This window comes from Solanum verrucosum, unplaced genomic scaffold, assembly GCF_900185275.1.
Source record: "Solanum verrucosum unplaced genomic scaffold, falcon-dt-bn FXZP01000033.1, whole genome shotgun sequence".
Taxonomy (NCBI): domain Eukaryota; kingdom Viridiplantae; phylum Streptophyta; class Magnoliopsida; order Solanales; family Solanaceae; genus Solanum; species Solanum verrucosum.
The window spans coordinates 1,407,688-1,479,776 of NW_026020752.1; the positions used below are offsets into that span (position 1 = coordinate 1,407,688).

Below are 72,089 nucleotides of genomic sequence, written 5' to 3' on the forward strand. Positions count from 1 at the left end.
GGATTAAACTTCAAGTTATCGAATTTGAGATCAAACTATCCAAACCCCAAGAACACTAGAACAAGTGTTCTAAAAAGTAAAATGTTCTCAATAAAAACTTTCTCCTCGAGTGAGTTATTCTACTCTCTCCTCGAACTCCCTTAAAACTCTATTAGTTCAGCTATTTATATTTTCCCAAGATTTGGCCCAAAAATACACTTCGCAACCAACTCAACGACATTAATCAGGCTCGCCTAAATCACTCGATGTATCTCTGATAGTGCAACCCACTGGAACTAAAGGCGATCTGAAGATCAATTGGCACATCGCCAAAGCATTCGGTGATTGGTTCACTCTCTCGCCAACTAGGTGCTTAGTGAAGATTTCTCATCACCTTGCTATGTTGTTTTACACACTACAATGTTATCATTTCTTGTTAGTTTCTTTTTAATTCTTCTTTTTGTCTTATTTATGGTAATGCATTGTCTCTAACCACATTGAGGACAATGTTGAATGCTTTTGGTGGGGGGTGGCAATTGGTCAGTGAACTCCCATGTGTGTGTGCCACTTATCTTGTGTGTGTTTGAATGTGGCAGTTCTCTTGAAAATTTGAGTATGGACAAAAGTTGAATGAATAATATATGCATGAAAAAAATATGCTAGGAGGAAAGACTTACAAAAATATTGCAGAATTAAAGAAGTGCAACCAAGCACAAGAGGAAAAAACTTTTCTCTAGATTAAAAGTTGGAGAAAGTCAAAAAAAAAAAACAATGAAAAGAAAATGAGTTGATGGGAAGGATATCAACGAGAGTTGGAGAGAGAATCCTCCAACACCAAAAATATTTTTTTTTAAAAAAACAGACACAAAAAGAAAAGGAGTTGATGTGAAGGGCATCAACGAGAGTTGGACAAAGAGTGCTCCCTCACCAAAAACAGAAATAAAAGGCATTTGTGGGAAGGGAATCAACCTTGGAAGTTGGAGAGAAGTCCTCCAACACAACCAAGAGAAAAAATATCAGAAAAAAAACAAAAAGAAAAGGCGTTGGAGGGAAGGGCATCTTCCTTGGAAATTGGAGAGAAGTGCTCCAACACATCCAAGAGGAAAAATATAGGGAGTTGGACAGAAAGTGGTCCAACTCTTTGAAGTTGGAGAGAAGTGCTCTAACACAACCAAGAAAAAAATATCGTGAGTTGGAGAGAAAGTTCTCCAACACTTGGAAATTGGAGAGAAGGTGCTCCAACACAACCAAGAAAACAAATAGATGAGAATTGAAGAGAAGTACTCCAACAATTGAAAGATTGGACAGAAGTTTCCAACAATTGAAGATTGAAGAGAAGTACTCCAATACAACAACAATAACAAGAATAAAAAGGCAAGAGTACACAACTTTGAATTACAGGAAAATGTTGGAAATAATAATTCAAAGTTAGAGTAGAAATCTTAAGTTGTTTAGGATTTGTTATTTATGGTATTTTCTTATTTATCTTTTGATTAGAATTTGTTAGTTAGAGTAGTTCCTAGTCCTAGTTTAATTTGATTTTTACCTTTATAAATAGGAATGTTACTAAAGATAGAAATATACAGAAATACAAGAAGCGGAGAAGGGCCTAAAAAGCCCGTCAAATATTTGAATTGGTACAAAATTTTCCTCCATCAACCTATCGGCTCTAAAATACCCCTGACGTCCACCTTTCGGCTCAAAAATACCCTTATCTCTAACGGATCATACTCATTAGGTGGATGGAGGGTAATATTGTACCAAATCTCATAGTTTAAGGGCATTTTAGGCCCTTCTCCGTTCAAATAATTTGAAATTTGAAATTACTTAATATATAAGCTCACATGATTGACTTGATTTTGAATTTCATAGTAAATTTAAAATTATAAAAAGGTTAGGCATCTACTCTCTACTCCTTCCTCCCCGGCCCTTCACTTCCTATCTCTTCCATTTTTTTTTCTATTTGGATCTTGTCATTTTATTTTATTTTTAATTTATGACAAACAAGAGAGAAAAAAAGGAGGAAAGTAATGATGCATTCATATAGAAATAATTAGTTCAATAAAAGATGACTGAATTAAGCAAATATGTACAAATATTATATTTTTCTTTTGTGTGTACCCAAAATTAAAAATTAAAATAATAAAAATAAGCATTTCTCTTATCCCCACCCTCATCCCATCATGATAATAATACTAATAAAAATAATATAAATATGTGAGTTCATTTCAGGTTTGAGTCATAGATATCCTAATTAAGAATAAGAGATTACAAAAAGGAATAAAAGAGAAAATGAACAAGACATTTTGATAATTGAGAGAAAATTTTATATCAATGAAAATAATATTTTTTTTAAATGGACAATCAGTTGGGGTAAGTATGGATTTTAGTTAGATTCCCATTTATGAGTTGGGTTACGTTATAATAAATTGGGGTCAATTTAAAATAGGCCAATAGGAAGATATCATGAAATTAATTATTTTTTCATTATTTTTTTCATGTGTATCGGGTCAAAATATGAATCATAAGTGGTTTTATAGAAAATTATAATTTTTAAAAATATCATTTTTTATTATTTATTTGAAAAGGATTTAAATGTGGATCGATCACATTACCCAATATAATAAATAAATATTTAATAATTTTACTTTAAGGGAGCTAATAAAAATAAGGGCAAATATGAGTCAAAGGATTAACATCAAGGGTATTTTTGAGCCGAAAGGTGGACGTCAGGGATATTTTGGGGCTGATAGGTGGATGGAGGGTAATTTTGTACCGATTCAAATACTTGAGGGGCATTTTAGACCCTTCTACATACAATAAAATAGATAGAACTTGAAGTAAGATTCAAGAACCTTTGAGTTTATAAATAAAATATTTCCCTTCATATATATATATATATATATATATATATAGATACTAGTTTTGTCACATGTGCGTTGCACGTGCATATCAAAGCATGTACCACATTATTTTTAAAAATAATGTAAATATTATTAAACAAAACAATTAAGTAAACAATTATAAAACGAATGATAAAGTATTCGTTCCTATGAATAGTGCATCTAAACTTTCTTACGATTACTACTAAAAGTTATTCACTATTAAAATCTCTTCATTACACCTCTTTAATATACTTTCTCCTCCATTCCCCATAGTGCATTACTTAGTTATTATTGTGTTGTTGGAGTTCTTACTTTTATAATATAATATAAATAAGTATTGATATATGTAACACCCCAAAAAATATTTGACTTCAGACTCGAACAATTCTTCGTTGTAAGTAGGATTTTACCGAGGAATTTAAAATTTTCCTAAGTTTTAAGGCCACTAGATGTATCACCTTGAGTTCAAAGAAGAACTAAAAAGAATTCATTCAAGTCATTCCTAAGTTCCTTTACGTTTTGGGTCAACTTCAAACGACCATAACTTTCAGTACAAGATGTGTTAGGTGGCCCATAAGATATCAAATGAAAGTTATTTAAATTATCTTTCCAACGCCACCGAGCTTGCTAGGTTTTGAGGTCGGTTGAGTGATATATGCCCTTTTGAACTCAAGTTGTCCCGTTAAGAAAAGCTACCCAAAAATAGTAAGGGGTATTTTTGTCTTTTCCTTACCCAATAAGATTTAATTTGTTTCTAGTAAGGTTTTAGGGATCTAATCTAATTGATTCAGTTTTATAATCCTAATATACGCCTAGGGTTTTAGTTGATAGTTCAAGAAGAGAAAATAAGAGAAAAGAGGAAATAAGAGGAGAAAAGGCCAAGATTTCGTCGAGTTCTTGAGGATTTGATTTTGGATTTCACCAAGGGTTTAATCCCTAAGAGGTATGTAAGCTTCTATAGTGTTAGGTTTGTTCAACCACACACTAATCATGTTTATTTCAGCGAAATTCGTTCTAGAAAGTTGAAAGTATGTTGTTCCTGAATTATGTTCTTGAAATTGGGTTTCGTTATTGAATTTAAATGAGATTGATGAGTTCTTGAGAAAATTGTGTCTATTTTAGAGTTGTGTATGATTAGATTCTTGTGTACATGTACTAGGTATCTGAATCTAAAGATGAATTGAGAAAAGAATTGAGTTTAGGTGAATCGGGGGTTAGAAAATGAAGAAAGAAAAAGTTGGGTGAATCTGGCACTCCACTCCACGTCACGGACCTGCCCTCCCTGTGCATAAAATCTTTCTCCATGTCACGAACCACTCTGCCTCAAAATTTATTTTGCGACCAAATATGAAAATACATCTCCGCGTCGCGGACTTGCTTTCACACAGTGATTTTTTGATCGTTTCTCAAGTTTTACTATCTAAAAACACTCCTAATCATTACAATATCCTTCTTATTACACATCATAACCTTGAATTCATAATTCAAATTCAAGGAAGAGTTAAGAGCCAAGTCTTGAGAGTCCTTTGAGTCTTTTGAGGAGTTTTCAACAAATTCTAACAACTTGTTTTAAGACTCAAGTAAGTGAGCATGAGAATGAGGAGAATGTATTCACGAGTCTACACTATCTACGAGATCCTTCATATCATGAACCATAACTCTTGAATTCGTAATTTAAATTCAAGAGAGAGTTAAGAGTAGAGTTCAAGAAAGTCTTTGAGTCCAATTGTGAATCCTTTGATATCAACTATTGATTTGAACTAAGTTTTGAGGAAGTACGTATGAGAAGAAGAAGAAGAAGAAGAAGAATAAGAGTTGTATACACGAGTTCCATATCATTATGTAAACCCTCGAGTCGAGTCGTTCATGCCCATAAATTTTGCATGAACTTCATAAGTTGAGCATCTTTAAGAGGGATGGGGGAGGGTTTTGATCTGGAATTTATGGTGGAAATATCCCTAATCTGGGTATGGGGTTCAAGGATTTGATCTAGGGTTGATATTATTGATTAGAATCTGGGTAATTGGGTCTTGTTTATTGATCCTTGTATTATTATGATTGTTTGTAGAACAAGAACAAGCGGAAAGAATCTGAAAAGGAAAGAATCAAGTTTCTTAAGGGATTCAAGCATTTTTCGAGGTAGGTGATGGTTGTGATTTCATGATAGTGTGATATATGTTTGTTCTTGCTTCATTATAATACATGTATGTATGTGAATATTGCATTATTGATCACATTATTCGTAAATAAGGATGATTGAATAATTGTTGCCATGAAATCATGACTTGACTGTATGATTATGAGAATATACTTGTGATTGTGATTGTGATTGTGATTGTGATTGTGGTTTGTTGAAGGGAACGAGTGTTGCGTTCCAACACACTAACTTAGATTGGTTGCCACATTCCGGTAGAAATATGGGATCGATTTTCACGTACTGGCATAAATATTGGATTGGGTACCACGAATCGATACACTAACAGTTTGGGTTTGGGTTCCATGAGAGGACCATGGATTTGATATTACTGTATATTTGAGAATTGTGAAATGCTCCGTTGTTCTTAATGTTGTTGATAATGTATATCTTCGGTGTATGCATGTTATTATTATGTTGTAATGGCTTATGTATGTTACACTTAGTGGGATAGCTGTGTGATCCTACCAGTACACTGTGGTTGTGTACTGATGTTGCACTTTCTCTTTCTTTGTTGAGTACAGGGCATCATCAGGCGGCTATTGACAGACCTCGCTTAGAAGATTAGTGATCATTCGAATTTAAGGGTTAGCCAGTTCTTCCGGGCTTCCATGAGTTCTCTTTTTGTTTATGTCCCCATTTCGGACTTAGACTACCCAGTTAGTTATTCATGTGTTAGTTTGGGGTTGTACCCCTTCTTGTTCAGACTTGTTGAACTTTACATGTTTTTGTACATTGACTTTTCTAGCTATTATTCCGTATTTTTTTTATTAGACTTTTATTTGGAGTTTATGGGAACTCTCTATTTCTTCTCCTTAGCATTTAAACCTGCTTCTGTATCAATAAATGCCCCAGTTTTGGTTGAGTTTGTTAAGTTTGGGTTATAGTAATGGTTCTCCCACCGGAGGGTTAGTGTGGGTGCCAATCACGATAGTCTGGGTCATGACAAAGTTGCTATTAGAGCCTATGTTCGTTGATCTAGAAGTACAAAAATGAGACTGGTAGAGTTTTACGAAATGGTACGGATACGTCTGTACTTTTCTTCGAGAGGCTATAGGACTTTAGGAAATCTCTATATTTTCTCTTGTCTCCTTTCATGCTATAACTTGATTCCAATTGGTATCTGGTGATTCAAATTGGTATCTAACCTCCTTTACTCTTTTGTCCACAGATGGATAATACTAGGTTCAACAGCGTCAGGCTCGTAGCTCCCGTCAATGCTCCAGCTAAGGAATCTGCAGCGAGAGTTCGCGATCGAGGCAGGGGTAGAGGAAGAGATAAGGGTAGAGGCCGAGGAAGGGTGGCGTCTACTAGGGATGGAGTACCGGTTGAGAATGATCCTAGAAATGAGGCCCCTCCTACGCATCATGAAGAAGTAGAAGAGAATGTGAAAGTTGAGAATGAGGATAATGTTGGGCAAGAGGAAGAGGTGTTGGTTGAGACTATAGGTATTCCTCCTTTAGACCCAGTGTTAGCTCAACATAATATGTCATTTTGGAAAGGATTGGTTGGTCCTGGAGTGCTTCCCTCTGTTCAAGTAACACAAGCTCCCGCCAATCCCCCTGTTGCTATCACTATGCCCAAGGTGGGTGGACTTGTAGGTAATGATGCTTTCTTTTGTCCTTTGTTAGGTCCTGTTATGACTGGTAATGAGCATGAGATGCTGACTAAGTTCCTGAAGTTGAAACCGCCTGTGTTCCATGATGCTAAGAGTGAGGATGCCTATGAGTTCATCCTAGATTGCTATGAGAGGCTGCATAAGTTGGGAATTGTCCATCAGGATGGAGTTGAGTTTGTGACCTTTCAGCTTTAACGCGAGGCAAAGCAGTGGTGGAGAGCTTATGTGGAATGTAGATTTTCAGTTTTACCTCCACTCACTTAGACCCAGTTTCATGCTCTGTTTTTGGAGAAGTATGTGCCTTGGACATTGACAGATCATAAGAAGGATGAGTTCATGGACTTGGAGCAAGGTGGGATGTATGTGGCTGCTTATAAGGCTAAGTTCCATACTTTGTCTAGATATGCTACGCAATTGGTGACCACTGAGGAAGAGAGGATCCACTTATTTGTTAAGGGACTAAATTATGCGTTGCAGGTATTGTCTGTTCATATGACCTCTGCAGGAAAAAGCTTTAATTAGGTAACAGATTTTGTGAAGAAAGTGGAAAGGGGTGAGGCGAGACGGCCAGGCTAAGGCATTGGCTAGGAAATCCAAAAATTCAGACAACTTTCAAGGTTCTTACTCCAGAGGTTCAAGGAGACCGACACTTGCAGCCTGGCAAATTCAATCCTCTATACCCGCTTCTATAGGTAATTACTCGGGAACTCCACCTCAAAATTTGATTCAGGATAGCCAGGGAGCAGCACCTTCGACGGGAGACAGAACATCTTTAGATCGTACTTGCTATAAATATGGAGAACCTAGTCATTGAGGAAAGATTGTCCCCACCCGTATATGTTAGATTCCACACAGCAGCAGTCTAGAGTAGTGGTACACACGGGAAATGGTAATAATGGTCGAGGGCATCCACAAGGTGGGCGAGGAGGAAATCAGCGAGGCCGCGAATGTAGGGGAAATGGTAACGCAGGCAGAGGTGCAGCGCAACCAAGCAAGGAAGTTGCCCGTCAAGATGACTGGGCTCAGTGTTATGCCTTTCTGGGCAAGACCGAGGCATAGTCTTCTCATGCAGTGATCACATGTACTATTCTTGTCTGTGACCGGATGGCTAATGTGTTATTTGATCCGAGTTCTACTTATTCTTATGTATCCGTGCAATTTGCCACAGAGTTTGATATGATTTGTGATATATTTGATTCCCCCATCCATATTTCTACCACTGTTGAAGAGTCAGTTATAGTCACCTATATTTATCGTGCTTGTCCTATCTTGTTTATGGGTTTTCAGACTTGGGCTGATTTGGTGATTTTGGATATGACGGACTTTAACATAATCTTAGGTATAACTTGGTTGTCCCCTTATTATGATGTGCTTAATTGTAATACTAAGTATGTGACTCTAGAAATTTCTGGAAGGGAAAAGTTAGAGTGGAACAGGGTGTACAAGCCTAAGCAAGCTAAGGTCATATCCTCCATTCGGGCTAGTAAACTGGTAGGGCAGGGTTGTTTGGCTTATTTGTCTCATGTTCGAGTTGTTGAGGTTGAGCCTCTATCTATTGTGTCTATCCATGTGGCGTCAGAATTTATAGAAGTGTTTCCTACTGATTTTCCTGGTATGCCTCCGGATAGAGATATAGATTTCTACATTGATTTGGAACATGGTACCCACCCCATTTCTATCCCTCCGTATCGCATGGCTCTGGCAGAATTAAGAGAGCTTAAGTCTCAAATCCAAGAGCTTTTTGATAAAGGATTCATTAGTCCTAGTGCTCACCATGGGGTGCTCCTGTTCTGTTTGTTAAGAAAAATGCTGGTAGTATGAGGATGTGTATAGATTACCGGCAATTGAGTAAGGTCACCATCCGGAACAAGTATCCATTGCCTCGAATAGATGATCTTTTTGACCAATTGCAAGGTGCATCAGTTTTCTCAAAGATTGTTCTAAGGTTTGGTTACAATCAGTTAAAGATTAGGCCTGAGGATGTGCCCAAAACGGTGTTTAGAACCCGTTATGGGCACTCTGAGTTTCTAGTTATGTCGTTTGGTTTGACTAATGCGCTTGCAGCTTTCATGAATTTGATAAATGGGGTGTTCAAACACTTTCTTGATTCGTTTGTTATAGTATTAATTGACGACATTTTGGTTTAATCGAAAACTGAGGAACTGCATGTTGACCATCTTCGTATTGCTCTGGGTGTTCTTGGGAAACAAAGATTGTATGCAAAATTTTCTAAGTGTGAATTTTGGTTGACTTCGGTTGCATTTTTGGGCTATGTAGTCTCAAAAGAAGGGGTAATGGTAGATCCCCAAAACATTGAAGCGGTTAAGAATTGGGTTCGGCCTAGCTTTGTGACTAAATTTAGGAGTTTTGTTGGGCTCGTTCGCTACTATCGTCAATTTGTGAAAAATTTTACTTCTATTGCCACATATTTGACGAATTTGACCAAAACGGACCTTTTGAATGAACTAAAAAATGTGAGGAGAGCTTTCAAAAACTCAAGACTCTTTTGACCACCACACATATTTTAGCATTACCGGTGGAAGGTAATGATTTTATTGTTTATTGTGATACTTCGCATTCTGGCTTGGGTGTTGTGTTGATGCAGGATAAAAATGTCATAGCTTATGCATCGCGTCAGTTAAAGGTGCATGAGAGGAATTATCCAAAGTATGATTTGGAGTTAGCAACAGTAGTGTTTACTCCTAAGATCTGGCAACATTACCTCTATGGCATTAAGTGTGAGGTGTTTCCTGATCATCGTAGTTTGCAGCATGTTTTCACTCAAAAGGATCTAAATGAGACAGAGAAGGTGGATGGAGTTACTTAAGGATTATGATCTCACCATTCAATACCATCTGGGTAAGGCTAATGTGGTGGCAGACGCTTTGAGTCAAAAAGCGGTGAGTATGGGTAGTTTAGCTCGCTTGAGTGTAACTAAGCGACCTTTGGCTAAGGGAATCCAGACCTTGGAGTCTAAATTTATGCAGTTGGACATCTCAGAAAGAGGTGGGGTTTTAGCTAGCATTGAGGTTAGGGCCACATTCATTGAGGAGATCAAGGCCAAACAATTTGAGGATGAAAATTTGAATGAGCTTAGAAACCAGACTGTGATTCGTAAGGCACAAGAGACCACTCTTGATGCGGAAGGTTTGCTCAGTTTTAAAGGAAGGATTTGTGTTCCTAGAATAGATGATTTGATTCAGAAATTGTTGACAGAATCTCACGGTTCGCGATATTCCATTCATCTGGGTGTGACCAAGATGTACCAAGATTTGAAGCGAATTTATTGGTGGCCTAGCATGAAGAAGGATACAGCGGAGTTTGTGGCTAAGTGTCAAAATTGCCAACAAGTAAAATATGAGCATCAAAGGCCGAAAGGTTTGCTTCAAAGAATGCCAATTTCGAAATGGAAGTGGGAAAGGATAGCTATGGACTTCGCGGTTGGTCGTCCCAAGACCTTGGAAAAGTTTGATTCTATTTGGGTAGTGGTTGACAGATTGACTAAGTCAACCCATTTTATTCCGGTAAGAATAGATTATAATGTTGAACAATTGTCTAAGGTGTATGTGAAATAGATAGTGAGGTTGCATGGGGTGCCTCTATCTATAACCTCACATCGTGGTACCCAATTCACATCCAAGTTTTGGAGGAAATTGCATGATGAATTGGGCACACAACTCACTTCTAGTACCGCTTTCCATCCACAGACGAACGGCTAGTCAGAGAGGACTATTCAAGTGTTAGAAGACATTTTGAGGGCATGTTTGATTGATTTTGGAGGGCATTGAGATAAGTTCTTACCGTTGTGTGAGTTTTCCTATAACAATAGTTACCACTCCAGCATAGATATGGCACCATTTGAGGAACTTTATGGGAGGGGATGTAGATCAGCCATAGGATGGTTTGAGGTTGGAGATGTGAAATCTTTAGGGGTTTGATTTAGTAAAGGATGCTCAAGATAAGGTGAGGAGTAATCAAGCTAAGCTTTTAGCAGCCTAGAGTAGACAAAAAAAGTATGCAGACCATAAAGTAAGAGATATGGCATTTCAGACTGGTGAGAATGTTCTTCTTAAGTTATCACCCATGAAAGGGGTGATGAGATTTGTCAAGAAGGGCAAGCTAAGTCCGCGATACATTGGTCCCTTTGAGGTTCTTGAATGTGTAGGGCCAGTGGCTTATAGATTGGCTTTACCTCCTAATCTATTTGGAGTTCATCTAGTATTTCATGTGTCCATGTTGAAGAGATATCATGGTGATAGGGATTACATCATAAAATGGGACTCAATTGTGTTCGACAAAGACCTCCAATATGAGCAGGAATCGGTTGCATTTTTTTATCGTGATGTGCGTAAGTGGAGGACCAAGGAGATTAAGTTCGTGAAAGTTCAATGGAAGCATCTTCTAGTTGAGGAAGATACTTGGGAAATCGAGAAGGACATGCAATACAAGTATCCCCAGTTGTTCGTCGATTCAGGTACTACTCCATTCTTTCGTTAGCCTATTTTTCCTAAGTTTGTCACTCGGGAACAATTGATGGGTAAATTGGTATCTATTCTAACGACCTTTTCCTGTAGTTATAGAAAAGCCAACGGGAAAAAAATTTGGGCCAAAAAACTTTTTCGTAGTAACTTGAGATTTCTCAACCTAGTTCAGACTTGGATGAATTCAGAGTCACTAAGGTCTAGGGAAATCTGGTAATAATTGGGTGATTTAATTATGATTTTGATCACATAAGTAGATAGATAAGGTGTTAAGGAACCCGTACGACTTTACAGAATTGAATTCGGTCGAGTAGAACTCCCGAAATTGATCTTAACATGAACGGGTATTTTCTGAGTGTCATGAGATGAAGGTGTGTTGTGAAATGGGAGTTTGGAATTCTTAAATGGACTCACTAGTTCCGTGCAAGCCGTTGTGGCGGGCTGAGAACCGCTATGGCGGGACAGTCACGATTTAAGTCGAAAATAAACCCTAAAATCATTTTATTATGCAAGTTTCGACTTTGAGAGCTAGGAGACGACCCCAGGTGCTTTCTCGACAGTTTTCCACCATTCTTAAAGCTAAAGGTAAGGTTTTAACTCCCCGATTCCATTTTTCAATCCGTAGAATGTATTCTAGTGGGTTAATATCGATGGGGGAGGGTTTTGATCTGGAAATTATGGTGGAAAAAGCCCTAATCTGGGTATGGGGATCAAGGGTTTGATCTAGGGTTGTTATTATTGATTAGAATCCAGTTAATCGGGTCTTGTTTATTGATCTTTGAATTATTATGACTGTTTGTACACGAAGAACAAGCAGAAAGAGTCCGAAAATGTAAGAATCAAGTTTCTTAAGGGATTTAAGCTTTGTACGAGGTAGGTGATGGCTATGATTTCATGATTGTGTGATATATGCTTGTTCTTGCTTTATTATAATACATGTAGGTATGCGAATGTTGCATTATTGATCACATTATTCTTAAATGAGGATGATTGAATAATTGTTGCCATGAAATCATGAGTTGACTATATGATTATGAGAATATACTTGTGATTGTGATTGTGGCTTGTTGAATGGATCGGGTGTTGCGTTCCGACATACTAACTTGGATCAGTTGCCACGTTCCGACATAAATATGAGATCAGTTGCAGCGTTCTAGCATAAACATTAGATTGGGTACCATGAATCAGTACACTAACAGTTTGGGTTTGGGTTCCATGAGAGGACCATGGATTTAACAAAACTGTATATTTGAGAATTGCGAAATTGTTTATTGTTCTTAATGTTGTTGATATTGTATATGTGAGGTGTATGCATGTTATTATTATGTTGTAATGGCTTATGTATGTTGCACTTATTGGGATAGTCGTGTGCTCCTACCAGTACATTGTGGTTGTGTACTGATGTTGCACTTGCTCTTTCTTTGTTGAGTACTGTACAGGGCATATTAGGCGGCTATTGACAGACCTCGCTTAGAAGATCAGTGATCGTTCGAATTCAAGGGTGAACTAGTTCTTTCGGGCTGCCATGAGTTCTCTTTTCGTTTATGTCTCCATTTCGGACTTAGACTTCTTAGTTAGTTATTCGTGTGTTAGTTTGGGGTTGTACCCCTTCTTGTTTAGACTTGTTGAACTTTAGATGTTTTGGTAAATTGACTTTCAGGTTCTAGGTATTATTCCGCATTGTTTTTATTAGACTTTTGTTTGGAGTTTATGGGAACTCCGTATTTCTTTTTCTTAGCATTTAAACTTGCTTCTATATCTTTAAATGCTCTGGTTTTGGTTGAGTTTGTTAAGTTTGGGTTGTAGTAATGGTTCTCCCATCGGAGGGTTAGTGTGGGTGCCAATCACAACGGTCTAGGTCGTGACACTTTACCAGTAAGAACAATTAGAAAATTAATTAAACAACATGATGTAGATTATTAACTTATAGAAAGCTAAAAATGGAACGAGGGAACTAGATAGTGAACAAATGAAAGCAAATAGCAAAGCAACAACAAATACTTTAGTTGTAGAAGTGTACACATCGGGATGACATGTGTATACCCACGTTATCAGGAAAGTAAACATAAGAATAATAGAGGCCTGAGCTCAAATATTTACAACTAATTTTCTTTCTATTAACAATTTAGTCATTTCATTCACATGTCGCATCAAGTTGTACCTCAATTAAAGAAAAAACAGAAGCGAGCAGTCTGGCATGTATAAACAATCACTTTAATGTGTTAAACCAATTATATGAAGCATTATACTGATCATCTCAATCAATATTTTTGGCTGATAAAATAATAAGCTTTAAAGGCAAGTTATTTCTTGGGGTTTATAGTTGAATATTTCCTTTTTTTCTTTTAAGAAAGCATGAGCTCATCATTTATATATAATGATATATAGATTAATATTTAGGAACCTTTGACACCAACCACGTGTTGCTTGTAGGTTGTTATGTGCCTTGAGATGACTGTTTCTTATACCTCTAAATTGAAAACTCCATCAAATTATGGCTTGAAATAAATGCAGTTAGTGTATGATTACAAACAATTAGTCTAAAACGACCATAATGAATATTCGGATTAATTTTTTTTATTTCACAGGTTTTTTTATTTTTTAAGCACAGTCAACAAAAGAAAGCTCTTTCAAACACATCCATAGTGAAAATGAAAAAATAATCATAACACTTACTTTATTCTTGGAGACTAAATACTCAATCGTGAATAACTACTCAATCGTGAATAACATGGATAGATAGAAACTAATCATACAATAGATATAGAAAGAGAGAATAATAAGTATAGAAAATTTAACAAACAATAACTATGGAAGTATTCTTCGTTCCCAAAAAATTTAGAATAATAATATCACTGGAAAGTGTGAAATAAATTGAGATCATTGTGGATGTTATAAAAATAAACAAAGAAGAACAAAAGAAACAGAAACAAAAAAGTTAACATAAGTAAAGAATAATATCAAGGAAAAACATGAAAACAAAACATAAAAGCAAATGAAAGAAAAATTAGCATAAAACTAACTTGAAATGCGGAAAAATTTGTTCCCTGCAAATTAAACTAAGTTAATATTTCTTTTCTTAAGATTAAGAGTTGCGGAGGAAAGGAAAAAATTCCATACATAAATTGGAGAGAACGACAAATTTATAAAAGAATTAAAACAACAAAACACACAAATTGATAAGTAGGAGATAAAGAGAACATAACGAAACTAAAAGAGAACAACAAAATACGGTTAGATTCAATAGAGAGGAAAGAGCCACAAAGAATGAATGCAAAATCAAAGTGAGAATATGTTGTACAATGAAGAATAATTCAGAAGATAGATACGTGGCAAACCTAAACTGCAATATGTAAACGTGGCAGATTAGAATAAACACAGATAATAATCTAATATAGTCAAAGTCTAAATTACCCTCAGTTAACATTTTATTGGCAACTAAGCAGCCATGTTGAAATTTTGAAACTGTCTCTTCTATATAAGAGAAGAAAAAATTGCTTTCAATTTATTTTATTTAGAAATTTAGAATAGAATTAATTTTATATTAAATAAAAATTTGAAAAATATAATTTTATACTACATGAAAATTATATAAAGTGGTTATTTGAATAAAAAAGGAAATTATATTATGAAATAAAAATATAAGAATGAAATAGAACTAATAATATAATATTGAGGAGAGAGGAAAATATCTTTTTGTATAGAGTAAAATAAGATTGAGTTGGAGTTGGTTGTCTGAAAAAATAGAAAATTATATATTTAGAGAGTAAAATAGAGGGTAAGGTTGGAGATGCCCTAATAAATTATTAGATTACCTTTCAATTGTCAGGCAAGCATGTTGACCTCCTGCCTCTTATAATATAAGAGGTTTTCAAATTTCTTAAAGGACTTTGGGGTGTAAGTGAACATGCCTAATTCTTGTTGTACAGAAGGAAAGTGTTTGTTAAAAAATAATTCAAATTTAGATTTTAAAACCTATCACACAAAGAACTTAAACTAATTTATAGGTGATAATCATAACAAGTTCAAGAGTTCAAATAACTTTTAATTAATAAATTATTTTAAACTATTGACAAAAGAAGACAAATAAATAAAAAAATACTATAGCAAACGGCTAATAAAAAAATTGATAAAGGGAAGTATTCAAATGAGCAAGAGTCTAGATGAAAAGTTTTGTTTTTTTCCTCACAATGTAATACTTGTGTAAGACTTTTTATTAATTGACATTGTAACAACTCATTCTGTCTTTATTGAAATAGTGTGTTAAAAAAATAGGGATTTTTGAAAATATTAATGTTTTTCTTTAAAATGTTGATTGTCAAGTCAACAAGTTGGTCAACGCTCATCGATGTTGCAAAGAGGTCTCTCTATTATCAAGCCCAGTAAAGCAAAAGACCTTCGATATAGAGAAGGCCCAACAAAAAATAAAAACTCAACTTCGTCCCATATTCAAGACATAAGAGGTCGGATGCAAATAAATATATTCTAAATACAATGTGTCACGACCCAGACCGTCGTGAGTGGCACCCACACTAACTCTCCGATGGGAGAACCATTACTACAGCCCAACTAAACAATTTAAACTACTATTGCGGAATAATAAGACCTAGAACCTGAAAATCAATGTACCAAAACTCTACCAACGACAAGTCTATGAACAAGGGGTACAACCCCGAAACTAAACCACAACTTAACCAATAGTCCGAGTCCAAAAGACTAGACTCAACCAAGAGAGATCCATGGAAGCCTGAAAGAACTGGATAACTCTTGAATCCGGTCACGCTCAATAGTCACATACTTGAGGTACATCAATAGCCACCGGAAGATGCCCTGTACTCAACAAAAATAAGAGCAAGTGCAGTATCAGTACACAACCACCGTGTATTGGTAGGATCACACGGCTATCCCATTAAGTAAAACGCATGTAAGTCATTACAACATCATAAACATGCATACACCGAACATATACAATATCAATTATCATTTACGAGCAACATACAATTTCACATGCTTCAATAAGAGAACCACACCATAACCACTTTTAAAGTTCACTTGTGAAATGCATGAATGAAGTCCCATACCCCCACTCACACTAAGTAGAACTCTTTGAAAAGTCATAAGTCATAGTTCATGATCATGTTCACAACAATAATTCAATATATAACAACTCATTGGTCCTCTCATGAAACCCAAACCCAAATAGTTAGCATGCCGGAACGTGGCAACCGATCCCATATTTATGCCAGAATGTGACAACCGAGCCCATAGTTATGTCGGAACGTGGCAATCGATCCAAGTTAGTTATGACGGAACGTGGCAACCGATCCCATTCACACACCACAATCACAATAACAAGTATATAATCAAGATCATACATTTAAGTCATGATTTCATGGTATTCATCAATTATCTATGTCATTTACAACAAGTATGATCAACATTGCAACATTCATACATATACACGTATCAGAATGAAGCAAGAACAACCATACATCACACAATCATAGAATCACAACCATCACCTACCTTGAATCCAAGCTTGAATCCTCTAAGACACTTGAATCTTCCCTTTTCGGATTCTTTCCCCTTGTTCTAGGTCTACAAACAATAATTTATATGCAAGGATCAACAATCAAAGGTCTAATATCTGGATTATAACAAACCCAATAACCTTACACCAAACCAAAGATCCTAATACCCAATTTAGGGCTTTTTTCAACCATAAATTCTAGATCAAAACCCACTCACATCGATAATGACCCACTAGATTACGTTCTACGGATCGAAAAATGGATTCGGGGAGTTAAAACATTACCTTTAGCCTCAAGAATAATGAAAAACGGTCAAGAAGTCGCCTCGGGTCGTCTCCTTAGCTCTAAAAATCAAAAGGTGCCAAATAAGGTCGTTTAGGGGTATATTAACGACTTTAAGTCACGTCTGGTCCGCCACGGCTGACCCATCCCGCTACTCAACCCCACTCTGGCGGCTCCAATCCCGCTCTAGCGGCCTACACAAAGACAAAATGTTACATGTTCATGCTAAGATCATTTTTGGGAGTTCTACTCACACAAATTTGATTTCGTAAAGTCATACGAGTTCCTTAACGTCTTAGCTATCTACTTATATGGTCCAAATCATAATTAGATCTCTCATTAATTTACCAGATTTTCCTACACCTTAATGACTCCGATTTTTTTCAAATCTGGACTAGGTTGGGAAATTCAAGTTAGTACAAAAAAGTTTTCTAACCCCAATTCTTTCTTCATTGGCTTTTTCCTAACGACGAAAATTAGGTCGTTACATACTGTGTGTTTATATATATATATATATATATATATATATATAACTTGAATGTTAAACTACTATAATATCCCTAACATAGGTTGTGACTTTTTCGATGAGTTGTGACTTTTTCGATAAGTTGTGACTTTTTTCAAAGGGTTGTGATTTTTCGATGAGTTGTGACATTTTTAGTAACTTGTGACTTTTCCAAAGGGTTGTGGCTTCTCGAAAAGGTCATGACTTTTTAGACCAGACACAAAAAACACTTGTTCATACTACCCTTTGTTGACTATAAGTATAACCACAATTTTTTTAATCTTCTACTCTTTTTATTTTTTTTGTGGTTTATTGTCTTGGAGTGAGTTAGAAGTTTAGCGGAATATGATATACCACTATGCTGATGAAGTAAATCGTTCTATCCTAAGAAGGTATATTCCATAGCCTCAAGTACTTGAGGAAAATAATTTTAATGATATAATAATTATTTTTTTGCTTAATATATACATGAGTATGTAATGTTCTAATATATAAAGTTAACATGATGTAGTCTAAATTCATTTGGTTTTGTTAACAATTTCTCTGGTGATGTAGATATATGCTTCTAAATATCTTTTCCCATAATTTAGAGAATCGTCAGGATTTTATTTTTCTATGCTCAAGCCAAAAGAATGATTTTATTTATCAACTAGTAAAATTATCCGCGCCTCGCGCGGTAATTTAATATCACGGAATTTAGAAAACAATACTTAAAACCTATCAGTGATTAAAACTAAAACACTATATTATCTTACATACAAGAATATGTAGTAACAAACATTAATAATGTAAAGGAAAATGAAAATTATAAAATCTTATCATTTATTCTTAATAACATAAGCATAAATTAGTGACTATAAAAAAACATACCAGGATCTATAACAATAGAATGAAAAATAAAGGAAAAAATCGAGCACACTGATTGCACAATGTCCCCCTTATGAAAATTATTCCCCTCTAGTACCTTGTGTTTAAAGGAATATATTCTCACAGGATAGAACGACTCTATTCACCAGCGTATTGATACAAAAACAATGGTGTCAGTGAGCCACTCAACAGGAGAAAAGTACACGAATATTTAATTGTGTAGAAGATGAAAAAGTAGTTCAGAATTTTCATTGTTTTAGAGTGTGAGGAAATCTCTCTATTTATAGAAAACAAAGGTGTAACACCCTAGAAAAATTTTGAACTAAGACTCGAACCATTCTTCGTTGTCAGTAGGATTTTACCAAAAAATTTAAAAATTCTTCATTATTATGGTCAAGTCACTAGATGTAGCACCTTGAGTCCAAAAAGAATTTAAGAGAATTCATTCAAGTCGTTCCTTAGCTGTTTTAAGTTTTGGGTCAACTTCAAACGACCATAACTTTCGGTAGAAGATGAGTTAGGAAACCCATAAGATATCAAATGAAAGATCTTTGAGTCCTCTTTCCAATACCACCGAGTTTTCTAATTTTCTAGCTCATATGAGGGAGATATTCCCTTTTTATGTCAAGTTGTCCATTTAAGGAAAGTTGCCCGAAAATAGGAAGGGTATTTTAGTCTTTTCCTTAACCCACTTATTATAAACGCAAATTACACCCAATTAAGGGTCTAAACTGATTAGAATCAGTTTCATTCATCATCAAAAGCATTTAGGGTCTAAGAGAGAAGATTCAAGAGGAGAAAAAGTTCCAAGTTTCAAGCGTTCGTTCAAAAAATTTAAGATTTCGCCCAAGAACCTAGTTCTTTGAGGTATGTGAGTTTCTCATAGTGTTGGGTTCATTCACCCACACGCCAATCATGTTTTTTTCAATGAAGTTTCATTCTTAAAGTTGAAGAATTTGAGTTCTTGATTTGTTTCTTGAAAGTATTGTTTCCGTTCTTGAATTAGGATGGGTTTGATGAGTTCTTGAGATAAAAGTTAGTGAATTGAAAGTGGTTTGGAGTAGATTATCATGTACATAAGTTCAGTATTCGAATATAAGTGATTGGGAAAGAAACCATTCGATTCTACGAGAATTAGGGTTGAAAAATTAGTAAGAAAAGATCGGGCAGAAAATAAGGTATCAGGTCCGCGTCACGGACCTGTTCCTCAGAAGTGAAATCTCCTTCTCCGCATCGCGGAGAGAACACGGACTCCATTATTTCAAAAATTATTTCACAACCAACATTATAATTCATCTCTATGTCGCGGACTTGCTCCCCAAATAGTATTTTTAACCATTTCTCATTATTAACTATATAAAACTCGTTTAATCATAATGATATCCTTCCTATCATAAATCATAACCTTGACATCATAATTCAAATTCAAGGTAGACTTAAGAGTCAAGTCTTGAGAGTTATTTCGAGTCTTTTGAGGAGTCTTCTACAATTTCTAATAACTTGTTTCAAGACTCAAGTAAGTGGATATGAGAATGAGGAAAATGTAGTCATGAGTCTACACTATCATCGAGATCCTTCATATCATGAATCATAACTCTTGAATTCATAATTCAAATTCAAGAAAGAGTTAACAGTAGAGTTCAAGAAAACCTTTGAGTTCAACTGTGAATCCTTTGAGATAAACCACCGATTTGAGTTAAGCTATGAGGAAGTAAGTATGAGAATGAGAAGAGTACTATACATGAGTTCCATATTGTTATGTAGACCCTTGAGTTGAGTCGTTCATGCCCATAATTCTTCATGAACTCCATAAATTGAGTATTTTGAGAGGAGTAGTATCTTCAAGTTCTAAGTCTTGAGTATTAAGTTCCTAATCATTTTGGGATTATATTCCTAATCATGGGGATACTACATGTTACCCATAAAGGTCCTTGAGTTGAGTAGATCATGCCCATAATTTCGCATGAACCCTATGAGTCGAGCAGTCTTGAGATGAGAAGTATCATTGTGTCCTTGAGTTCAGTAGTTCATGCCCATAATTCCACATGAACCCTCCGAGTCGAGCATACTTGAGATGGGTAGTATCACTGACTCCTTGAGTTCTGGTGTTGCTGAGTTCCAAGTATTGAGTTCTATGCATGGTTATTGAAAACCTTGAATTGAGTCATAAACGTCTATAATTCGGCATGAACCCTATTTTAAGAAGTCTTTTTACAATTTTTTAAAAACTTGTTTTAAAGACTTCAGTACTGAGTTGAGGAAGAGTAGAGTTGAGTTCATTTTCCTTATTCCCAAGAGTAAATGTTTTTACATTTAAGATGAGAGGAAACTGAGATTTCCAAAAGAGTTTTGAGCAGTTTGAGTACCATCACTTTTAAGAGAAAGATTTTGAGTAATAATCTCATAACACAAATAGAATTATGTTTTCAAACATATGAGCTAGTATATTGGGGGAGTAGTATTGAGCACTAATATGGGGGAGAGTTCATACAACTCACAACCCCCATAAACCATGTAGTCAACGTGGGTAGAAATGGTCATACTTTTTAGATGATTCCTTAATGCTTTTTAGCATAGACTAGTGGATCCACTTAGTAGTAGGTTCTATACCCCGTCAAAGTATAGGAAAGTTCTGGCAGCGCGTGCTAGACGTTATATCATCACATAACTCATAGTGATGGTTGTCGGTTAGAGAATCTCCCACAGAGTTATATTGTATTTTTATATATAAAAGCTGAGTTATTATTGTATTCTTCAATACATTGAGTTGTTTCCTGTTGTTTTAAAAGTTTTTCAAATATTGCATCTTTAAATGTTGCTTTATCTTGAGTTGAGCCCTATTTTCTCTAAGTTGAGTTGAACTATGTTTCATTAAGTTGGGTCGAGTTGAGTTGAGTTGAGTGAGTTGAGAAGAGGTAAGTATGTTTCTTTTCAATCAGTTCAAGCTTATGTTTGTGCTTTAGAATTCCCCTTACATGCTCGTACATTCTAAGTCTCAGAACAATAAAAATTAGCACATGCACATAATTTGTAGTAAAAAACAAGGGCGACAATGGCGACCCACAAAACCAAAAATATTCCTCAAGTGAAGAATACCCAATGCTTCCCCAAACACTCAAATGTATAGTCTCATCCTTCCTAATCACAGCAGACGTTGAATCACACAATTTTGAGCTATATTGAGAGAATAATCGCAATTTGAGAATTCCTAGGGAAGCCGATTGCGTAACAATATTTTAAGATGAATACAGGAGCCACAAAATCGACTACTAACATCCCTAAAGTGACACACCAATAAATGGTCGTCCTCGCTTTAGAAATCCCCGACCTCTAAAGCAAAAGTTGCTAAAGTAAAGCTAGGGATGCTTAATCGATAGAGCCCAAGGTGTCGAGATCTCTAAAGTGAAGCCCTAGCTGCAAAAGAGAATGCCTCTAAAGAGAAGCCAGGGCCGCTAAAGCAGATTCTGTCTCGCTGGCTAGCTTTACAAAGCGGAGTCCTTGCCTCTCAAGAGGAGGTTTCTTAAGCTAGCCCAGGATCACAAAACCGAGAGGCACCATTGTAAGATCCGTACTTTTTCTCTATTCTTGCATAATATATGTGGCGTAGTATGGCATGGTTATATGAGGTGTACATGAATTTGTATTGTACATTGGAGATTAGTATTGCAAATAGGTGGAAATATCAAGGAACTAAACTAAATTTTTAGGTCAAAGGGATCCCTCAAACAAAGTTCATGATTAAAGAAATGGCTCGGGTAGAACTTCACCCGTTTGAAAGGTTTAAATTGTCCCATACCTTGTGAATAAGCCTATGATTTTAAACCATGATAAGAATAGTGTTTTATGAGGTAATATACTATCACAAGGGTCGTATGTTAAGTTTTGAAGTCAAGAAAATTAGCGAAACTAAGGTCGGCAAAAGTTATCGAAGTTTTTCTAATAATATTTTCTTAACTTTGGGTCAAATGTCTTGGATGTTTTCTCCGAATATATAAGAACTTAGAAGGCCTATCACCCATTAAATCGAAGGCCTACGAGTCGAGTTTGCAACGCACAAAACCCCGTATCCAACCAACATTGGAGTAAACGCTATGACAGTTTTACTACGGACTGCAGGGGCAGAATCCGGGACGGATCCGGGTCGGGTCAAAAATGTATATATGTTAAGGCTAAGTTACATCCCTCATTTTAGGACCACTCCTTGAAAATTCCTAAAACGCCGAATGTGATATTTTTCTATTCTCTTGCTAGAAAGACCTTCAGTGAAAGGCATTGGGATCTCAGCTGGATTATTTTCATGATTCTGTTATTCGATATTCCACTCATTCGGATAAATAGAGTATTCAACATCTACATGTTATTTTATCGGTTTCCTTGATTATATTTCTGCATGTATGAATTCTTATTCTTTTTTTGAGTGATGTGACTTAAAATATCATAGGAGACGCTTATCACTTGTAACCAGCCCTCTTTCCCTACTAAAGTTATTATGAAAAAACTTTAAAGTAACTCATGATCTTCAAAACTCTCCAATATAACTTAAATGTTCAAACTATTAAAACACTTGGTAGTTGAAATACTTCTTTTATAAAATATGTAGGAACCAAGTTAGGAACTAAGTAAATCACCTTAAACTTGTTATCAATATTCTGTGCTTTCTTTTTTGTATGTTTCAACATCTAACCAATAGTCTTGGCATGTATATATATATGTGTGTGTGTGTGTGTGTGTAAGTAGGTATGTCTTCAATTTTGGCCTCGTCAGCTAGATAGTACATCTTTATTTTTTCGGCTTATCTACCATTGTTTGTATGGTTTATTCTCATTCAGGTCATGACCTTCAGGGTCCATGCTTCACTTTTTAGAGGTTGTGCTGCCCAATCATTTTGTCTCACAGTTTCGTTTAGCTAGTATATTTTAGTGGGTAATTCGATCTTATAGGGTATCGAGTGCCAGTTACTCCCCCTATTTCGGTCTTATCCCAGGGAGGGTCCACAAGTCGTGTCTAGTAGAGTCTTGTTTATGGGTGTGTTGTGCACCACACTTATAATCAAGAGGCTACATAGCATTTTGTAATGGTTACATTTCATTAAACTGATATATCTCGCTATAGTGCAAAAGTATAAGAACATTCGAAATCTAAATCGTACTTTATGTTTCTTATCTAACAGGCTACCCTTGCTCCGGATATGGAAAATCGAGAGATGGGTATGGATCCAAGGGAAGGTACTAGTCATTCCCCACCGGATCAAAGGGATAGATATCCCTTGGAGGCACATGGTGAATCTCCACTACCCATAGTACCAGCCTCCCCGACACTTGTTGAAGCCTGAGGAGATGTAGTACCCCCAGCCTCACCAGTTCCATTGGTACCTGAGGAAGCTAGGGACACAAGACCTCCAGTACCTATTGTGCCTCCACCAGAGACTGGGGAGTAGGGGATGAGAGAGGCAGTTCAGTTGTTGACTAGGATGGTTTCTATTCATGAGCGAGAACTGGAATCAGGAATAGATACTCAAAGAGACCGGTCAGAAAGTTTGAAAGTACGAGAGTTTCTTCATTTGGCCCATCCGTTATTTATAAGATCTAATCATGCTAAGGATCCCCAGGACTTTATAGACCATATATATAGAGTATTGAGGGTGATGCATGCCTCATTCACAGAAGTTGTGGAGTTGGCTTCTTTTGGCTACGTGATGTAGCCATCCTTTGGTATGAGGCATGGGAGAGATCTAGAGGACCTGATACTCCACCAGCAGAGTGGGAGGACTTCTTTGAGGCCTTCCTTGCCCACTATTTTCCACGGGAAGTTCGAGAGGCCTGTCTTGACCAGTTTATCAATTTGAAGCAAGGAACCATGAGTGTGAGGGATTATAGCCACAGGTTTAATTCTTTGACAAAATATGTACCAGATATTATACGTACCATGAGAGCCAGAGTTCATCGTTATGTTGATGGTTTGGAAGATCATTTCATAAGAGATTGTAGGGTAGCATCTCTATCAAGTGATGTAGATATTTCCCGCATACATGCTTTCGCTCAGACTACCGAGGAGCTTTCTCAACGGATTCATGATACCCGCAAGGATAGGAAGCAGAGGAAGAGGGCCCATACTATGGGGTCTTATAAGGAGCCACATAGTAATTTTAGGACCCCATTCTATCGATATCTACCTTGGCCAGCGGGAAGTGTCTCACCACAGGTGCAAGGACCGCGGTTTGATCATTTTAGTTAGTCAAGACCAGGTCAGAGCTCAGGCCAGCCTGAAGGTCGTCGACGGGATCGTTCTGTACAGATAAGACATCCCACTCCTCATTGTACACAGTGTGGTAAGCCGCACACTGGACAGTGTAGACAGGGTTCAGGTGCATGTTATCATTGTGGGCAGATAAGACATTTTATTAGTCGGTGCCCGAGGTTTAGCAGAGATGATCTTGCTCAGCCTTAGGGATGCACAGCAGCATCTTCACCCTCAATTTGTGCCCCATGTCAAAGACCACATTCTACTCAGGGTTGTGGTAGAGGGAGAGGTGAAAGAGATGCAGGTTCGAGCGATGGCCAGAACCACTTTTATACACTCATAGGATGACAGGATTCAGAAGCATCCCCTGATGTTGTTACAGGTATATTGACAATATCTTCTCAAGATGTTTACGCATTGATAGACCCTGGCTCTACATTTTCATATATTACTAGTAAGATTGACATGAAATTTGAGTTGTTGCCACAACCAGTTGAGGTGTCTACACCGGTTGGCGACTCTATTTTAGCTAGTCGTGTCTATCGAGGTTGCACGGTTTTAATTAATGATCGTCCAACCCCCGCTGATTTAGTTGAGTTGATTATGCTAGATTTTGATGTTATCATGGGTATAGATTGGTTGGCAGCTTGCTATGCTAATATTGATTGTTGTGCAAAGATAGTAAGATTTTACTTTCCAGGTGAGCCAGTCCTTGTGTGGAAGGGTAATGCAACCACACCTAAGGGTAAGTTTATTTCATACCTTAGGGCTCGAAAGTTGATTGCTAAAGGTTGTATATACCATATGGTTCATGTAAAGGATACTGATAAGGAGTCTATGACTCTTCAGTCAATTCCTATCGTGAATGAATTTCCAGTGGTATTCCCTAATGATCTTCCAAGAATTCCCCTAGAAAGGGTAATTGATTTTGCTATAGACTTGCTTCTTGATATGCAACCTATATCGATTTCTCCCTATAGAATGGCACCTGCAGAGCTAAGAGAATTGAAGGAACAACTGAAGGACTTGCTCGATAAAGGCTTTATCAGGCCAAGTACTTCCCCATGGGGTGCCCCAGTGCTCTTTGTTTGAAAAAAAGATGGATCCTTACGGATGTGTATTGACTATAGACAACTAAAGAAAGTCACTATAAAAAATAAATATCCTTTTCCACGGATTGATGACTTATTCGATCAGTTACAAGGTGTCAAATGCTTTTCCAAAATTGACTTGTGGTATGGTTACCATCAGTTGCGAGTCATGGAAGTTAATATCCCAAAAACAACATTTAGGACGAGGTTTGGCCATTTTGAATTCCTTGTCATGTCTTTCGGGCTTACAAATACCCCAACAGCCTTTATGGAACTTATGAATCGAGTCTTCAAACCATTCTTGGATGAATTTGTGATTGTGTTTATTGATGACATTCTTATATATTCACAATCGGAAGCTGAGCATGCAGACCACTTGCGAATTGTATTGCAGACTCTCCAAGATTGCAAGTTTTATGCTAAATTCTCTAAATGTGATGTTTGGCTTACTTCTGTCGCTTTTCTTGGTCATGTTATTACAAGTAAGAATATTAAGATTGATAGACAAAAGATTGAAGTAGTGATGACTTGGTCGAGGCCCTTGAATCCAATGGAGGTTCGCAACTTTTTAGGCTTGGTAGGGTATTACCGAAGGTTTGTGGAGGGATTCTCTTCTATCTCTGCACCACTGAAAAAATTTACACATAAGGCAACTAAGTTTCAATGAGCCGAGGCATGCGAACAGAGATTTTAGGAACTAAACAAAAGGCTTACCACTGCACCTATCCTAACTCTTCTAGATGGTAATGAGGTATGTCGGCTTACTCAACGTTTTAAGACATAAAAACATTTCTTTTCACTTCCAAACCAGAAAGAAAGTTTAAGAGAGGGTTCCTATGTAGTTCTTGCATGATGAAGGTTAGTTTTTGACGATTTCAACTATTAAAGGTTGCCCCGTGCCTAGAAACGTGATCTCTACACATGGCAATCGTTATCTTCTTCTATTAGTTGCATTTGGAGCAAGATTTTGAAGATATAAATTTGTAATTATTGGTGTTTCTTCAAGGTTTACACTTCATTAACTAAGGTAATCATCTTGGATCTCTTTATGATTGTTTTTATGAAGTTCTATGGATGTTTCGTAAGTTGAGGACATTTGGCAAATCTGTCGATTTAAGATCAATTATGAATTGTTTATTGGTGCGTACCAGCTGTGTATATATAGTGTTTGTGAAGCTAAGGACTTAAGGAACAACTTTCATGAAGAATCTATGGCAATTCGAGCGTTCATTGGAAAGGTATGTTAAGGCTAATCTACGTCCCTCATTTTAGCACCACTCCTCGGAAATTCCTAAAACGCCTAATGTGATATTTTGCTATTTTGTTGCTAGAATGACCTTCAGTGAAAGGCATTGGGATCTCAGCTGGATTATTTTCATGATTCTTTTATTTTGATATTCCACTCTTTCGGATAAATAGAGTATTCGACATCTACATGTCAATTTATCGATTTCCTTGATTATATGTCCGCATGTATGAATTCTTATTCTTTTTTTGAGTAATGTGACTTAAAATATCACGGGAGACCCTTATCACTTGTAACCAGCCCTCTTTCCCCACTAAAGTTATTATGAAAAAACTTTAAAGTAACTCACGATCTTCAAAACTCTCTAATATAACTTAAATGTTTAAAATATTAAAACACTTGGTTTTTGAAATACTGCTTTTATAAATTATCTAGGAACCAAGTTAGGAACTAAGTAAATCACCTTAAACTTGTTATGAATATCTGCAAGGTTAGGTTATCTTTTTAAAATTCGAGTTAACTTTTCAAGCTTATTTGGAAGAACATATGGGGTTCCACGGAATTGTTATATAATATACGAAAGTTATTATGGGGTTATGAGAACAAGACTACAAACAAGTCAAGATTGGAAACATGACAACATTAACATATAGGTGTTATAAATCCATGACATGACATTCTATGGATTCCACTTTTGAGCTATAATCGAGAGGTATGGGGCCTATTGCCTATATTTATACGTATCAGACACAGATGGCCACAAGTTGGCGAATATGATGCCGGTTCACTATCGAAAGGCAGTACCATTGCTAGCATTTGGTTGGGTATGTCATGCATTTGCATTAATATATATATGTATTCACGACATATAATTATACGGCCATACCATGCCTATTTCAATAGTAGGGGGCCAAATGTCAGACATGGAGATTATTTGACTTTGAGTTTGAGTTTCAGGTGGTATTCCTATTACCCTTTTATAGAAAATATTTATGATTCTACTTTTTGCTTTACATACCAGTACATTTTTATTCATACTGACGTCCATTTGCCTGGGAACGCTGCTTTTTGTTTCATGTGAGCAGGTACAGGCAGGGACTCTAATTGACCAACCCACATGGATTCAGGTTCAGTTGTGAGTTGGTAAGCTCCATCTTGTCCAAGGGCTTTCAGAGGATGTTTACTTTTGTTGTACATTTTGGGTATAGTCGGGGCCTTGTCCTGACAGTGCGTATGTTACTCATAGAGGCTATTGTGGACATAATATTCTGGGGTTTCTTTTTGTATGTTTCAACCTCCAGCCAATAGTCTTGGCATGTATATATATATGTGTGTGTAAGTAGGTATGTCTTCGGTTGTGGCCTCGTCGGCTAGATAGTACATCTTTATTTTTTTCGGCTTGTGTACCGTTGTTTGTACGACTTATTCTCATTCAGGCCATGACCTTCAGGGTCCAGGCTTCACTTTTTAGAGGTTGTGCTGCCCAAACTTTTTGTCTCACAGTTTTATTTAGCTAGTATGTTTTAGTGGGTAACTCGATCTTATAGGGTATCGAGTGCCAGTTACTCCCCCTATTTCGGGGTGTGACAACTATGATAACGCCAACTACACTTCATCCAATTCTAAGTGTAGGCGGTCGCTAATAAATATAAACCCAACTAAGACTTGGGGTCGATCCCACAGGGAATGATACTATAAATAATTCAATGAGGAAGTAAAAATGTTTTCTAATCGTTTGTAGTAGTAAAGGTTTTGTAACATAATAATAAATCATGAAGTTTCAACTATTAATATCAAATGGGGGGAATTTGTAACCAATTTATTACAAAGAATACTTAACAAGGGAAGTAAACAAATATAGATTGGACCTTAGGAATGTGATCAGTTGAATGATAATATCACGTAATGGGTAATTACTAGTTGCTTAAAGTTTTTAAATCTCCATGGGTAGGCAAGGTTTGGAATATAATAGTCATTACTAAAAAACTCAATTCCTTAATTAACCCAATCTTTCTAGCTGGGTTTGAAAAGACACAATCAAACCCACTCTCTCAAGCTAGATTTGAAAGACGCAATCAATACGATTATCAATCAATCATTCTACTCTATTACCTCTTTCTCAGGCAAGCATAGAGAGATAAGATAGAACTGAATTTGCAACTTTAATTCCTAAATTAAAATATAAACAAATAATTGAACCCAATTCAAAACAACATTAAAATCAACAATTAATAACAACTATTAGGTAATGAATGCATTTGACTACATGATCACACCCCTAAGGTAAGCGGTTTTAGCGAAGCATAGCGAAAAGAAAGAAATCATTAACAACAAAGTGTTCCCTCTGAATTTCTAATAATCTGCAATACCCAAATGTTCAAATCCAAGCTAAAATCTTAAAATCTCCAAATATAAATCCCAAAATTCCCATAAGAATGTTAAACAATGTGCAAAAATGTAAATAACTCTCAAAAATCCAGGAATACACACTATGGGAACTGCTTTCTTCCTTCAAAAATTGAATTTATACGTTGCCAAAAACTCAGCATGGACTCAACTCGATGAAGTTAGTTGGGATCACTGACCTATTTGGCGATCCATCGAGTTGCTCTTTTTCTCTCCTTTTGGCGCGTCACCAAATCATCTCTTCGCTCACCAAGTTGGTTTGGTCCATGGGCTACTTCACTGGGACTGTAGGCGAGCTGGAGGCTCACTCGGCGAGTCGCCGTGTGGCTTTTGCAAGCTTCAGCTTCTCTTTTCTTCAACTTTACCAACTTTTTTGCTCCTTTTCGCATCATTATGTCCTTGCCTCACTCTTAAGCCGTCATTGATGCATATCAACAGTTTAACATCAGTTATGACCATGAAATAGGCATTGAGGACACTAAATCATTGAATAATAAGCCCTAAATGAGTCGAAATTCCCAACTCATCAATACCCCCAACTTAAATTTTTGCTTGTCCTCAAGTAAAATACAAGATCAATCAGGCCAAGAGGGATGTCTACAAAAAGTGCTACTTGAGACTCAACATGAATGCACACAAGGTTCAATCTACACATGCAATGTTCAATTGTGCACTAAAAGTTTCAAACTATGACTAGCCATCGTCAAATAGAATCTAAGCTCACAATGCTCATTTCAAAATCGAATCCATGCTCAACAAGAGTATTTGAATGCCCTCATATCAAGAATGATTCCATCCTCTCACAAAGCTAATAAAATATTACAATTTATGGAACCAAAATCAACTCTCACACTCTTCAATGAGAAAAATATGCACGATTTTACCCTTAGGTTTGCCCGTATTTTTCGATCAACACATCATTCGGCTCATGCAAGATCAAAAAGGTCTTTCAAGGCTTGAAACTGGGTTGAGGGTAAAGGTATGATAATTTTGGATTAGTGCCTTCTACCTTTATGAAACATGGCTCAAATTTCACTTCTTCTCCTTCTCTTTCATTTTTTCCTCTTCACAACTCATCCTTGGCATATTCAAAGCACATAAAAAATTTTGGTATAGCTCATTGGACACCTCTTTTATTTCCACAATGCACAATTAATACAAATTTTTCATTTCTTTTATTTTTGTTGTTTTCTTACATGGAGGGTATCCATCTTTTTTTCTTCAATACAAGTTTTAAAGGATGGATTTCACAAACTTGTTGCTCGATTTCATTCCTCATTCTTAAAACACACTCTTCAAACAAACTAATGCTTCACGACAGTTTTAGATGGAGAGGACAAGTCCATTTGTGTACAAGAGAACTATTCAAATCATCGATATTGATCACAACTAGGGGTGTTCACGGTTTGGATAAAAACCGATCCAAACCGAAAAACCGAATCAAACCGATAAAATAAAACCAATTATATTTGGGCTTTGTTTGGTTTGGTTTTAGATTTTTGAAAACCGATAGTATTTGGTTTGGTTATGATTTTATTCGAAATAACCGACCTGAACCTATGAATTATATACATATATTTTAATAATATACAGACTTAATATATTGTGTTTATAAACAATTTTAAAGATCTTCTACATATTTTCATTAAAATATCTTTATAATTTACTTATTGAAAGCAAAAATGTCCAAGATGAAACATTTATCTTATTGATTTCATGTATATGAGTGTCTATGACAATTCTTTGTGGGACTGAAAATGTTATTGTCTCTTCCTTCTAGGCCAATATAGTGAATTTTAAAGCTTTATTGATAGTAAATTTAGTGATCGAAAGTTCAGTAATTTAAGTCATTCTAACTATTTTACGTTTTGAATGGATTGTTGTCACTTTTTTCACATTTTGAATGAATTGTTTCTTTTATTTTTGTGTATGGTTAATAACCGAACCAAACCAAACCGAAACCGATAACCACCAAACCGATAAGTGTATATTATATTTGGTTTGGTTTGGTTTTGATAATTTTAAAATCGATTAAGTTGGTTTGGTTTTGGTTTTGACCAATAACCGATCCAAACCGACCCGTGAACACCCCTAATCACAACCGACACTCAAATGTATAAGAGAACAAAAATCACAGACAATCGCAACTAAGATGGAAACCAAGGAGATAAAACCATTATTCAAAATTAAAGAAATCACAAGAGATCTTCATCCCACCAAAAAGACTAAGTAGTGTCCTCAATTCACATAAAAATAGAATAGACTAATAAAAAGGGAAAGTAAGAGTCACTGAGTGAGATGATGAAGGTTTTTGGCTTAAAGAATTTGGGGAAAAATGACTCTGCAAATTAGGCGTTAATCAGCGGTCAGTACCACCCCGCTGATCCACATCCTTGCTCATGAAATTTTACAGAATGTCAGCATTCGAGTTGGGGAAAAAGGGCGAGATCAATCGATCTCCCCTAGGCAGATCGGCGAGTCACTGAAGTGATGGATATCTCACCAAATATTCCATAATTGTCCCCAATCATGGCTGTCAGAAAGCGATGCACTTTTGGGATCCTTGTGACCATTATGTGCTTGCCCATTGAGCCAACCTCTCGCTTAATTGTCATTCTTCCAAAAAACTCCAACCTACACATTGAACAACCGTTATTCAAAGTGACAAAAAGGTAAAACTTGGGTTACATTCCAAGAAGAGCCTTAGTTAACATTGTGGCACGACGTGGAAATACGTTCACACATCTTTCAAATATACCACTTCAATTACTGACAAGTCTAGGCACTCTCCAAAGTAGAGTTTCAAGTGTTTCCCATTAACCTTGAAAATTGACCCTTCTTTCTTTTCAACTTCTATTACCCCATTAGTGACCACTTGATTCACTTTGAATAGACCTTACAATTTGGACTTGAGTTTACGCGGTAAAAATCTCAGACGGGCATTATAGAGCAACACAAGATCATCGGTCTTAAGCTAACGTTGAAGGACATTGGAATCATGTCACTTCTTCATCTTCTGCTTATAAATATCAGAGTTTTCATAAGCCGGCAGCTGAAATTCTTCCATCATATGCAGTTGGTTAACTCTAAGCTTTGATGCGTCCCCCTAATTCAAGTTTAATGCTTTCAATGCCCACAACGCCTTATGTTCAAGCTCAATTGGTAGGTGACAAGACTTTCCAAACACCGATTGATATGGTGACATACCAATCGGCGTCTTGAATGCAGTGTGGTATGCACAAATAGCATCATCCCACTTTTGAGACCAATCAGTCTGATTTCCATTGATTATTTTTGCAAAAATTCCCTTAATTACCCGATTTGACACCTCAACCTTCCCATATCTATATGGATGACAAGGGGTTGCAACTTTATTCTTAACTCCATATTTTCTCAACAAATATGCAAACAAGCAATTACAAAAATGAGATCCCCCATCGCAAATAATTGCACGTAGAGTGCCAAACCTTGTGAAAATGTATCGCTTGAGGAATTGCACAACACTTCTCCCTTCATTGTTAGGAAAAGATACAACATCTACCCATTTGGAAACATAGTCAACAACCACCAAAATATACTTGTTCCCATATGAACTCACAAAAGGTCCTGTAAAGTCGATTTCCTAGACATCGAACAATTCTACCTTTAGAATAGGATTAAGAGGTACTTCATGCCTTCTTGACACTCCTCCTTGATTTTGGCACTGAACAAATTTTTTAACAAGAGAATTCACATCTTGGTATAACATCGGCCAATAATAACCACTTTGAAGCACTTTAGCGGCTGTACGGACTCCACTATGATGCCCACCAACCGGTGATGCGTGCGAAGCACCAAGAATTGCATTCACTTCCGCTTCCGGCACACACCTTCTAATTATGTGGTCCGCACACTCCTGAAATAGGTAAGGTTCATCAAAAAAATACTTCACATCAATCAAGAACCTCTTCCATTAGTAGAAATTCAGCCCATCGAGAACAATTCCACACACCACATAGTTTGGAAAAGCTTGAGTGCTATTTGACACAACCATCAATGACTCATTGGGAAAAGCTTCTTCAATATATTTCTCACCGAACACAACAACATTTGGTTCAAGTCTCGACAAATTATCCGCCAGTTGGTTCTCACACCCTTTTTGGTCTTTGACCTCAAACTCCAACTCTTGTAGAAATAGCACCCATCAATTCAACCTTGACTTTGCATATCCTTTTGCCATTAAATAATAGATTACCGCATTATCGGTGTGTACCACCACTTTTGTACCCAACAAATAAGCTCTAAATTTTTCTAAGGCATACACCACGGCCTATAATTCTTGCACGGTTACATTATAGTTCTTTTGAGCTACATTCAAAGTCTTACTCGCATCTTAAAGCAATACCACTTGAACCACACATTAGCTGGAATGGAATACTCTAATCCAGAGCAACAATGATCGGAGCTGAGATGAGTTTTTCTTTTAGACCCAAAAATGTTTTGATACAAGCTTCATCAAACATGAAGCCACATTTCTTTTCAAGTAGCTTACAAAGAGGATAAGCTACCTTAGAAAAATCCGTTATGAATCTCCATTAAAACCCTGCATGACCTAGGAAGCTCCGAACATTTTTTACCTAGATGGTGGGAGGTAGTTTGACAAGAACTTCAACTTTTGCTTGATCAACTTGTATACCACTTCTCGAGATTTTGTGCCCCAATATAATACCTTTTTTGACCATGAAGTGACATTTCTCCCAATTTAGCACAAGTTTTGTTTCAACACACCTCTGCAAAACTTTACCAAGGTGTACAAGACATGTTTCAAATGTGTCCCCTACAACTGAAAAATCATCCATGAATACCTCAATCGACTCCTCTACCATATCGGTGAAATTTAAGAGCTTACATCATTGAAATGTCGGCGGCACATTGCATTATCCGAAAGGCATTCTTTTGAAGGCAAACATTCCATAAGGGCATGTGAAAGTCGTCTTTTCTTGATCTTTCGGTGCAATGGATATTTGGTTGTACCCAGAGTAACCATCCAAGAAGTAATACCATCAATGCCCCGTAAGTCTATTAACCATTTGATCCATAAAAGGCATTGGGAAATGATATTTCTCTGTCAATGCATTCAATTTTCTATTATCCATCCATACACGTCAATTGGTGACTGGTCGCATTGGCGCAAGTTCACCTTTATCATTTGGGACCACGTTATACCTCTTTTCTTTGGAACACATTGGACGGGGCTCACCCATTTGGTATCCGCAATTGGGTAAACAACTCCCATATCGAGCCACTTGATAATCTCTCTCTTCAGCACTTCTTGCATTGGGGGATTTAACCTCCTTTGGTGCTCAATGCTTGTCTTGCATTTACTATCCATTTGGATTTTATGGGTACAAATTCCCTCAGTATCGGCAATCGTCCAACCAATAGCCTTACTATATCTTTTCAACACATTCATAAGTGATTGCACTTACCATTCCAGCAAATCTGCAATGATAATTACGGGCAAGGTGTTGTTTGCTCCCAAGAATATATACCTAAGGTGAGGTGGGAGTACCTTCAACTCAAGCTTTTTAAATTCTTCAATAGATAGTTAGGCAGGAGGACTCTCCCGATTTTTCAAATCAATATCAAGCTTCATAGGGTTCTTAGAATAGGAACCAAAACCTGATAGATCAACCACGACCTCATCATAATCTTGAATCTCTTCACCATCGTAATTCAAAAGGATGAATGCTAAAGAATCACTCGTACAAGAAAATTCACTCATACTAGCAAGAACTTCATCAATCACATCAATAACCAGAACCACTTTGATTTCACTCGGTTGTTTCATCGATTTGAATACATTGAAAGTAACTTCCTCATCATTTACCAAAAAAATTAGCTCACCACTTTCCACATCAACAAGAGTTCTTCTTGTAGCCAAGAATGGCCTACCTAGACTTATAGGAACCTCGACATTAATCTCGCAATCAAGAATAACAAAATTGGCCAAAAATATAAACCAATCCACCATCACCAAACTATCATAAAATTGCCCATGGGTCGCTTGATAGATCTGTCCGCCATGAGATGACACATCGTTGTTGACTTGGGCTCACCTAGTCCAAGTTGTTTGAAATTGCATAGGGCATCAAATTGATAATTGCCCCCAAATCACACAATGTTTTGGAAAACTAAAAGATTCCTATAGTGCATGGAATAGTAAAATCCCTAGGATAATTTTTCTTGACAACTATATTTCTTCTCATGATGGCACTACAACTGTGAGATACTTCAATTGTTTCAAAATCCATACTCCTCTTTTTGGTAACCAACTCTTTCATAAATTTTGCCTACCACGACATATCTAATAATGCTTCCACCAAAGGTAGGTTGATATTTAGAGTTTTTAAAACAAAGAGAAATTTTTGAAACTTTGCGTCTTCATCAATCTTCTTCAACCATTGAGGAAATGGTTGATTGATTTTAGGTAATGCCTTTGTAAGTGCCGAGGTAGGTTCAACCCCTAAATTTGACTTTATATCATCAACGCAGATAACATCTTTCAGTGCATCCTCAACCTCCTTGAGCATTTTGCTGCTCAATTCTTCGGTAAGCTCATCACCATTAATTACAAACTATTTCCCTTCAATTGAACTTGGTTTAGCATAATTCAACCCATCACTACCCAAAACCTTACCTCTTCGAGTTAAAATAGCCATGTATTGGTTGTTGTCGTTCCCCGGAATGACTAGGGCATCACTAGAAAATCTTTCTTCTCGTCTTAGATTTAATTGGGCTGAAATCTGACTCAGTTGAGTTTGATGTTGCTTTATGGAAGCTGAGTAAGAGGTCATTTTTAAATTTAAGATGAGAAATTTGCCTTCATTTCTTTGAGCACGTTGTCCGCTCCTTCCACTTTGTTTAGAAAGTGGATGAGCATGTCCTCAGTCCGAAATTCCTTTGGTTTTGGGTACTCATAAGGATGCATATAACGATCATGTTCATCGTCTCTATCTCTATTTTTACCCCAATTACCCTAGTATTGATTGTGATCTTTCTAACCTTGATTCCCGCCTGACCTTGGATAGCTCAGATGAGAACCCCCACATGGCTCGACAAGACTTTCACCTCTTCATTTTTCTTGTATTCGAATCTTGCATTACCCGGGCTCACTCTCATATTGGTATCAACCGCATGCAAAAATTTATGACCACTTCCCATGACATGTTTTATTAATAAGTTCATCTAAGAGATCATCTTGGCCATATTTTCATCTTGCTCTCGATTCTTTTGCATTTTTTCTTTAGTCAACCCATAATTTGGAGGTGACACTTGATCTTCCCTTGTATACCATGCACGTTTTATTTTGGTCATCTTATCAAGTAATAACGAAACTACTCCAAACGGTTGTCTCATAATTCCACCCTGAATGAGCTGGTCAGCAACACCTTTGTTGACCGTGTTGAGACTCCGATAAAAATATTGCAATAACACATTTTTTGGCAACCCGTGAGTTTGAAATTGGAACATCAACCATGTTTCATGGATAGGATCGCCATCAACTCACTTGAAGCTTTGAATATTATCCCTCAACTTAACCATCTTCAAAGGAGGGAAAAACCTTTCATAAAACATTTATGTGAGCTCCTCCCAAGAAGTAATCCATTCCCTTGGTAGTTCGGTCAACCACTTTGTTGCTTCCCCATTAGAGAAAAGGGAAATAAATGAAGTCGGGTAGACTCTTGGGTGATGTTCTTTAAGGAGAATGGTTCACACACATCCACAAAATTTCGGATGTGGTCATAAGGGTCTTCATGAGCAAGCCCTCCAAAGAGACCCTTCATTTGCAACAGCTGCAACATCGTGCTGGTCACATGAAACAACGCATTCCTACATTTAGAGGCTCGAATAGCACCTGCACTTCCCAGGTGATCCTCATTGACATCGTGCAAGTTTCCAATGTCATCATTGTTCCCGAGTAGACTTGCATTGCTCCCGTTCACACACATTTCTTCACATTCTTTGGAGAAATCATAAAGAACAAAAATAAGATAATTCAACTACAATAAAATTAGTTCACAAAAATACTTCAATAAAAGAATTCTAAACACCACTCCCCGGAAGCGGCGCCATTTTTTTTAACGCTCCACTACACTTCATTCAATTCTAAGTGTAGTCGGTCGCTAACACGTAAAAACCAAACAAGAGTTGGGGTCGATCCCACAGGGAGTGATACGATAAAGAATTCAATTAGGAAGTAAAAACTTGTTCTAATCATTTGTAGAAGTGAAGGTTTTGTAACATGAATATAAATCACGATGTTTCAACGATAAATATCAAATGGGGATTATTTGTAACTGATTTAAGACAAAGAATACTTAACACGGGACATAAACATTTAGACATCAAACCTTCGGAATGTGATCAGTCGAATATTAATTTCATGTAATGGGTAATTACTAGTTGCTTAAAGTTGTTGAATCTCAATGGGTAGGCTAGGTTTTGAATACAATAGCCATCTCTCGATCAACTCTTATGTTTCAAGCGAGTTCTCTCGAACCTCGACAAGCTTATAATTACTAAACAACCCAATTCCTTAATTAACCCAATCTTTCAAGTTAGGTTTGCAAAGACGCAATCAAACCCACTTTCTCAATCTAGATTTTAAAGACACTATGAATCAATAATTCTACTATATTACCTATTTCTCAAGCAAGCATAAAGAGGTAAGATAGAACTAAATATGAAACTTCAATTCCTTAATTAAAACATGAACAAATAATTGAACCCACTTCAAAATAATATTAAAATCAATAATTAATAACACCCATTAGATAATTATTGCATTCAACTACATGATCACACCCCTAAGGTAAGGGGTTTTAGCTAAGCATACCGAAAAGTAAGAAATTGTTACCAACAAAGTTGCCATCTGAATTACTAATGATCTGCAATAACCAAATGTTGAAATCCGAGCTAAAATCTTACAATCTCCAAATCTAAATCCCAAAATTTCCCTAAGAATGTTCAATGAAGTGCGAAAATGTCAAAAAATCTCAGAAAACACAAGAATACACACTATGGGAACTCTTTTTCTTCCTTCAATAATTGAATTCATACATTCCCAAAAACTCAGCACAGAGTCAACATGGTGAAGTTAGTTAGGATCGCCGACATATTCGGCGATCCTCTGAGTTGCTCTTCTTCTCACCTTTTGGCTTGACTCCTCCATCAAATTGTTCTAGAACTTTTGACGAGTTTGGTCATTGTCGTCGATCCATTCACCGCATAGCCGAATCATTTGTTTGCTCGCCAAGTTTTTTTGGTCCATGGGCTACTTCGCTGGAACTTTAGGCAAGTTGGAGGCTTACTCGATGAGTCACCGAGTGTCTTTTGCAAGCTCCAGCTTTTCTTTTCTTCAGCTTTTTCACTCTTTTTTACTAGGCTCGAGACAGGTTCAAAACCCCTTGCACACAAATGAGATATCAAACTTGATCAAATTGGACATTCCTAACTCAATAGATCAGAAAACATTTCCATCTAAGATCGTCTCAGTAGAAAGTGGGTCCCATACCCAAACTCCATTTCAATTAAAATTACACAAGGAGCTCAAAATTTGCCCAGATGCCTTATGATTCGCATGAAGGGTAGTTCTATACAAACTCAACATTATGAAGCTAGCCACACTGATGTAATTCTTATCTGGACATGTTTTCTACAAATGTTTACTACGGTCAAACTTAGGCAAAAACATAAAAGCTAAAATGCCTAGCCACACAAACTAGCACTGAGAGACTCAAAAATTGTGCCAACAATGCCACTAGGCTAAAATTACCTTTTCAGAGCTGATGGATCCATTTGAATTGGATTATGAGGTTATCTTCCTAAACTTTTGATCGACATCAACCGTTCACAATTCAATTGCTCCAAAACAAAGAAATTCACATAAAAATAAAATGAACGACCAGGTGACCAAACTATTAGTCTGAGCAAGCCATAAATTATTCACGGTCGCTATATGATTGCTCTAAACGATGACCAGAAGGCATTAATACGGAAATGACCCGAGGAGTCATTACAATAGCAACTACTTAAAGGACTTTCATGTGCAAAAATAAGAGTCAAGAAGTATCTAACGGCTCAAACAAGTTAGGAAACTACTCTCTCATCTCATGCTTGGTCATCCAGGTAGCCTCCTCAGCCGGACTGTGCCTCAAAACAAACATTTACCTCTAGAATTGCTCTCAAATACAACCACTGTATCTTTGGTAGTAATAACAACTAGCTCATCCACAAATTGTAAAATGGCCACCCAACTAAACCATATCATACAATAGCACATAAGACTCATCAGGAACATACCGATACATAATCCAAAACATGGGAAACCAGGTGAATAAATGAAAATGTTGGAAGTAGGGCCAAGTCATAAGCAACCACACCAACTATCTAAATTATCTTAAAAGAGCAAATATACCGGGGACTAATCTTGCCATTCCTCCAAAATTAAAAGGGGATAGATAGGAAATAGAAAGCTCCCTTACCCCAATAAAAGTAAAAACAATGTGCTAAATGCGGAAAACATAAATTTTGAAATGTAAAGATAGTATGGGAATCGCCCTGTAAGGCTAGGTTGAAAAGAATCTGGATTAGTGGTCCATGGACTCATTTTTGTTAGATACAACTAGAATCACCGACCAGTTCATAAAATCGCAGAAGGAGAAAAATCTCTCTAATCATTCCTTCACATATTGTCACTCGTGGACTGCAACTTTGGTCAGCATGATGGTTCTCTAATATGTCAAAACTTACACTTCACTTAAGAAGTAATAATGGTCAAAGTCAATTGCAGAACTGAACAAGAGTGCGGGTCGATCCCACAGGGAACACAAAAGAAAAAAGTCTACTAGTTTTTATGTTCAACTATGGTTGATATTTAAAGAAATACAACTAAATGCGTTAAGTAAATTGGGTTTGGATTTAGTGTTCAAGTGACTAATATTAACTAGAATCTAGTTAAAACAGTAATAGGTGATAGTTCCAAGGTTTGATTATCCATTAGAATAGACCAGGATTGTGTTTTCCATGACATTTGGACTACAATTAAGATTTCACACAAATAAAAGTCTCATGATACAATGCATGGATTATTAGATAGTTAAGTACACCTAAATGCTTGTCAACCCTATTAGGTGAATATCACTCATCTCCTCTAGGTCATAGGCTGTTTGCAATATTAACTCTAACTTTCTCATTTAGAAAACTATTCTTTCTCTGGCTAAAATCATCAAAACAACTTATTCAAATGTTAGCTCATTTATTTCTAGATTTTCCTAATCATCCTAATCATATATTTCTCTCTCAAACGAGTGATGAATAGAGGCAGGTTCTAACATGTGCACTCATTCAAAAGCAATCAATACAAAAATAGAAACGAAGAAAACAAAACAACAATAGACAGTCATTCATGGTTGATTTTAACATTTCCCCTAGTCATGAACCTTAGTTGTGGTATTTAGTTGCTCATGTTCTCAACAAACCAATTGTGATATATTGATGAAAGTTTAGAACTGATAAACATACAATAATAAAAACCAAACAATATTTATTAAGAACTGTAAACCAAGATCAAATGTTGCTCAATTATCCAAAAGATAAGACAAAAATAAGAAAGCTATTGTCTAAACGGTAACATGTCTAAAAAATCGATGACAATAAAAATAAAACCCCAAGTAAATAATTATTATCTTAAAGATGAGTTGTAGATGAAGTAGGAAAGTGCTTCTATCAGCAACATTCATGTCGCGCCCCATTTTTCGTAAAATGAGTTTTCGTCCACGACCTAACAACTCTTTTGGGTTTGGGTGATTTGAAGAGTCGCCACCTAATGAATTAAGGTGTGTTAGGGCACCTATCAAACCTAACTAATTCTAGCTAAGGTCAACAAACCAGAGATCGGGTAACGGTTCAAATTACCTCGAGAGAAAGGTGCTAGGCATCCCTCAAGGTCCACAAATGTGGGTCCCAGCCGTATCTCATGCAATTTATGTGTGGGTTACAAGTAGCAATTAAGGTCACTTCATTTTTATTTATTATTTAATTAAACATGCGAGCTAAGTGATAACTATGATTAAACAATTAAGGTCAATTAAGTTATTTTAATTAATTAGTTAAGCATGCAAAACTAGGTGGTAACATTATATTAAAGATATATATATATATATATATATATATATATATAGATATATATATATTAAACATGAAACAATTATAGAAGATGAGCGAGAAGACAAAATATACACAATCAGATAGGCGAATCAATTTTTTTTATTAAACTACCCCATATAATTATAAGTATAAAACAAATAAAGGGAGAAAGGAATGGGAGACTCTAACAGACTTTACGGATCAGCACTCGGCTTTTTATTTCGGGACAGATAAAACAAATGTTTGTCATTCACAGCTCGAGGCAATGTCATCATCATCATCATAAGGCTTAACTACCCCTACCCCCAACTTCCACATGCATTTCGTCCTAAGAGGTGCCTATCGTCCCCACTTAAGGTCCAAGAGGCATTGAACTACTACTAGGGAAGTTTTAGACTAAAATAAAATATAGGTTCCTATATAAGCCCCTTAGACACCAAGCGAAACAATTTGGACGAGCATTTAGCACATAGAGTCTCATATTGTCCTCTAGATTTATTAAACATGCTAGCAAACACAAGTAATTGTGAAAAGGTCGCATGCAAAGTGTGTGGCATACAAACACATAAACAGGCTTTATAATAATGTGATAAATAATTTAACAAGGACAGAGGGTTATGACACAATGCAGAATTTATTTATTATATTAATAAAGCATTCAGGAAAAAATTATTTATTAGTTGATTAAAAGTGGCAAGACAATTATTCATAATGCAGAAACTAAAATATTTCGGGCAAAATTTTATTAGGACAGAAAATTTAAAGTGACAGAGTATGCAAGAAATAGCATATTAATGCAGTAACAAATTAGACTGTTACGTGAAATTTATATTAAGTAGCAGTCAGTTTAATAGATACAGAAAATTAATCAGTAGCTGCTTTTAAGTGGCAAAAAAGTTAATTACGATGCAGAAGATTAATTATTTCATACAGATTTAAACTGAGAAGATTAGTTATTAATTTAAAACGGTGCAGATTTTATTTAAGATAGCTAAGATTTTAATATGCTGGAAATTAATAACCTATAGACAGGATATCTATGTGAAAACATGCAAAATTTATTTAAAACTAATTAATTAGCAAGAAGTCACTAGGATTAAATAATTGAAGCAATATTACAACTATTAACGTCAAAATAATTAAGCCAGATGGTGACATGCAAAAGTTAGCAATTATCAATTAACAAAAATCTGAACATATTATCTAATCATTTTATCAACATGATTTCCAGACCTATAGGCATGGCGTCTAGAATAATAATTATTTAAACCTATATGCAAATACTACACACAATAATGTCAAAGTTATTTAAATCCTATAGACATGATTTCTAATCAAATAGTAAGCTTATTTTTATTTTATTTTATTTTATTTTATTTTTTATCACTTTTCAAATGTTTGTAAGAGAGAGAAATGATTTTATTAAACACGACACTAGATAGCCATGTAGAAGTCAAACACATTCCGATTATTAATATTATGCTAAAGGTAATATAAAGATTTCAAATTATTTTTAGTACAAAATTAATTACTATTAAGAAAAGCAACCAACATAGAACATGCTTACAATTTAGACAACGTTTAAAGGCCATAAAATATCGGCAAGATCATTTTATTTTTTTAATTAGGTTTAGAGCAAGGAATGATCACCAATTAAATCAGAATCCTATAGGCATGCTTTCTAACAACAAATAAGTTGCGATAATATAACAATTAGCACGTAAATCCCCATCCCCTTAGATGGTTCACCAAATATTTCACATATATACTAGAGAGTTAGTGAGTTACTGCAAGATTATTACAAAACCGAACAATGAATACATAATATAAACTTAAAGCAAATTAATCCCATCCGGAAATATGTTCCCGGACTGCTCTTCAAACCAGTACTCAAGGTTCCAATGTCCTGCTAATTAAAAAGAACAATACACTACAAGTGATACAGAACAATACATAATAGCAACTATTTACACTTAGACAGGATAGGACAACAAATCACACATATATAATCACACATAGAGAATAGAGAAGAAAACTGACCCGGATGCTTCCTTTTATTTATCAATGTCCATTTTGGACTTATGCAAAACAGTAAGTAACTAATGATGCAAAAATTAAATACGTGTGAAAGACACCAACCGGTTAAGCAGTAAAATAACAATCAGCAATGAAGACAAGCTGATTCCACATTATTCGACCCGAACACAGCAAAATACTTCTTAAGAGTTCACCAGAAATTCTTTTCAAGCTGAGAGTAAAGAGACTTTTTCTTTTGAAGTATTATAGTATGTGAGCAAATGTTAGGATGGATAAATAATGAAGGGAATGGTCCTTTATATACTAGGGAAAGGGCGCACATCAAAGGAAAGGATAATTTAAGGGAGACAAATAAATTATTATTTTTCTTATTCATAGGGAGTAAAATCAGTCCAATATTTTATTTTACTTTACTTATTTATTTAGTTTATTCCCAATATTAAAACATGTAAGAAATCCTCTTACTATAATTTAAAAGTTAATAGCAGACTATAAAGGAATATTATACACAATCAGACACAATGAAATAATTATTTTAAGGAAAGGGAAATCAATTAAGGGCAGCCAATTAAATTCATCAAATGAGCAAAATCAATCAATAATATTCCCGAACCAAATTGTAGCAACTTACTATAACAAGAAACATGTCAGCATCCGTCCAAATTTTAAAAGGAGGTCAATTATGGAGCCAATACTATATCTAATTTTGTATTATATGGAAACAAATATGAGGATAATTATGGCTTTCAAAGAGCAATTCTTAGCATATTTACCACAACAGAACAAACAATAATCACGGGCATCCATTGATACAAAAAATCAGCTACCATAAATAAGAATTTTAACCAATGCTTACGGCAAGACCTAATTAACATAACCAATAAATATGAATTATTAAAGCATAATCAATTCAAGAGCTATCCTAACTAAGGAATCGATTGTCAAACCATAGTACCAATTCAGTTAGCATTACAATATCAATTAAGAGAGATTAGCAAAATTAAGGGATGAATTAATTTAAGCAAAAGGGAATTAAATATCCCCACTACACTAGTATATCAAACTCACAACATACTATCATCAATTCAAGGGACTAATTCATATAAACAAAACAAAAACAGAGAATCCTAAATAGTAGCATATGCTTAGTATGAAATGATTTCACATAAGATATTGATCAGAAAGTAATAAGCAATAATAAAAATAAAAAAATTAAGTTCAGTAATAAATCATCAAGAGAACAAACTCGGACGGATCTGTAAAGATTCATCTTTGGCAAACCGGAAACTTGAAGATCTTGGTTCGAACGACGCTTGTCATAGCTCATGACCAGTTTTCATCTGGTTACTGCCTTCGCCGATCGTCCTCGTGGTGAGGAGAAGTGGCATCTGTTGTTTGTTGACGCAGGTCGGAGCTAGTGGTTGTCGAATTCCACTTGCTTGTCTAGTCGGAGGTCTCCTGGAGTTGTTGTTGTCTGAAGTTGTCGTTCGTCCATGCCGGCGGTTATTGTCTCCGTGCAGCTGCTATTATTTGTTGTATGTGGCGTCATTCTCACCGGCTGGAGCTGCTGGTAGTACTGCGAAGAAAGTAAACCCAAAAGAAGAAGAAGGGCAGAGGCGATGGGGCGACAAGAAAAGGGGAAGCCAGCGAGGAAAGGAAAAGAGAGAGGGTAACACCGGAGCTCATTGATCAGAGCTGCTCACTGTTGTGTGGAGCTTGCTTCGAACTTTGCTGGATCCTGCTGCTGGCCGGCATCTTTAGCCAGAGTTGTTGTTGCTGGTGGCTCGCGACTGCTGGCCGGAGTCGCTGGTTTCTGCTTGTTGTCGCCTGTTGGAGCTGACTGCTCACCGGTGGCCTCGTGTTGTTGCTGTTGGAGGATAAAATTGGAGGAGAGAGAGAAAGAGGGGCAGCGGCTACAGAGAGAGGAGAGGAAGAGAATGAGAATTATTTTAGGGCTTGGGTTCTTTTGGTAGCTTAGAAAGGAAAGAGAATGCTGATTCGATCTTGACCATTGATTTAAATAAGATGTAAGGCTGAGGTTTAATCTTGTGAAGACTAAGAGGAATGAATGGCTCAGATTAGAAGTTAATTAATGATCTGAAATTGGAAAGAGATAGGCTAAAATTGAAATGAAAAGGCTAGAATTGAAATGAATTGGATGAGAATAAGGGTTATAATTGAAATAGATTGAATAGAGTGGGCTACAATTTAAATGATTTAAGGGAAACGTTTGAGTAAAATAATTATTTCGACTTTAACTATCAATAAAAATAATTTAAAAAATAATTTAATGATATTTACAATAATTTTTATAAAGCATGTATACTAAAATATGTAATTTTTAGACAAAATCAATTATGATATTAAACTCGAAATATATTTTTAAAAATACGTATTTAATAGAGTAGCACTTCCGAAAGGTTTAAAGGTAGGTCAAAATTGGGTGTCAACAGCTGCCCCTTGGTTGCTTGAGAATGAAGAATGAATTGTCGAGCAACCAACATTGACTTAGTAGCCAATTTTGTTCGACCGATGAGAGATGTCGGTGGGATCAGTTGAAATGATATAGAGTTGGAGAGGAGAACGACCGAGACTTTGGTATTAAGCTGCCTACATATCTCTGGTTATATGAGAATCAGGCCATCTGTAGTTCTAGATTCAGGAGCAAACGAAACTCCTAAATATTGAAAGGGTTGTACGATATTCGAACGGGAACGATAGTGGCTTGGGTTGATAGGATTAGAGTAGCGTGAAAGGCATGACAGAGAGATTTTTGGCTTAAAGGCAAAGGATCCGATGAGAAAGAGTAATACAATAGAAAGAATTGAGAGGGCCTTCATTGCGATAGATGTAAGCACGATAATTATAGCCGAGAGGTGAAAAATGTCTTGTCTGCAAAATGGTAGTCTATGCAAATCTGTAGCTTGTAATATGATTAGAGCAAATATTTCAAACAAACGGAAAAAGTAAACTTGATGCAATTTCTCATATCAACCATGATGTTTGCCTTAAGACTATGAAAATGATGTCTTAGGCTATGATGTCTAGGTCCATGGTACGCAAAAATTATATTCTAAGGTCATGAAAATGTTGTCTGCGGGCCATTAAAAAATGATGCCTTTAGACTATGACACCTTTGGATCATGATAAACATAATTTAAATCCTTAGGCCATGATATGATGTCCGCAGGCCATGAAAAATGATGCCTTTAGACCATGACGCCTTAAGAACATAAGTAATGAGTAAAGAAGGTGTATTTGTAATTCGGGCATCTGTTGGTACTTGTGCCTTGATTTGAATTTATTCGGGCACGAACAATTCTCGGTCACAATTCAATCTCAAGCACAATGCAATCTTCAGGCACATGCAATTCGGGCACAATACAATCTCTGGTACATGTAATCCTTGGGCACATGCAATTCTTTGGCACAATGCAGTCTCGGGGACAATACAATTCTGGTAAATACAATATCGAGCACATGCAATCTTAGGGCACAATGTAATTCGGTCACATGTAATCTTCGGGCACAATGCAATATCGGGCACATGCAGTCTTTAGGCACAATGCAATCTCGGGCACATGCAATAATGCAATCCTCTGGCACATGCAATCTTCGGGCATAATGCAATTCGAGCATAATGCAATTTGGGCACATGCAATCTTCGGGTACAATGCAATTTTGGGCACATCCAATCTTTGGGCACAATACAATTGCGGGAACAACGCAATTTCGGGCACAATGCAATTCGGGCACATGCAATCTTCGGGCACATGTAATCTTCGAACATATGCAATTTTGGGCACATGCAGTCTTCAAGCACAATGCAATCTCGGGCACATGCAGTCTTCAAGCACAATGCAATCTCGGGCACATGCAATAATGCAATCCTCGGGCACATGCAAACTTCGGGCACAAATGCAATTCGGGCACATGCAATCTTTGGGCACAAATGCAATCTCGATCACATGCAATAATGCAATCCTCGGGCACATGCAATCTTTGAGTACAATGCAATCTCGGGCATAATGCAATCTTGGGCAGATGCAATAATACAATTCTTGAGAACATGCAATATCGGGCACAATGCGGGTACAATGCAAATCTTCGGGCACAATGCAATCTTCGGGTACAATGCAAATCTTCGGGCACAATGCAATCTCGAGCACAATGCAATATCGGACATATGCAGTCTCTGGGCATATGTAGTATTCGGGCACAAATATAATTCAGGCACATGCAATCTTCAGGCACAAATGCAATTTGGGCATATGCAATCTTCGGGCACAAAAGCAATTCGGACACATGCAATCTTCGGGTACAATGTAATATCGGGCACATGCAGTCATCAAGCATAATATAGTTTCCGAGCTCATGTTATAATTGTTTGAAGGCATAGACCTTCACCTTTTGGAAAGATTGAGTGTCATTTGTTGACAAATTTTAAGTTCTGAATATTGTAGCTTTGACCCTTCGTCCTATTGTAAGGAGTGGGTGCAGTTGAATGTTGATTTGTCGGGCTTGATATGGAGTAGTTTGACCTTTTTGTCTAATTGGAAGGATAGGGAACCATTGATTGGCGATTATCAGGCTCAAAATAACTTGGTCCTTCATCATGTCAGAAGGATAGTACGCCATTTGACTAGCGATTTGGGCTCGATAGTTTGGTCTTTTGCCTTGTGGAAGGATGGAATGTTATTGATTAGTGATTTATAGTAGCTTGATCCCTTTCCTATTGGAAGAACATGGTGGCGCTAACCGACGATTGTCAGGCTCAATATAAAGCTTGGTCCTTCCGTATGATGGGAAGGATAGGGTGCCATTTACTGGCATTTCGTCGAGCTTAATAGTGGTCAGGTGATGTTAAAGTTATCTTTAGTATCTGTACCTGTTTTTCCTCTATTCAAAGAAAAATTGTTAGTTTAAAAATGGGGGCGGTTGATCTGCTAATGCATGTGCTCCCTTTGGCTTGCCATCCAGACCTTTCCTGGGATTTGCTTTGAAGAAAAAATGTAAAATAGAAGGAGAGAGTTTTTTATTTTTATTTTTTTAAAAGCTTTTGAAAATATTAATTTGTAAAAAGTAATGTTGAATCTTTGACCATGACACAGTTTGAGACTTTACAACATCTCACTCAGTAGCAATTTTGTTATTATGATCTTTGTTGAAGATTGTAGCTTGATTGCTGTGAATTTTTAAGACCCTCTCAAAAATTCTGCCCCAGTCTTGATTTGTGCAGAAAATGCTCGTTTGAAGGAATTTTTGAGACCCTCTCAAAAATTCTTCCCCAGTTACTGATTTGTGAGAAGAAATGCTTTTGAAGGAATTTTTGAGCTCCTCTCAGAAATTTTGCCCCAGTATCGAGCTTTGCAAAAAAATGTCCCTCTGATGAAATTTTTGAGACCCTCTCAAAAAAAAATTCCCCAGTTACATAGTCAAAGGGGAAAATAAATTTTTTTATTATGATAAGACCGAACTCCCTAGGAGCGTCTACGTATCCCCTCTTAAATGGGAATCAGGTCTGACGTAGTTCAAAATTACAAAGAGCATAATTGAAGACATTAAACGGAGCATCTTAAGCAACAACCAAAAGATAGATTTTGACCAACTTTATTACCCATATGCTAACATGGGTACCTGAACGTAGAAAAATTTAAACTTAAATGGCGCAAGCCTTTTATTGGGAACTGCTTCAAATGAACTTTGAACTGTTCACTATTGGGATTTTGTTGGCTTGAAGTCCTCTAAGCATATGATCTTGGTATCAATCAATTGTTGAATCTTGTCTTTCAGATCACGACATTCTTCTATGGTATGTCCTTTCATCCCTGAGTGATAAACGCGAACCTTAGAGGGTTCAATCTATCTTGCACGTGTATTCATCTTTATTTCACTGATAGGAGCGATGTGACCAGCAATGCTCAACTTTTCATAGAATTGATCTATAGGCTCAGTGAAAGAGTTTAAATTTTGATGGACCTCTTCTTAACATTGAATAGATTTTTGCAAATATGTTTTTGAGTGAGGGTTTTGACATTGTGATTAGGATAAATAGGTTATTAATATGAAGGCATTTGATATGGTATGAGTGGTGCACAATACCAAAGGACTTGGTGCGGCGATGTTTGATATTGAGTAGCTTATATGGCAGGACTCTGTAGGCACGGAGTGAGATATGGAGGTCTAGCAGCATAAGCATGATGTTGGGGAGGATATTGGTAATTTGGAAATTTGGTATACTCTGGAGGCATATGAATGAAGCTTGGTTGATTTTGAGAAGTGGGGTAAGTTGGTAGAGGATGAGAAGTAGGGTGAGTGGGTGGAGGATTATCTTGGAGAATGGCTTGACTTGTGACAGCTGGCTTATCTATGTTTGTCTCCAGAGTGTAACAACTTGGCCCATCCGCGCATATCATACACTTCTTCTTCTAATTCCCTTATTTTCTTTTCCAAACGTGAGATCAACTTGCTTGGAGGATACTCCTTTTCAATGGTTTTACCCGAAACCTTATCATTAGTCATCTTCCTCTTTCCCTTACGATTCTCACTTGGAAGAGAAAGAAAAGCACCCTTTGATCATGTGTGGTGAGCCATGGTCTACCGATCAACCATTAGGGGAAGGGTAAAATAAGAGTAAAAGCAAAACAAAACCCAAGTTAGAGCATTGCATAAATTCAGATAACAAATAATTGTTTTAAGATAAACGCCCTAAATGCAAGGAGCCTCGTTGAGCCAGAGGTAGGCCTAAGACGACATATAAGTGATGCACAATAACTAATTCAAGCCTTATTTGTCAATTTGGAGTTTAGATTAAAGGAAATAAACAAACTTATTTATTATAAAATTCGAACCATACATCATAATTGAAAAAACAAAAACTAAAATAAACTAAGGTAAAGGGGGTAATAATGGGAAAGTCATCCTAAATTCTGAAGTCTTGAAGATATCGGTTCCAAGAGCATAGCGCTAATTGACTTCTTGTATAGGGAATGACTTCATACTCGATCTTCAACATGTTGTCTGCCCATATGTTTTCCCTTTCATCAGTGAGCCCATAGTATCCTTCCCCACTCAATTCTCTGTCTTTAACCTCTTTTAGGATCCATATGTAATATTCACGTGTGCATAAGGCCTGCCGTGCACCCATAGGAATGGTCAACACCCGCTCCCATCTTCGAAGTATGTTGTGGACTTGTGGTTTATCTAATCCAAAATCATACTTAAACTGCTCCATGTCAGACCGGAGTGGTATTACTTGAGTTCGCCCAAATTGGTAGAGTACTAGAAGAGGAGCGTATGGTTGAACGCCCTTTCAACCAATAAGCTAAATGAAGTATCGGTCATCGCCTCTTACTATTGCATGAGGGGTGGACAACCAATGGAGCTTCCATTGGATGCGGTAGCTCTTGAGCTATATAAAAAATATCTGTGAGACAACGAATCCTACAGGGGCAGTGAAAGCTACCATTCTTCTTGGATGATTATCAATCTTGTTGCCATAACCAAGAAAAATGTCTATCGCGTCAGACCATAGGTAGAAGTGTTCAATAGACCATAATTGCAGAAAAAGGTTGCATAACTCAAAAAACATTCTAACCTTGACGCATGCTGACAGACTCCTCATTATTTCCACCAGGATCATGGGCATTATGGTTTTCCTAGGTTTGCCCTCTCTTTGAACTAAATCTTGAACTACATAACCCAATCATGTGTCGATCCTTCCCCTTATTTTAGGATAAACCAGGGATCCTAATAGGGAAATGGCAAAAGCATTTAGATGAGATGTTTCCCATTTCTCGACGGAGCACTCAAACTCATCACTAAAATAGTAATAACTATCCTCTCGGCCAAAGCGTGAATATAGAAAGTCGAAATGAATCCACCCAAGGTCTAAAGAAGGCGAGGTTGGATTTGATTTCATTCCCAGACTTTTTAAAAACTCCCTCAATGATGGATTATAGGGTACCATTATTTCACACTCATAGTATAGCAGGTCAATGAAACCACTTATCTCCTCAATCGTTGAAATCCACAAATTTGAAGACCATCCTCACAGGGTCCCAAAATTCTAGCAAAGCCCTAATCAGGTGAGGGTTTGGTATGACAAAGATGAGGTAAGTAAGACCCCCCAACAATTGACGAATCTCTCTTTCGCGATCTCTCTTAATATCAATTCACCAGTTCCTTAACTTGTAGTTTACCTCTACGACCATTTGCGGGTTTGGAAATGGCATGACTCTGCAAACAAAACAACAGACAAATTCTAAACTCCATTTTGGCAATGTTTTGATTAATTTAATTATTGTGATCACATTGACACATAAATATACAATTTGTCTAAAGGGTGTTAGGGACCTTTAGATGATAGGGTGGCTACTAATTAGTGGATTGACACCAAGGGTCAAACCACCTAGGGTTTATGCAGCATGTATGACCTAAGTAAGATTTTTAAGAGTTGTCTTGATACGGACTTGAAAGAGATTCTATGTGAGAAGGCACATGGTTCCACGGTAGTAAAATTATCCGCATCTGTCATGCCTCAACCATCTCTCTAATATAGGGTATTTGAAGAGAATTGTAGTATTTGTGAGATGTGCATAGTCACACACCATCACGAGAACAAAATGAAAAAAAAAAGTCCCAATTGGAGGAAGTATGAGCGGAATGCCCTTTATCAAAGCGGTAACATTTAGCACTTAGGTGGAAAGCAGTAGCATATAAACAATTTATGAAAAGCGGTAAATAAATAAACAAGTAAATAAATACATGCATAAATAAAAGGAAATAAATATACAAACATATTGGAGAATCAAGCAAATAAGGAAGGAGGCTATGGGATTAAACATGCGGGCAAACAAATAAGGATAAAGTGAGGGGATTAAACATGGAAATATACAAATAAGGAAGAGGAAAAGGGGTGGAACATGAAAAATACGCAATAAACAAGGAAATCAAATAGTATCTAAACAAGGAGATAACCAACAAATAAAATGACCAAATAAGTAAACCCCACACAAATCATTGAGACACGTAAATGGTTAGAACCTAATATCTCCAGCAGAATCGTCATTCTGTCACTGCCCATTTTTCACAAAACGGGCTTTCGTACATGACCTAACAACTCTTTTGGGTTTGGGTGATTTCAAGAGTCGCCACCTAACGAATTAAGACGCGTTAGGGCACCTATCTAACCTAACTAATTCTAGCTAAGGTCAACGAACCAGAGATCGGGTAAGGGTTCAAATTACCTCGAGGGGAAGGTGTCAGACATCCCTCGAAGTCCATAAATGTGGGTCCCGGTCGTATCTCATGAAATTTATGTGTGGGTTACAAGTAGCTATTAAGGTCACTTCATTTTTACTTATTATTTAATTAAACATGCGAACTAAGTGATAACTATGATTAACCAATTAAGGTCAATTACGTTATTTTAATTAATTAGTTAAGCATGCAAAATTAGGTGGTAACATTATATTAAAGATATATATATATATATATATATATATATATATATGTGTGTGTGTGTGTATATTAAACATGAAACAATTATAGAATATTATCGAGAAGACAGAATATACACAATCAGATAGACGAATAAATTTTTGTTTTATTAAACTACCCCATATAATTATAAGTATAAAACAAATAAAGGGAGAAAGGAAAGGGAGCCTCTAACAGACTTTACGGATCAGCGCTCGGCTTTTTATTTCGGGACAGACAAAATAAATGTTTGTCGTTTACAGCTCGAGGCAATGTCATCATCTCAGTAGGGCCTAACTACCCCTACCCCACCTTCCACATGCATTTCGTCCTAAGAGGTGCCCATCATCCCCGCTTAAGGTCCAAGAGACATTGGACTACTAGGGAAGTTTTAGACTAAAATAAAATATAGGTTCCTATAGAGGCCCCTTAGACACCAAGCGAAATAATTTGGACGAGCATTTAGCACATAGAGTCTCATATTGGCCTCTAGATTTATTAAACATGCTAGCAAGCACAAGTAATTGTGAAAAGGTCGCATGCAAAGTGTGTGGCATACAAACACATAAATAGGCTTCATAATAATGTGATAAATAATTTAACAAGGACAGAGGGTTATGACATAATGCAGAATTTATTTATTTTATTAATAAAGCATGCAGGAAAAAATAAATTATTAGTTGATTAAAAGTGGCAAGACAATTATTCATAATGCAGAAACTAAAATATTTCAGGACAGTAAATTTAAAGTGATAGATTATGCAGGAAATAGCATATTAATGCAGTAGCAGATTAAACTATTACGTGAAATTTATTTCAAGTAGCAGTCAGTTTAATAGATACAGAAAATTAATCAGTAGCTGCTTTTAAGTGGCAGAAGAGTTAATTACGATGCAGAAGATTAATTATTTCATACAGATTTAAACTGGGCAGATTAGTTAATAATTTAAAACGGTGTAGATTTTATTTAAGATAGTTAAGATTTTAATATGTTGGAAATTAATAACCTATAGACAGGATGTGAGAACATGCAAAATTTATTTAAAACTAATTAATTAGCAAGCAGTCACTAGGATTAAATAATTGAAGCAATATTAACGTCTAATTAATTAAGCTAGATGGTGACATGCAAAATTTTGCAATTATCCATTAACAAAAATCTGAACATATTATCTAATCATTTTACCAACATGATTCTCAGACCTATAGGCATGGCGTCCAGAATAATAATTATTTTAACCTATATATAAATACTATACACAATAATATCAAGGTTATTTAAATCATATAGACATGATTTCTAATCAAATATCAAGCCTAATTTTATTTTATTTTATTTTATTTTTTATCACTTTTTAAATGTTTATAAGAGAGAGAAATGATTTTATTAAACACGACACTAGATAATCATGTAGAAGTCAAACACATTCCAATTATTAATATTATGCTACGGTGTTATAGAGATTTCAAATTATTTTTAGTACATAATTAATTAATATTAAGAACAAGCAACCAACATAGAACATGCTTACAATTTAGACAATGTTTAAAGGACATAAAATATCGGCAAGGTCATTTTTTTTAATTAGGTTTAGAGCAAGGAATGATCAACAATTAGATCACACTCCTATAGGCATGCTTTCTAACAACAAATAAGTTGCGATAATATAACAAGTAGCACGTAAATCCCCCTTCCCTTAGACGGTTCCCCAAATATTTCACATATATACTAGAGAGTTAGTGAGTTACTGCAAGATTATTACAAAATCGAATAAAAAATTAATGAATACATAATATAAACTTAAAGCAAATTAGTCCCATCTGAAAATCTGTCCCTCGGCGACTCTTCAAACTAGTACTCAAGGTTCCCATGTCCTGTTAATTAAAAAGAACAATACACTACAAGTGATACAGAACAATACATAATAGCAACTATTTACACTTAGACAGGATACGACAACAAATCACACTTATATAATCATAGAAGAGAGGAGAAAACTGACCCATATGCTTCCTTTTATTTATCAATGTCCATTTTGGACTTACGCATAACAGGAAGTAACTAATAATGCAAAAATTAAATACATTTGTGAAAGACACCAACCGGTTAAGCAGTAAAATAACAATCAGCAACGAACACAAGTTGATTCCACACTATTCGACCCGAACAAAGCAAAATACTTCTTAAGAGTTCACCGGAATTTCTTTTCAAGCCGAGAGTAAAGAGACTTTTTCTTTAGAAGTATTCTAGTATGTGAGCAAATGTTACGATGGCTAAATAATGAAGGGAAGGGTCCTTTATATACTAGGGAGAGGGCGCACATCAAAGGAAAGGATTATTAAGGGAGACAAATAAATTATTATTTTCCTTATTCATAGGGAATAAAATCAGTCCAATATTTTATTTTACTTTACTTATTTATTTATTTTATACCCAATATTAAAACATGTAAGAGATCCGCTTACTATAATTAAAAAGTTAATAGCAGACTACAAAGGAATATTATACACAATCAGACACAATGAAATAATTATTTTAAGGAAAGGGAAATCAATTACGGGCAGCCATTTAAATTCATCAAATGAGCAAAATCAGTCAGTAATATTCCCGAACCAAATTGTAGCAACTTACTATAACAAGAAACATGTCAGCATCCGTCCAAATTTTAAAATGAGGTCAATTCAGGAGCCAACACTATATCTAATTTTATTTTATATGGAAACAAATAGGAGGATAATTATGGCTCTCAAAGACCAATTCTTAGCAGATTTACCACAACAGAACAAACAATCATCACGGGCATCCATTGACACAAAAAATCAGCTACCATAAACAAGAATTTTAACCAATGTTTACAGCAAGACCTAATTAACATAACCAATAAATATGAATTATTGAAGCATAATCAATTCAAGAGCTATCCTAATTAAGGAATTGAATGTCAAACCATAGTACCAATTCAGTTAGCATTACAATGTCAATTAAGAGAGATTAGCAAAATTAAGGAATGAGTTAATTTAAGCTAAAGGGAATCAAATATCCCCACTACACTAGTATATCAAACTCACAACATACTATCATCAATTCAAGGGACTAAATCATATAACACAATGTTATATTACGAGGATTAACAAAACAAAAATAGAGAATCCCAAATAGTAGCATATGCTTAGTATGAAATGATTTCACATATGATATTGATCTGAAAGTCATAAGCATTAATCAAACTAAAAAAACTAAGTTAAGTAATAAATCAACAATAGAACAAACCCGGACGGATCTATAAAGATCCGTCTTTGGCAAATCGGAAACTCAAAGATCTTGGTTCGAATGGCACTCGTCATAGCTCATGACCAGTTTTCGTCTGGTTGCTGCCTTTGCTGGTTGATGAGTCCACAAATTTGACTCATTTAGGGCCATATTTTAATAGAATTAGTGTCCTCAAATGTTTCTTAGATCCCAATATCTGATAAAAACTCTTAAGTTTCAGGTATTTGAAGTTTGAGTGGAGGCATGGACACTTAGGCACAACAAGGAACAAAAAGGCTGAAAAGAATGAAGAAACAGAAGCCTGAGCATCGCCAAGCACACTTGGTGAATCGCCGAAGGGACGTACTTTGCCCTTTGTTCCAGTACGCGGAGCCTTGAAGGAAGAGGATCAAATCGGCGGTAAAAAGTAGTCGATGCGTCGCCGAATAGTTTCGCGAAGCAGTACAATATCGCCCAATGGTCCAGGACGTAGAGATGTTGTAAGAAAGCACAGAAGGCGATGAACCAGATGATGGGTGAATCGCTGAGTCGATCGGCGATTCCCACTTACCTCGCCGAACAATCTACCGCAACACTATTTTCTGAAACTACAAACACTATCTCTCTATTTGTTTTAAAGCAGATCTGAACATTATTATAATTTTTCACTTTAGCTTTCATATTTTCTCTCAAGTTTGAGAGGGTTTCGAAGACTTGAAGAAGAAAGGGTTTCATCTTCCCAAAATTGGAAGTGGGCCTCCTTGATTCTCCTTTCTTTGCCTAAATCAAGACTTATTTCTCTATACCCATTTGATTTCAACATCATTGATGGTATAATTTTCTATTTCTTGATGTGTGGCTAAAAACCCCCATTCTTGGGGTGTGATTTAGCAAATATGTGTTGATATTATTGTTGGGTGTTGCTTGCTGATAGGTTAGATGTAGTTTAATGGTTATTTCACCTAGTAGTTGTGGTTTAATCTAAAGGGTTTGTAGTTGCAAATACAAAGTCACCCATGTGTTTTCAGCTTGCCCGAGAGGGAGGTCGTGAAACTAAGACCACTAGACTGATGGCCTAAGGAGTGGGTCAACATGAGGTTCATCCCGAGAGGGTGAGCCCTAGTCACATATCCTAAGACTCAGCTCAACAGAGTGAGTGGGGTAAGGCGTAGGCTGGCCTTCATGCGGCAAATGGGTGTCCGAGAGGAACCCATTTGAAACGGGGTAAGTTGCCTGAGAGGGAACTTATTTCCATCTAAAGCTTATCCTAGTCACTATTATCTTGAAAATTTCCTATCGAAAGTGTGTACCCAACGATTTATATCTATATATATTGCAGTCACACCCCAAGAACTTCTCCCTATACTTGAATTTTCTCTTTATTTTTGTTGTTTTAGCTGTACTTGTGACAAACCCCCATTGATATTTGACACTTTGGTGTCACCCACTTGAATTTACTTTGTTTTTATTTGATAATTTCTCAAACTACAGCTAACTAGAACGAAATTCTAGCCTAACTACTATTTTCACTACCACTCCCTTGGGACACGACCCCAACCCTTGGTTGGGTTACTCTATTATCGATGATCGTAGTCACTCATACCGTAGGATAGTGTCATTGGTCACGATAAGCATCACCGATCGTCCTCGTGGAGAGGAGAAGCGGCATCTGTTGTTTGTTGACGCCGGTCGGAGCTAGTGGTTGTCGAAGTCGACTTGCTTGTCTGGTCGGAGGTCGCCTACAGTTGCTGCTATCCGGAGCTGTCATTTGTCCACGCTGGTGGCTACTATCTCCGTGCAGCTGCTACTATTTTCTCGTCGGTGGCGTCGTTCTCGCCCGCTGAAGTTGTTGGTGGTCCTGCGAAGAGATGAAAGCAAAGGGAAGAGGAAGGGAGGAGACGACAAGGCGACAGGAAAAGGGGCAGCCAGTGAGGAAAGGGAGAGAGAGGGTAACGCTGGAGCTGGTAGATTGGAGCTGCTCGCTACTGTGTGGAGCTTGCTTCAAACTTTGCCGGATCTTGTTGTTGGCCGGTGTCGTTCGTCGAAGCTGCTGTTGCTGGTGGCTCGCAACTGTTGGCCGGAGTCGCCAATTTCTTATGCTTGTCGCTGGTTAGAGATGACTGCTCACCGATGGCCTCGTGTTGTTGCTGCTAGAGGAGAAAATCGGAGAAGAGAGAGAGAGATGAGCAGTGGCGAGAGAGAGAGTAAAGGAAGAGAATGAGAATTATTTTAGGGCTTGGGTTCTTTTGATAGCTTAGAAAGGAAAGAGAATGTTGATTCGATCTTGACCATTGATTTAAATAAGATGTAAGGCTGAGATTTAATCTTGTCAAGACTATGAGGAACGAATGGCTCAGATTAGAAGTCAATTAATGATCTGAAATTGAAAAGAGATAGGCTAAAATTGAAATGAAAATACTAGAATTGAAATGAATTGGATGAGAATAAGGGCTATAATTGAAATAAATTGAATAGAGTGGGATACGATTTAAATGGTTTAAGGGAAACTTTTGAGTAAAATAATTATTTTGAGTTTAACTATCGATAAAAATAATTTAAAAAATAATTTAATGATATAATAAATAAAACATTAAGCAATTAAGGTCACTTCAGTTATTTAGGTTATTTAACTTAAACATGTTAATTAGTTAAGCATGCAAAACTAGGTGATGTAACAAATAACAAACAAATACAAAAACAATTAATAAAGAGATAAGCAAGGAGACAGAAATTACACAATTAGATAGTCAAAAGCATTCTTTATTTATTTATTTATTAAACTACCCTACATAAATATAATTATAACAAATAAAAAGGGAAAAAGGGAGGGGAGACCATGAAAACTTACTTTACGAATCAGCACTCGGCTTCTATATAGGGATAGAAAAAATAAATGTTTATCGTTTACGGCTCGAGGCAATGTCATCATCTCCGTACGGCCTAACTACCCCTACCCCACCTTCCGCATGCATAACGTCCTATAAAGTGCCTAGCGTCCCCGCTTAATGTCCAAGAGGCATTGGACCACTATTAGGGTGGATTTAGACTAAAATAAAATATATGTTTCTAATTAAGCCCCCTAGACACCAAGTCAAACACGTTGGACGAGCACTTAGCACATACAATCTCGTATTGGCCTCTCGATTTTAATTATCATGCTTGCAAACAACACATAATTAGTGAAGGTCTCATGCTAAGTGTGTGCATACAAGCATAACCGTACTGTAATAGTTTATTGATTAATTTCAAAGGTGCAGAAATTATTACAAGGACAGAAAAAGGCATTAACTGATTTTAAAATACGGCAGGAGCGGTTATAAATGCATAAATTTATTTTAGAAAACAATAGTAGACTTATTATTAATGTAAAGCATTATTTTAAATGACAATCAATTTATTAGATGCAGGAATCCAGTAGCTGATTTTTAAGTGGCAAAATTATGATGCCGAGGTTAATATTTAAAGCAGAATTATGCAGTAAATTATTAGCTGAGTATAAATGGCAGAACAGTTGTTTAAATGCAAAAATTAAATAATTCATGCAAATTTCATTTTAAACATGCTGAAGATTATTAGAAGCCTATGGACATGTTATCTAAGTGATTAACAAGATGGTTGGTTAATTACACGCAACAGTACAGTCAGGGCAGATTTTAAAACATGCTAGCAATTAATCTTTGAGTGAGGGAATACCTATTGTAGAAAATAAATGAGCGAGCAGATAAATATTTAGAGCATTTTGATCAATTTTCTTATGCAAGTTCATAGAGGAATTAGTTATTAAGCATGCTGATCATATCAAACATATTAGCTTTAGTTTTACTATCATGATAAATCCTATGGGCAAGATTAGCATGCTGATGATAAATAACATACTTCTTATTAAAATAATTAACTTAGCTCTTAGCATTTATTTTATCAAATGAACATGTTGATTTAACTAAGCAGCACAATATCCAGATAATTGACATGCCGAAATTATTTAACAAAAAACCTAAGGTCGTGATATCTAATTAATTACATGTTGAAGTTATTATTAATCCCATAGACATGCATTGAAGATAAACGGGAATAGATAATTTAAGCCTATATGCATGCATACTACACCTAGATAACAAATAAAAATTAATTAAATCATGTAGGCATGCTTTCTAACTTTTCACTTATTACAAAAATAATAATTTATTCGAATGTTATATATAATGGGTACGACTAGAAACAAGCAAGACAAGCAGACGTAAAAGCAATTATTATTTTACTATACTATTATATGCTAGTATGTGATTACACAGATGGAAAATCTATTTCATATGTAGTTAAGGAACATTGAGAATGGGCGGCCAAGCATTGAACATGCTTATAACTTAAACGACATTAAATATCGGTAAGATCATTTATTTTAAATAGATTTACAGCAAGGAATGATCAAACAATTAAATCACACTCCTACAGGCATGCTTTCTACCAACAAGTAAGTTGCGGTAATATAACAAGTACCACATAAATCCCCCTCCCCTTAGACGGTTCCCCAAATATTTCACATATATATTAGAGAGTTAGTGAGTTACTACAAGATTATTACAAAACCGAATAAAAGAACAATGAAATACATAATATAAACATAAAGAAAATTAGTCTCATTCGGAAATCTGTCCCCCGGTGATTCTTCAAACTAGTACTCAAGGTTCCAATGTCCTGCTAATTAAAAAGAACAATACACTACAAGCGATACAGAACAATACATAATAGCAACTATTACACTTAGACAGAATAGGACAACAAATCACACATATATAATCACACATAGAGAAGAGAGGAGAAAACTGACCCAGATGCTTCCTTTTATTTATCAATGTCCATTTTGGACTTATGCATAACATTAAGTAACTAAAGATACAAAAATTAAATACATGTGTGAAAGACACCAACTGGTTAAGCAGTAAAATAACAATCAACAATGAAGACAAGTTGATTCCACACTATTCGACCCGAACAGAGCAAAATACTTCTTAAGAGTTCACCGAAATTTCTCTCCAAGCCGAGAGTAAAGAGATTTTTTCTTTAGAAGTATTCTAGTATGTGAGAAAATGTTACGATGGCTAAATAATGAAGGGAAGGGTCCTTTATATACTAGGGAGAGGGCGCACATCAAAGGAAAGGATAATTTAAGGGAGACAAATAAATTATTATTTTCCTTATTCATAGGGAATAAAATCAGTCCAATATTTTATTTTACCTTACTTATTTATTTATTTTATACCCAATATTAAAACATGTATGAGATCCGCTTACTATAATTAAAAAGTTAATAGCAGACTATAAAGGAATATTATACACAATCAGACACAATGCAATAATTATTTTAAGGAAAGGGAAATCAATAACGGGCAGCCATTTAAATTCATCAAATGAGTAAAATCAGTTAGTAATATTACCGAACCAAATTGTAGCAACTTACTATAACAAGAAACATGTCAGCATCCGTCCAAATTTTAAAAGGAGGCCAATTAAGGAGCAAACACTATATCTAAATTTATTTTATATGGAAACAAATAGGAGGATAATTATGGCTCTCAAATACCAATTCTTAATAGATTTACCACAACAAAACAAACAATCTTCACGGGCATCCATCGATACAACAAATCAGGTACCATAAACAAGAATGTTAACCAATGTTTACAGCAAGACCTAATTAACATAACCAATAAATACGAATTATTAAAGCATAATCAATTCAAGAGCTATCCTAATTAAGGAATCGATTGTCAAACCATAGTACCAATTCAGTTAGCATTACTATATCAATTAAGAGAGATTAGCAAAATTCAGGGAGGAATTAATTTAAGCAAAAGGGAATCAAATATCCTCACTGCACTATTATATCAAACTCACAACATACTATCGTCAATTCAAGGGACTAAATCATATAACACACTGTTATATTACGAGGATTCACAAAACAAAAACAGAGAATCCCAAATAGTAGCATATGTTTCGTATGAAATGATTTCACATACGATATTGATCAGAAAGTCATAAGAAATAATCAAACTAAAAAAAATAAGTTAAGTAATAAATCAACAAAAGAACAAACACAGAGTCTTTGGCAAACCGAAAACTCGAAGATCTTGGTTTGAACGACGCTCGTCATAGCTTATGACCGGTTTTCGTCTGGTTTCTGCCTTCGCCGGTCGTCCTCGGTGAGAGGAGAAGCGGCATCTGTTGTTTGTTGACATCGGCTGGAGCTAGTGGTTGTTGAAGTCCACTTGCTTTTCTGGTTGGAGGTCGCCTGGAGTTGTTGTTGTCCAGAGATGTCGTTCGTCCACGCTTGCGGCTACTATCTTCGTGCAGCTGTTGTTGTTTTCTCGCCGGTGGCGTCGTTCTCGCCGACTGGAGCTTCGGGTGGTCCTGCGAAGAGAGAAAAGCAAAGAGAAGAAGAAGGGCGGAGGTGACGGGGCGACAAGAAAAGGGGGAGCTGGTGAGGAAAGGGAGAGAGAGAGGGTAACGCCGGAGCTCGTTGATCCGAGCTGGTCGCTGCTGAGTGGAGCTTGCTTCGAACTTCGCCGAATCCTGCTGCTGGCCGGTGTCGTTCGTCAGAGCTGTTGTTGGTAGTGGCTCGCGACTGATGGCTGGAGTAGCCGGTTTCTCCTGGTTGTCGCTGGTTGGAGCTGACTGCTCATTGGTGGCCTCTTGTTGTTGCTGTTGGAGGAGAAAATTGGAGAAGAGAGAGAGAGAGGGGGACGGCGGCTAGAGAGAGAGGAGAGGAAGAGAATGAGAAAGGGCTTGGGTTCTTTTGGTAGCTTAGAAAGGAAAGAGAATGTTGATTTGATCTTTACCGTTGATTTAAATAAGATGTAAGGCTAAGATTTAATCTTGTCAAGATTATGAGGAACGAACGGCTCATATTAGAAGTCAATTAATGATCTGAAATTGGAAAGAGATAGGCTAAAATTGAAATGAAAAGGCCAGAATTGAAATGAATTGGATTAGAATAAGGGCTATAATTGAAATAAATTGAATAGAATGGCTACGATTGAAATGACTTAAGGGAAACTTTTGAGTAAAATAATTTCGAGTTTAACTATCGATAAATATAATGTAAAAGATAATTTAATGATATTTACAATAATTTTTATAAAGCATGTATACTAAAATATGTAATTTTTAGACAAAATCAATTAAGATTTTAAACTCAAAAAATATTTTTAAAAATACGTATTTAATAGAGTAGCACTTCCGAATATTGGGTGTCAACAATTCACGGATAGGTAAACCACTTGTGAAGCTTTTCATGGTCTGTTTAAGCCTATTGTGATCTAATAATTAAAAACATTTGTTCAGCTTTAGCCTCATCTTTCCACGAGCCACTTGATGGTCCCTATAACTCCCACAACTCGTACGGAGTCTCGTGCAACTATCTTCACACTTGGACTTAATCTTGACTTGGCCTTGAAGCTTCACGGACTCGTAGACTTATCTTAGATTATTTACAAGCCACCATCTTCACAGTTTGTTTCATGGGCCATCCATGGGTTCACAGCTCGTATGGCCTTTTGTCAACACTCATTTACTGTCATTTCAACTTCTCTCTTTCAATTATTTTCAAAACTTCTTTCTTGCACATTAAACTAAAAGAACACCATATCGACAAAAACATGGTTGGTTCCCTGCAATAATACTTTGTTTTGGGTGTCAAATGTGCTATAAGTCCTTGAAATATCAACGCCCTAAACGTAGAACCATTTCTTGTCCTCCAGCTATGAAAAAGACCAATACTTGACCCTCAAGTACATAAGAGAATTTATCAAAGCTATGCAACCATTACTTCCAAAAATATTTACACCCAAAATCATCTAGCTAACATGCAAGGATCTATGGACAACATTTAAGTATACACAGTCGATCATTCTTGTGCAAGTAACAATCTTTCAGTAAACTAAACGTCTAGAAAATGCAAATATAATGCCCTCACCTCAAAGAAGTCCCTCACACTGGATTTGGGACTAACAGTTATGTTCACTCTTCAAAAGAACTTCTGACAATGCAAGTACATAGACCATAGGTTTACCCTTACTTTCTATACCTTAATTATCAAACAACTGGGATAGGATCATTATAGGATTTTATTGGCTTGTAATGTTGGCTCGGGTTAGGGAATGGAGAATTTTTTAATGTGAGTGACTAGATTACCTTGATTCCTGAATGATACTCGTTTTTGCACACAAATCTTTCTTAGGTATATCAGACCTTTCTTTATTTCCTGCGATTCCCTTTTTTGCTTTGTCGCATCCCGACATCCATATCATTTTCATTTCTTCTTTTCTTTTTATTTTCTATTTTTTTATGTATATATTCACCAACTATTTCAACCAGTTTCTTCTGTGTTTTGGTTTTGTGCCTTTAGAATAACCAAGGATACGACACTACTAAGCTATTTCTTTTTTATTTTGCTCATACCCACCCTCAACTTAAGCTTTTGGCCTGAGTGCATCGTGTCTTCTGAGAACCAAGGATAAGACATCTAATAAGGGTGACAAACAAAAAATAAATTCCAAGGCTCAAACAGGGTTCATGATTTTACACTATAAGAAAAATGTGAATTACATGAAGACTTTTCTAGGGATTGCATACGAAAATTCACAAGAAACTAAATTTCCTGCGGATTTTCCTACCAAAGGAAATCTGATGGTAAAACCTTCGTAGGTAATTATTTTCTGCGAATTTTAAAATCCCCAAGTAATTTACCTAGGGATTTATATTTCGCAGGTAAATTACTTGGAAATTTTCTTGCAAAAACTACACCAATTTTTTTGTAAAAATTAACAAAAAATATAACTGTAGACAATATTAATTAGTATCTCCTAATTAAAGATTTTGTTCTTGAACCTCATACACATAGGACACCCCCATACACATAGACACCTACTTAATTGCACTAACTAATCCTAGTCCAGTCTACTTAATTGCAACTAACTTAATCCTAGCTCACTATCCAATGCCAAACCTATAAGTAATTACTCTATTCTACCAATGCTCTAACTAATAGCATTATAAATGCTAAAGATTATGTGTCTTCCACTGATGTGGTAAAAGGTAACACTAGCATTACACCAAATTTTGGTGTTTTACTTTAATTTAATTAATTTTTAAAGCTAAATTAAATTAAATTAATTGAGTATTAAAAATACAATTTTGATATTCATTACACAAAAAGTACTATAAAGTCATCTCATATTAATATGAGAACAAAATATATCTTAAACTGTTGAGTAAAGTTCATGTGATTTAACTCTTCAAAAATAAAGCATGACAACTACTTATATATTAAAATAAATCACTACCACCCAACATATCATGAAAATTTTATGCTTACACTTTTTATAAGATAATATCTATAACGAAGCATATTAAATATAGATAAAATTTAAATTATGCATACAAAGTTCTTAAATAATTGAAAATATAAATATACTTATAAATTTAATGTGCAAGGAAGTTATAAATCAATAATTGATAGTATATCTTATTAGGTTATTTAGTATTTATAGTTTTATTTTATCTTTTAATAATTATATTTTAATATACTTAATTTTATATTTGAAAATAAATATCATTTAATAACTTACTATAGAGAAAGTATATATTTTTAATGCTAGTAAAAATATAATATACCAATTGGATATACAAGTAAAAAATATTTATTTTTCTTTCCATATAATTCTATCAACAAGGGGTAATTAAAATTTTATGGTAGTTATTTTTCTGTTGGACAAATGACTAGCCATATAATTTTAATTCTTTCTATCTTTCAAATAAAATAACAAAATAAAAAAAATGGTATCATTGGTTCTTAGTGAGATGAAATATTAATTATATATATGTTGAAAATATTTATCCTATAATTTATGGTAATGTTCCAACACCGTATTAGTTTGATAAATATTTATGATAGTTGCTTTTCTGTTGGATAAACAACTGGCCATATAATTTTAATTCTTTGTATCTTCCAAATAAAAAAATAAAATAAAAAATGGTATCATTGATTTTTAGTGAGATAAAATATCAATTATATAAAAATATTCATCCTAAAATTTATGCTAATGTTCCAACACCATATTAGATTAATAAAATATTTCTGATAATTATTTTTTTATTGGATAAATAACTAGCCATATAATTTTAATTCTTTGTTTCTTTCAAATTAAAAAAAAATGATAACATTGATTTTTAGTGAGATTAAATATTAATTATATATACATTAAAAATATTCATCCTAAAATTTATGATAATGTTCTAACACCTTATTAAATTGTTATTATTGCATAATAATTTATTAAACCTAAAAATAGAGTAATTATTTAACAATATATTTCATTCTAGTGATCATTTGTCCTTTTTATATTATTATATATTTTTTCATTTTAGTGAATATATTTTTAAGAAAATATTCCCCGAGGACTCCTAATTTTAAAAAATCCTCAGATTTCAATAAAGTTAAATTCCAATTAAATTATATAAAAAAATATTCAAGTTTGCATATTTTCAAGTACATCCCTCAAAAAATCTCAAATCAAATTCACAACAATAAAATCCCCCAAAAATTCTTCAAGTAAGAAAATTCCTAAGTAAATTCCCAACAAAATTTATAGAACATGAATCCCCAGGTGATACCACATAAAAAATATTTCTAGATAAATTTCCAAATAATTATTTGCAAATAAAATTATCTATGAATTTTCTTGCTAGAAGATAAAAAAATATTATTTTTTTCATTACTTGCGAATTTACCTATGAAAATGATACTTACAAATTATTTGCCGCATATAATTCCCCAGGTAATAATTTTGCGAAAATGGCGCCAAATTTACCCACCAGTTTTTCTGGGGAAGTATTTTTAGTAGGTAAAAAAGACTATAATTTAGAAATTTCATATTTCCGCATGAAAATTCGTAGGAAATTTCAGTAGAAATAATCCCCAAGTAAAATTCGCAAGTAATTTACAGTTTTCTAGAAGTGTTATTTGATAGATCATTTTGGCTAATGTGGACTATATAAAAAATGGTCTATGACCCTTTCCTATCAAGCTATCTAGCAATCTTGGCAAGATTACTTTGGAAAGTTCTAGCATATACATAAAGAGTAATACTTCAAACAAACACTCACACACTCTTGGCACATGCTTCCACTCTCTAGCATTCAGTCGGCAAATTCACGTCTAGTTAGTAATGATCAACACATAGAGACAAGAAATTTCACACAAATAGGCTAGACAGCCAACTAACAAAATCAAAAGTTGTTTTCAACATACTAGATTAAAAATCTCTTTCCCAATTGGATATACTTCAATGATTTCATAGTAATTATACAAGCAAAACAACACCACGACCAACTAAACCAACACTCTACAACTATTAATGGCAGGTTGCCCCTTCAACCCCCCCCCCCCCCCACAAAATATGATTACCCTCAAAGTAAAAGATAAAAGGGATGAGGGGTCATTCTTGCAATGCTATAGGTGTTAGTAGTCGGAGTGATGGTAGCACCCACATAAGCTATTGCCTTTTCTTTTGGAGGCTCTCTCGCCTGGTCTTGTATCTTGGTAGTGATAGGAAGATCAGTCGGAGTCCCACTTGTTGTGGTCATCGAGAAATCGCTACCAGAGGCACCAGACCTCAATGCATCAATGAGTTGCTGCTCTTGTGCCTCTTGTTCACGTGCAGCTCTCCTAGAAGCCTTTGCAGCTCCGCGACTTCATTTGTCCTCTTCTTGGGAGGTGTCATTGGGTGGCGTGGTTTCATGCTCTATTTTCTTTCCCTTTCCGATTTATTTTTTAGCCTCGAGAGATCACCCTAAATGTCACCCAATGTCCCTATTTCAGGGTCATGCTAAATAAATCCACCAGTGAATCTGTTGCCAATGTAAGAGGCACTTCAATTGGCTTGTCTGCCAATTTAGTAATGTCGGCTTTCAAAGTAACAAACTGAGCTTGTAGGGATTCTGCATAAATAGAACTTGGCTATTGTTGTAGGCCTAACTCCCAAGATTTCTTGGGTTGTACCATCTATGGTATCTCTATCTCCTCCCTCATTTGGTGCTGACTCAGCTGGTAGATTTGGCACAATAGCCAATGGTGCTTTTGGACCCGCGCTTACCCTATATATTGGATTCAACATCATTAATCAAGGCTGCAAATTTATATTTAATGGAATCATTTGGATGATGGACTATCTTGTTACTTGCCACATAAGTATTATCATACAATCTCCTTTTCAAACAAGGGAAGGGAATAAGACCTATTTTTTCATTCAAGGCAAGATCCCCTATTTTGGTAGCAATCAGGCAACCCACATTTAATGCATATCAGACCATGATACAGGCTACTGAAGATGTCTGTGAGGGAGAGATGGTGTTGTCATTAGTTGTCAACATCTAGTGCGCACGGAACATAGCACACCAAAATTTCACCGAAAAAGTGAATGAGGCCTTTGTGATGTGTAGCCTGAGTTGGTTGCCAATGGTGTTGCTTCACCCTCAATAACAAAAAGTCCAACAATCCATTTCATTATGCCCTCTCGCAGCCCATGATCATTCATCTCATATTCACTTTTCACCAAATGGTTCTGATGCTCTTAAAACCCCACCTTAGTAGGTGTAGTCAAGTCTGGAATGCGTAGAAACCTATTTATCGTGGCCTCAAAGATATCTACATTCACTCCACAGACTTGCACCTAATCTAGTGGTGACAACTGCAACGCTCCCTCTTTCTTCCTCTTTTTGGATATTTTTGAGGTCACGAAGTTCAGTAAGGATGTATCATATGATGAGTAGAAATCCCGTGTTAAATGCCTCCTATAGTGTTCCGCCTGTCTTGTCGTCCATTAAAATTTATGCCTCTTGAACAGGCTATGGATCTCTAGGATACCAGACAGGTTACTATCAATGACTCTACTTCCAGGAACAATTGGTCACTTGCTTTTATCACTCGACTTCTTACATATGCCAGAGTAGAAGATTTCCTCAAAGCCACAGAATGCCCATATAACTTTAATAACTTGAAGAAGGTGATGCTGGTTATTTGGGTATGCCTCTCTTTCTTGAAAAAACCTCTCAATAGTGTCCCCAATGTCCTCATTGACACTGATTGTGTTGTCATCCTCATAACCCCTAATCTCAATTGCATTATCTCCAAAGGCATTCGATTCATCTTCAGACACATTTTAACTCCCTGAGCTATCTCCCTCCTTTTAAGACTGGAAGGAGTAGCTTCGTGCTGTTCAACTACTTTGGTTTTTCGAGATCTTGTCATAACCCAAAGTACCCCTAAGCGTGACATGGCGCATAGGACCCTGAAAGGCCCTACACAAGCCACTTAGCATACTTTATACAAGACAATAGAGTTTAAGAGTTTAAAAGACAGTTTATATCCTAAAGAGTTTGTCAAAATCATAGATGAAGTCTAACATAGTATCAAAGCTATCTAATACATCAAGAGTGAGTGGGAAGTAACCTATACATCACTTACAATCGCGAAAAGTAAAGACAATAATCAATAAAGGGTTCAGTCCTTGGAACAGGAGGACTCACCACTCTTCAAATGCTACTAAGGTGACATCTAGCCACGAGGATGTGGAATTAGAGTGTCGGACCCTACATTTGTGAAACAATGTAGGCTAGAGTATGCGTTAGTACAAAGAATGTACTAAGTATGATAGCAATGCATAAGAGTCATAAAATCATGCTTAAAGGACTTTTCATGATATGCAAAGACCAAGTTAAAACATCAGATAAAGAGGTTAGAAGCATAATCATGATCATGGTCAATGCAAGTAACAATCTTCTTTAAACACATGTGAGATACTTCTAGAAGTAACCTTAGTTCATTATTGTGGGAAGTATCCACTAACAGACGTATAGATCATGTGAGCTATAACATGGAATCCGGTGTCTATCCCACACCGAAAAGGGATGTCCTTACTTGCCAAGGTAAGAACCATAACTTCTAACTTATGTGGATCCATTAGCTAATGTCTATCTAAGACAACCAATGGTGGCACATAGTTATGGGACATGGGTAATCGTCTCTTCTCCACTCGGTTCTAAGCATAAATCCCATGGAAAAGTCATTAGTCTTTACTTATCTTATCATTGCATTGGTAATCGCCGCTTGCCTTATCATCCATGGAAGGCACATTGATACGTCCAAACATACATTTAATTAATAAGTATAAATGATCGATGTCAATTTATAGAACTGAGTTGAAGTCAATCCCACAAAGAATTTGCTTGCAGAAACAACTTTACTGACGCTCTTACTCAATTGCGGTTATTATTTCCAAAAGAAAGTAATTACAGAAAGTAAATGTGGGGTTGTTTGTTCTTTTAGTAACCAATGTATACTTAAATATCCAAGTAACATGAGTAACAATTGCTTTAACTTCAAGATTGTAGTAATTGACAAATGAGACTAGGTTTTTGTTCCCCATGTTTTTAAATTTAGTATCGAATCGTATACAAGCAATGATTAGTTGTTAGCATTACATGTTCCTAGAAAGTAGATGTATCTAAACTCTTCTCAACCCTATTAGATGACTTTCACTCTTTTCCTCTCAGTCTTAGAGTGTTTCCATGTTTACCCTTGCAATTTTGTTACGAAATTCTCTTCTCTCGAACTCAAATGTTCACAAAAATTTGTAGAATGTGATTTTACTTTTTCCTAATTAAGGCTCTTCTCTCGAAAAAGTAGTAAACGACAGGTTCTAATGTGTGCACTCATTAGAAAGAACTTATGATAAAAGTAAGAATCACATGCGCAACTAATAATCATTAATTACTCGTATGTCGAATTCGTTACTAGATTTTCATCATAGTTCCCACAACCCAAGTTGTGGTTCTTAGCCACTCATATTTTCAAGAAAAAAAAGTAGTAATCATCATTGAAAGCATAAGTAAATAAATTACAATAATTGCAAACCAACAAGAAATCCCGATTATCCAAAAACATGATCACAATCCCGAAGTTTGATTTCACAATAGTAAAAAAAACCAAGGTTCGGAATATCGAATTATAGCCTTTTCAAAATGATAAAAACTAGTCTAAAAAATAATAACATAAAAAAATAAAATAGTTTATAAAAACAAGTCCTACTTGAAGTAGGACTGACTTGTTGTGACACTTCAAGCCCATCATGACGGCTTGTCACAAGCTAGATGGTTCGTGAACCTTCTCGTCATCCTACACTTAGAGAGTGTGGGCTTCCTCAGCTAGAATGTGTGTCTTGGGCACCACGACACATCTAGTGCTCCGTGAAGTTGAGCCTTCACTTGGGTCTCCACTAGAATTCTTGCTTCTATTCCACGAGCATCTATACACCTCGTCTGCTTCACCACGACCTGTCTAGGGTCCCATAGTCTTCAGTCACACTTAGTCTCCAAGTCCTTTTCAATACTTCTCACTCATGAGCCCTCAAACGGCTCATCAAGTGGACAACGACCCGTTTGGGGTTGTGTTGCCTTCACTTGGCACTTGGTCAATTTTCTTAGCCTTTACTACCTCATCTTCACGAGCCCTGAGATGGGTCGTCATCAGGACAACGGCCCATCTAGGGCTCCGTGGTGTTACTTCAGCTCATTTCCTTCCCATTTTTCTATCTTTCGCATCCAAGTATTTTACCTGTTCAAAAATCAACAAACACATCATATCCATAAAAACACGCTCAAGTTTTCACATTAATCCTTAGTTTTGAGCGTTAAATGTGTCATGATTCCAGGGTACACCAACACCCTCAACTTAGAACCATCAAAAAAA

General features: G+C 36.0%; 1 pseudogene; it reads left to right on the forward strand.

The window, feature by feature from the left end:
• The first annotated feature begins 4,927 nt into the window (after positions 1-4,927).
• LOC125812756 (uncharacterized) lies at positions 4,928-25,674 on the forward strand (annotated as a pseudogene).
• The last annotated feature ends 46,415 nt before the right edge of the window (positions 25,675-72,089 follow it).